The sequence below is a fragment of the Gossypium arboreum genome, chromosome 10 (genome assembly GCF_025698485.1).
Source record: "Gossypium arboreum isolate Shixiya-1 chromosome 10, ASM2569848v2, whole genome shotgun sequence".
Classification (NCBI taxonomy): domain Eukaryota; kingdom Viridiplantae; phylum Streptophyta; class Magnoliopsida; order Malvales; family Malvaceae; genus Gossypium; species Gossypium arboreum.
The window spans coordinates 93,547,091-93,619,179 of record NC_069079.1 but is presented as its reverse complement, the minus strand read 5'-3'; the positions used below and the strand labels follow the sequence as shown (position 1 = coordinate 93,619,179).

Below are 72,089 nucleotides of genomic sequence, written 5' to 3'. Positions count from 1 at the left end.
GTATCTCTCTCATGCATCATAGAGTGTTTCTAGCTCCATTTGCACAAAAGAAGAGATATCATTCCTCAATTTAGCCATTTTAGTCGGCGAAAAATATTTAAGTAAAAAATTTTCAATCATTTGTTTCCAAGTAGTGATTGACCCTCGTGGTAACATGTTCAACCACTGTTTAGCCTTGTTCTTCAATGAAAAGGGAAATAACCGAAGGGAATGGCATCGTCAGAAACGCCATTGATCTTAAAAGTGTCGCAAAACTCCAGAAAATTCACCAAATGAGTGTTTGGATCCTCGTCCTACAAACCATCAAATTGAACAAACTGTTGTATCATTTGAATCGTGTTAGGTTTCAATTCAAAATTATTTACAGCAATAGTAGGTCTAGCTATACTCGATTCAGTTCCTGTTAAATTAGGTTTAGCATAATTATTCATAGTACGTGGAGCAAGATTCTGATTTACTGGATCAACAGCAATCACAGGAGGAAGCTGATTATTTTGATTTTCAGCCATCTCCTCGGTTGTGGTGTGAATATCATCCTCTTGCTCTTCCTTTGTGTATCTTAGGCTTCGTCTTATTTCTTTTTAGTTTTTACGAGCTATGCAATCGATCTCACTATCAAAAAGTAGTAGTCCTGACGAGTTTCTTCTAGTCATAAACTATAAAAACCTGCCATAATGAAAAAGAAAATTTAGTAACAAAAAAACAAATATAAAATTTAAATTGTAATAAAATAAATGGCTAAAGTAATAAAAATTAAGTGTTCCTAATATCTTAGTTCCCCGGCAACGGCGCCAAAAACTTGATTGATGTAAATCGCGATAAGTTTTAAATTTATAATTGGCTGTACTTGAAAACTAACTATTATCACGACAAAGGCAAGCACACCTATCGAACAGTAGTATAGTTCATGGCAAGACCGGGATGTCGAACCCACAGGAACTAAAGTACTAGTATTAACTCTCTTTTTATTATCTAGCCTAAAAAATAAAGGGTTTTGTTTTATCTAAATTAATTAACTAAACTAAGAATGCACAGGAAGAAAATTGGGGAAATTACTTTTGGGAAAAATGATTGATTTGGAAAATACCCAAGAGAAATTCCACCTAGACTTCACTTGTTATTTGACTCTGAATCAGATGATTTATTCACTTGACTTGATCCGTAGAAATCCCTAAGTTATATTATTATCTCTCTCTAGACTAACAACGTCTAACCCTAGGTTGATTAACTAAAATCTCTTTCTAATTATAACCCCTAATGTTGCATTAACTCGATCTATGGATTCCCCTATTAGGTTTCACCCTAATTCAGCAAAATTATGTTGCCCTATGTCTAGGGGTGCAATGAACTCTACTTAATTATGCTAGATCTACTATTAGACATGGACTTTTGCTCCTTTGAATAAGCACATCAACACTTGAATCAATAACCTAGAATATTAAAACAAGAATTAAGAACTCATAATTAAGAACAAGTCAAATATCTATCATATAATTCAGAAAATAATAGCAAGATCCGTCTTAGGTTTCATTCCCCTTAGGTATTTAGGGGATTTAGTTCATAAATGTAAAAGAAAACAATCTCAGAAGAATAATGATAACAAAACATAAAGAAAACCCAAAAACCCCTGAAGGAAATTAAAGGAAGATCTTTAGTCTTGAAAGAGAATTCGGCTTCTGAGATGGATCAATCGCTTTCTTCGAGTAATTCCTTGCCTCCTACTCTGTGTCTCCCTTTAGTCCTCCTCTACTGTGTTTAAATAGGCTTTAGAATGCTTTAAAGCCCTCCAAAGTGCCCTTTCTCAATTAAAACTTGACTTGGGCTCAATAGGGACACGACCGTGTGACACGCCCATGTGCGAGTGCTTCAAAATGTGTTAGAGTCTGTTGAATAGACACGACCATGTGGTCTACCCGTGTAAGGAAGTCTAGGTCGTGTTAGAGTCTGCTAACACTACACGGGCGTGTGGTATTCCTGTGTAGGGAAGTCCAAGCCATGTTGATTTCTCACATTGGCCCATTTTCTCCATTTTTGGGCTGTTTCTTGCTCTTTTTACTCTCCTATGCTCACCTAAGTATAAAACATGAAATTAAAGGATTAAGAGTATCAAATTCACCAAATCTAAGGAGAAATCATCCATAAATGTGAAAAGTATGGGATAAAAAATATGTATAATTTACGGTTTTATCAGAATCCCACTAAGTAAAATGTCTCATATAGTGAAGGACAAATCAAAGGAGGTTCCACCACCTTCTTTCCAGCCATACAGGCCAACCTCTTTGCTCTCCGATCTTTACACATCCTCTCGACATCCTCTCTTGTGGACTTATATCCCAACCTTCTTGTATTGATCTGAGTGGGAATAAAAATAGGTTTTGAGATACCTTTTAGGTTCTTTTCCAAACCTAAGTGGATTTTCCAACCCTACCCTACTGTCTGGGCAAATAATATGTTCGTTGTTCGTGGCACATGAGGCTTAGGGGCTCATATTCCCTCTGCTACGTAAGATGCAGTGGCCACCTCAAAGGTCTGGAAAGAACTCTCTATTGCATCATCATCCACTGCTATGAAAGAAGAATTTGACAAGCTAGCTACTAACAGGTCCTTTTTGCCTCACACGATGCACAAATTCTAATCGACTACAATTTTCAATCTTTCGTGCAAGGACGATAGTACCACCCCAGCCGAATAAATCCAGGGGCATCCCAACAACATACTATAAGAAGGTGTAATATCACCTGAAAGCAAATAAGGAAATTAACGACTCCTACCAACAAGGGAATGTCTACTTTTCCGATCACGCTTCTTTTGGTGCCATCAAAAGCTCGAACCACTAAAAGGCTCGATATCTTGTACGAGGTGTCCAAAAGCAGCTTAGGTAATGTTGACAAAGGCAGGACGTTGATTGATGACCCATTGTTGATCAGTACCCTACCCAAAAAATAGGCTTTACACTTTACTGAGATGTGTAGTGCTTGGTACTTCCTCTTCCATCCAGTGGCATTTTATCATCATTGAAAGATATGTAATTTGGGGCCAAAATGCTCCCTGCTAAGTGACTAACATTATCTACTGACATGTTGTGAGTGGCATAAGCTTGTTTTAGCACTCGTACAAGAGCCTCCCTATGTGCTCTGAGATCAAAAGTAATGATAGCAGGGAAATTCCTACTGGTGTTTTGTTCAACTGCTTAACCACGCTATACTCGCTGTGCTTTATCAAACTAAAAAATTTGTTAATTTCATCATTCTCAAATTCTCTCATATCATCAATTTCTTGTTGATTTTTTTGAAATCGCTTCCTTAGCACGAGGTTCTTTCCCCGCTATGTTTGGCTTGTAACAATGTCAGCTTCGAGTTATGTCACTAAGTCCTGAGATGTTGGAGGTATTAGATCCAACCACCTCATAATCATATCTCCAAGGAACTCGTTGGTTATCTCTATACTTAAAAGGGCCGAGAACCCTAATGACCAATACATCATCCTGTACGACCTTTGAGGTAGACTCTTTTTTAATAGGGATTTTCTTTCAATATACGATGGTGATAGATTTCACATCTAATGCGTTTATCTCATTGGTCTTACCACCCTCCAGTATCTCTAGTTGGAAAGAATCTAAGAGACACTATATATGTCCCCTAAACTTTAGGCAAACTTAGATAGAGTGTCCTCGAGCTCCTTGGTGGAATTTGCATATTTGATCCGTATCAATTCCCATTATAGACCTGGGTGGCTTAGTGTAAATTAGGTTTGACTTCATCAAGATGTCGAAGAGTCGTTCAAGTAGAGTTGTGATTTCTTCCACTCTTCTCCTTTAAAGACTCTTTTCTTCAGTTATAGAATTAATTGTTCGATTGTGGTTTGGTAACGAATTTGTGTTAACATCCGGTGTATTCTCTCACTAAAAATTTATCTTTCCTGCCATTATGAGATCTTGCACTTTATATTTCAATACTAAATAGTTCTCGATGGTATGACATGGATTGCTCGAGTGATACTCACATCGAGCATTAGCATCATACCACTTTGGAAATGGTGATTGCATTGGTTCCAAATGCGTAGGTACAAGGAGGTTTTTTTCTACTAGAATCGAAAAAAGTTTTACGTAGGGGATGGGAATTGGATCAAACACAAGCTTCTCCCGTGGTGGCATTGGGGCTTGGGTCTGTGGGGGCCGTGTTGGCATAGTTAACATAAGGGGATTTGTAATGAGTACAGGTGGACGATACATAAACAGTGAAGTATTAACAGCATTTACAATAGGGTATTAGGGGCGTGGAGGTATTGGGCTCGGGTATGGAAAGTAAGAGTATGGGTATCTGCCTGGTGTGATTGTTTGCATTTCTGCTTCCTTTTTCTTCCTAACGACACCTCTCTTCGCGCTTAAAGGGTCATCTATTTTTCCCAACTTCAATACATTCTCTATCATTTCTCCAGATAATACCATATCCTCAAAGGTCTTAGAGGCATTTTTAACCATCTTGTCATAGTATATACCTTTTAGTGTACCAATGAACAAAACAATGGTCTCTATTTTTGTGAGCGTGGGCTATACTTGTGATGCCAAGTCCCTCCAATATTGTCGTATTCCTTAAAACTCTCATTGGACTTCTTTTCCATGTTCTGTAGACTTAGGCAGTCTGGGACCATGCCTATAATATTTTTGTATTGAGCAATAAATTCCTGTGTGAGCTCTCCCTAATTTTGAATCTGGCTCCTGTCCAACTTTACATACCGCAGATCCGGTCAGACTATCTTGAAATATGTGCAATATCAGTTTCTTATCTTTGGAGTAAGTGCCCATTTTCCTACAATACATGGTGATGTGAGTCATGGGGCAACGGCTACCATTGAATTTTTCAAAGTCAAGAACTTTGAATTTTGGTGGGACGACCATATCGGGTACCAGACACAGGCCTTCTACTTCTACAAATCTGAAGGTGGCTAATCCTTTAATGGGTTTCAGATGTTCCTCAATTAGGCTGAATTTATGAGCTTATTCATTCATAATTGACTTTCCCTTTTCCACTTCTCTCGGCTCCTCGCTTGTAGGTAACTCGTTTACTCTTGGGATCTGAATGGTCACACCTAGTGGTTGAAGCGATAAATCTTTGCAATATAACCCTGTATCACTCTAAGAAGGGATTTGATTGTCCAAAGTGTCACTTCTTTCTCCTACCTTGGCCTTGCCTTTGACCATTGTAGTCATTATTTCCATCTATTCCTTTAGTTTGGCCATGCTTGCTAATTCTTCTTCCGTCATCTTTTTGGATTTTGAGCAGGTGTTATACTGGTGAGCTATCCTTAGTCCTTTTTCAAATGACATTTATTTCCAAAGTTAGAAAATCATTTAGATTTGTCATAAAAAATGTTCTTCTTTTATTTTTATTTTTTTAAATAATGTTCCTGAATAAATAAATAAACGAACGAATGAATGAATGGATGAATGAATGAATGAAATTGGGGCACATTGTCGTAAATATACTCGAATATAAACATTTTCTTTCATAGAAGGTTCAAAAATTGTTCGGCTTACAAAGTTTTTTTTATTCATACTTAAAGGAAGTCCTAATCGATCCTATTGCCATAGGGCAAATCTCTACTCGTCATTCTTCTTCTTCCTCCTCATGAGCTTGATAAACTTTTGGTGATGTGCTTGAGCCACCTCTAGAAGTTTCATTGCAGGCTCATCCTTAGTCGCAAAAGGGGTAGATTCCTTTTTGAGTTCTTCAATCTGCGCACATATGTCTTCTACTTGCTAAGTGAAAACCTGACCCTCCTAGTGCATTATTGCAAACACCTCTTGCAGCTTACTACCATTTGTTCCACTTCGACAAAACACTCCGCAAGCTCTGTATATTCTTCTGTTACCTCTTTGTTTTTCTCTTTTTTTGTCTCTAATTCTTTAGTTAGATTCCTCTAATTTTAGCATTTTTCTCATTAGACACCATCCTCCAAGTTCGCTCTTGTTCTCGCGCTTTTTGGAGTTTATTAGCCCACAAACATGGATTTGCCTCCAAACATCTGAATCTGAGTGAACAAATCAAATCTTTCTCATTGACGTCATTCTAATTGTATTCTTAGTTCCTTACCTCTTCCCTTCATGTCTAACTAGTGTTGCTGCTATTGTCTCATGATTTCTTCCTCCTTTTCCTTTACATATGTCTAATGTTGTTCTCATTCCCGTTTGACCTCTTCATCTCTACCCCTCAGACGCATCTCTAAATTGCGCATCTTTTCTGTTAGCCCGGCTACGTCATCTGGAACCTTCCTCTTTCCCTTAAATTGTGCTAACACAGAGATTTTGCTTCTTTTTAGGCGCCGCTGGATATACGTTTTTGAGGGGGAATGGCTGAAAAAGGTACCTGATTGCAAACTCAAGGTTTAACCCCATTCAATTTGTATTTCTTCCAATTTTTTCCAAAATCCCAGGTCCTAAACTGAAACTTCCACCCTATTTAAGCCAACTGTAACATGTACACATTGATTATACACGTATTGGCTCAAAACCATGAACGAAGAATAATTGATGGCTCCCCATATGTCAATTAAGGGAACTAAAAAATGACCACTGCACCCAATGAGTACCGTGCTTCGAATCATCCTTGGAGCCCTCTATTCTATTTCTTGGTATGTCAATGTATTAAGGTTTTGAACCCACTCCTCAATCGATTGATTTGGAGGCCACTCATTTTTTAGAAATTCCTCTATATGCCTGGTCGAAGGAATAAACACTTGAAGAAAGCGTTTATAGAGGCACCTAAAATGACTTTTCATCCATACGAACAATTATTGTACACATCCTAAGAAATGCCCATCTCCTTTCCTTCTGATGAAATTAAGTGAAATGATGGTTTCAGCTAAGACTGTTGGAGCAAGATTCACCCCTTTTTTAATCTGAAATAGAAAATTAGCTAGCTCCACACTCACATATCCCAGAGCTTTTGGGAACATAATCTACCCGTACACGGCAAAGGTGAACAGTGCTAAATGTTTATCGTCATAAGCCTTTCCTATAGCATCCCTAATGTCAGACCAAGAAATACAGGGATCATTTTCATCTTTTAACCTTGCTTTCACTGCATCTACATGTAATCCCATCAGATTGGCTAAGGGTCCTTGGAAATCGACGTTTTGCTTCCAATATATCCTGAGCAGATCTCTAAAGTCATAGTGGAGAAGGGTAGAATATTCCTCGATAGTCAGAACCATATCCACTTCATTAAATGTAAAACACCTATAAGTGGGGTCCCAAAAATGTACCATGGCCATCAACAAGGCATCATCCGGTTTAACAAATAGAAGTTGTGCTACATCGCTATACTTGTCCTGGAAGTGTGTTTTCTTAGCATTATCCCATGATTTCCATATTCCCTTTAACTCATCTTTGTGATTTCTCTTACAGTCCATGTGAACTATCTAAGGTAGGCTCGAATCAAAACAAGCTATCTGGCAATCATCTTTTCTACTTAGAGTATCCTCTAACATACTCGCTATTATCCCTATATTTTCTACCCCATACTGAACAACTGAATCTTCTCGATGTGTATTCATGTCAAATATAGATGCGACACTGTGCCTCAGGTATTTAAATAATGCATGAATTATGCTTTGGATAGACATAGACACAATAAAAACAAATTCAGTAAAAACAAAGTAAGTCAAATGAAAACAAAATGCAAAATTAAATCATAAAACATTGCAAAGTAAAAAAAATTCAAACACAAAACATACGAATAAATGTCATGAAGTCCTATAGGGTATTATTTCAAGGGGTAAGGTACAGCTCTTATGTCTAGGTTTCACATTTAAAATGGTCATTACATGATGGCTTACGGTTGACTCTAATGCACAGGGATCCTAAGGCTTAAATATGACATCTATAGATATGCGTTCCCCTTTTAAAAAAAGGTTGGCCCTTGGGTGGTAAAACTTTCATATCATACACAGTAGCATTTGCTACACAAACATCTATGTCCATCTTAACCATGGAGTAGTCCTTAAACTTATGGGGTGACATATTGTCACACGAAAGCCTAAGGCTACTCCTCCTAAACTACATAGGCTTGGGTGTAGGACCAAAAGCAAGATGCAACATGAATGACAATTATAACAACCCCACGACAGTAGAGTCGACATACAAATTAATCAATTTTATAGATAAAAGAATAAACAAACCTATTGGCATTCATATTAAAAAAGGATAAGTAAATGAAATGAACAAATAAATCAATATTTAACACATATTCAACAATTTAAAACGAAATTAGATAATTGAATAAATTAATGCACGAATAAATAAATCTAATATGCACAAATACTGAAAAACTTAGCATTTAATCCTAAGTAAGTCGACTCACTAACTTTCCCAGTGTAGTCGCCAAGCTGTCATAACGTCGCCTACAAAATTGGACGGGGGCCTAGTAAGCAAAGCTAGACACGGAGGGACTAAATTACATAGAGTCGCCACTGACCAATTAGGGTTAGGTTGGTTAGCCACCTATCATCTAAAAATCTAGAATTAATACTACGGAAAAATCCTAAAAATCTAGACTTGCTCTCATCACCAAATTTCGGGCTCGGGAGTACAATTACGTGTGGGGAAGGTTATAGCACCCCCACAATGCCTATCTGGAGATAGTCCTATAGGGTTTTAAAAGCTAGATTTTTTTTATTTAAGCATATTAATGTCTTAATCTAAGCTAAAATCTTATAATAATCTTAAATAAAAACTCTAAAGGAAATGCCTCTGATTTACTTGTAGCCCGATTAAGATGTGCTCACCAAACTTATCTAATTTGAAACTTGAATTAGAGATTTCTACTTTTAATGAGAACCCTAAAGGATACCTATATAATTCTAGTAAAATACCTTCAATTCCTAAAATTAATTCTATTTTAGAATTCTAAAAAAAAACCTAGCAATTACCAATGAATTAAGAGAAATATTAAAATACATCTACAACTTATTCGATATTTTATTATAATTATAATAATAATTATAATTATTTTAAAATATTTAATTAATAATGTTGAACCACCAATATCTTACGAAGGTATCCTATGTCGGGTTTATGATTTATCTTACTTTAAAATTCTTGATCTAAGATTTAAATTAGTCAAAATCCTAAAATAATAAATCTTAAATAACATTTATTAGATTTCTTAAAAAGTTTCTAAAATAAAATACTTAGAAAGAACTAATCATAATTTAAAATTCACCAACAAAAATCTTTAGTTTTAATCTTAAATAAAGTCCAAAAAATATTTACATATTAACTTAAGATTCTAATCCTACATGATATTTAAAACTAATTTAAAACTCTAAAAAATATCTTACAAATTATTTATAATTTTTCTTAAGGACTAACCTAAATCCAAATGTAAAAACCTTATGGTTTCATTAAAATATAACACCGCTAATTAACTTCATGTCAACAATTATAGGATGAAAAATAACCTAAAGTTCCTATTTTAAAACAAATAGTAATAAAATAGGAAAATTAATTCAATTGGCTAAAGTTAATGAAAAGTTAAAACTCTTTCAAAATGACAATAATAAAAAGAAAAATTAAATAAATGAAGTAAATAAGACATTAACAGGATGATAATAATAATAACAATAATACATCTTATTAATAAAACAATAAAAGAATCAAGGTAACATAAATAAATAATATTAAAATGTATGCAAGGGAATGTGTAAATATATATATAAATGGACATGAAAATAAATAAAATGAAATAAGAATAAATAAAAATTATACAAGTGTGAATAAATATGAAATATTAAAATAAAGTGCATAATTAACGTTAAATATATAATGTATTAATGCAAATGAAATGGAAGATATAAGTGTAAATTATTTATTAAAGATGGAAACAAAATGACATAGCTTGATTTTAGGACTAAAAGATAAAAAATGTGAAAGACAGAGGACTGATGTAGCAATTAACTTGTCTTTAATTTTTAAATTCCAGATTAAATATAATGTTTAAATAAACAAGAGGGTTACGGTTGTAAATAGGCCAGAGAATGAGGGTCGTGTTGCAAAAAATGAGATACTTTTTGTAAATTTAAAAAGTAAGGGGAGTGAGAATAAATTACCCATTTTTGGCACCTATAAATGAAAAAAAAACTATTCATTCTTTCATTTTAACCTCATTGTTTTTTTTTTAAAAAAAAAAGAACACCTATTCCTCTTCCTCTTCCAACTTCTATGTTGGTCATGGCTCCACCATCGGAGAGCCTGTAAAGCGTAGGTTTGTCCAAGTGTACACAGTCGTTATCAAGTAATAAGTAAGTATCGAGTTATCGTCTCCATAGGGATTGTAGTTGTGTTAAATCACTTAATTGTAAAATTATACTAATAACTTGGTAAATAAAAACACAATATGGTTGAAAAGGGATGATTAAAATATATTAAACTAATGCAATGATCCCTAATGCAAATTATCCTAAGTATGCAAACTATATGAATGAAATAGATTTTAGCAAAATTAAACACAGTTTGCAACAATTATAACATAAATAAACTAGGACAATTACTTTAATTAAACTCAATTTATCATCAACATGCTAAATAACATTCAAAAAAATATTCCATGGCAACTTGATCTTTCATGAGTTTAGAAACAACATTAGGTCCTTTCGGAATCCTTTACTTAGTAAATACACATTTTAGTGATCCTTATTTACTAAGGGTTTCTTAGCATTTGTGTGAGGTAATAGGGACATGTTAGGTTTGAAACAATTTAATCACACAAATCTAAAAACTATGCAGATAACAGAGTTTGGTTAGAGTGTTATACAACCTACAATTTAATTAGGTTAGGATGTAACACCCCTTACCCGTATCCAAGGCCGGAACAGAGTAAGAGGCATTACCAGACTTAACAATACACATAGACGAAAACGGGGCCATAAAATTTCATTTAATTCAAAACTTTTCGAATACATGCATAACAAACAAAGCTAACTATATCATCACATCAAAACGTAGGACATGGCACGATTAATTAAACTTATAAACCATAATGGATAAGGACCACATCTCATGATCATATACGATAACTCAATGCGATCGATAGTAAGGTCAAAATCATAATAAAATACATATCACAAACCAACTTCCTATACATGCCACTCACTTGATATTTCTAATATTTGAATTAATTTTCCCAAAAATGATAGTTTGATAGTGTGATTTTGCCTCCGACGATCTCCAACCCCGAGCCGACCTGTCAATACTAAAGAAATGGAGAGGATGGGTAAGCTTTACGCTTAGTAAGTTCATATGAAAATAATAAGCAATTACTACCATGCTTTTCAAGATAAAACACTATAATTGTACAATTACACATATTCAGGTTAAGATGTGTTATCGAGTTACAGTTACTAAATCATTCATATCTGAAGCTAAAAAACTCCAAATTTAGTTTCGTTAATTTTCCTTGAAACTAGATTTATATATATTTCTCCCATAAAATTTCCAGAATTTTTGGTTTATCCAATTAGTACAGTTTATTAGTTAAAGTCTCCCCTGTTTCAGAGTACGACTACTCTGACCTCTGTGCACTACAAACCAAATTTCTCCCTGTACAGAATTCCAACGACCATGTAGTTTGTTTCCCTTAAAAATATACTCAATAAGGAATCCATCCATGTAAGGTATGACTCTTAATAATATTTTTACAATTTATGGTTAATTTATAAAATCAGAACAGGGAATCTCGAATTCATTCAGACCCTATTTCACAAGAATTCAAATATCACACAATATAGAATTCTTTTGCTTCCCCTGTTTCTTTCATATGAAAATAGACTCATTAAGCTTTATTTTCATATATCATTTTCATTTTTTATTCAACTTCCACAATTTTTAGTGAATTTTCAAAGTCATGCAATTGCTGCTGTCCAACACTATTTTACCACTAAAATTCATTCTTACATAATTCCACTTAATCCATTTTGTCTTATCAAAATTCACCCAATTATCGAGCACATTGCTCATAATTTTTCATAAACATATACCTACACTTATTCATCATATAATCATGTTCAATTGTATTTTTACTTAATCGATTTTCCCGTTGAACTCTTCGGAATAATAACTGATACTCAATTGCCTGCACATATTTTCACACTTGTAGCCAAAGCTATCTGGTACGCATAGTAGCTTGCACATAGTACTACACATGCGACCAATTATCCGGTACACGTAGTAGCCTGCACTTAGTACTACACACGTGACCAATTATCTGGTACACGTAGTAGCCTGCACTTAGTACTACACACGTGACCTAACCATCTGATACACGTAGTAGCTCGACTTAGTACTACACACATGATCACAGCTTTGCACGCATAGTAGCCTGTACTTAGTACTACACATGCGACCTCACAATAGATCATTCGTATCGTTTTTATTCCGAAGGTTCAATCGGGAAATTCCTCACTTTTCAACATTTTACTAAATTGTCCGTAATCAATTTAAATTCATAATTTACATCAAATAACCATTTGATAGGCAGCCACATTTCATATGATATTAAAATATAATAACATAAAAAGAATTGATAGATTATTTATGTATGAATTTACTCGAAGTGTCGATCTCACTATCCATAGTACCAATTGTCATTCATAGTAAAATAAGACACAACTCAAATATCAAATCAGCTTTTAAGAATTTACATAACATATATCACATATTTCATATATCACTTGTCATGTATCTTCATTTTCTTGCATTTCATGTAACATTCTTTCATGTCATATTTCCACATCATAAACACCATTCCATCAATTTTTATGACACGCTGATCATTTTCCCTTATATGGCAACATCAAATTCTCACTCTAACATGTACTTATGACTATTAGGTATTTTTACCGATTAAGCCTTTTTGCTCATTTTCACTTAAAACCGAGTAGCACAAATTGTCTAACATAATTTAAAACCTCATATTCTATCATAAAACGCCAAAATACACAAATTTCACCTATGGGTATTTTTCCAAATATGAACGCTAGGTTGAATTATTGCTAGCATAATCTAAATCAAGTTACCGGGGCTCTAAAAACATAAAAGTCATTAAAAACGAGGCTAGAACGGACTTACAAGTGAGCTGGGAAGCTTGGAAACCCTAGCCATGGAGTCTACCTTGGTATACAAGTCCATGGTGAAGAAGATGCGCAAAATTGGCTTTTAATTTTGTATTTTAATTCATTTTACCCCTAAATGACCAAAATGCCCTTACTACTAAACTTTCCAAAAATTCCATTCATGTCCAATATTTGTCCATAAACTTTGAAATTGGTCAAATTGCTATTTAAGACCTCCTAATTAATATTTCAAAGCAATTTCATACTAGAAACTTCTAGAATGCAAGTTTTGCAACTTATTCAATTTAGTCCCTAACTTCAAATTAAGCACTTTATGCATAGAATTTCTTCACGAAATTTTCCACAATCATGCAATCATATCATAGACCTCAAAATAATCATAAAATAATTATTTCTATCTCGAATTTGTGGTCACAAAGCCACTATTCTGATTAGGCCCTAATTCGGGATATTACATAGGATCTAAATTAAGCATGCACATTTCAATTATGCGTCCACTAGCCGTCGTCTGGTTAGGATCACTCAGCTAATTCAGGTGCATTTCAATCATGTATGAACAAAATACAGACTTGATTTTAATTGAAAACATGATCGATTGAGGCACAAACATTATAAGCATTAATCAAATAAATATTATTTAATAAAAGCAATCATTGTGACAACCCAAATTTGACCCTAGTCGGGAAGTGGTTTCGGGACCACTAAACCGAGTCACCAAAATGTTTGAACGTAATATTTATTGTCTAGAATATGTAGTTATGAATGTGTGAAAATTTCAAGCTTCGGTTTAGTCGATTGCATGTGAATTCAGTTAGTAGGACTTGTATGACACTTTTGAAAAATGATAGGCTAATCTATAAAGACCTAATAGTACATGTAGTCAAAAGGGAGGACTTGCATGTCAAATTTCCCCCCCCCCCAAGTGCTAGTGGCCGGCCATGACAAGGAATCATGGGCAAAACATGTCATGAAACATGTTGGGTGAGTGTTTTATGTAGGAATAAATAAAATAAGGTGCATGAGTGATAAAAAAATGAGAAAAAAAAAGTGTGTGTGTGAAGGCTTCTCCCCATTGCCGTGAAAGTGAGAAAGAAAAACAAAAAAAAAACCTTGTTCATCTTTTTTTGATCCTTTTGGCCGAAAATTCCAAGGGAGAAGAAAGGAGTTCTTGCTCATGGTTGGTTTGGAATAGGTTGGCCATCCTTGTATCTAGATTAAGGTATGTTGATGTTGTGCCATGAGATTCATGCATGTTTTTAGTTGCTAGTTTTAGTTCTAATTAGTCAATGGTTCAAAACTTTGCTATGTCATGGGGATGATAGTATGGAATGAAAATTTGAGATAAGTAAGGTTAAATTTGATTTGGTATAATCGGCCATATGGGTATATATGTTTGTGAAAATATATTTTCTTTGTTAACTCTTTACAATCGATTGTAGGAGTAATATTGGCTTATAAGGTTGAGTTGATTCATGATGTTGTATATTAGGATTAAAAAAAATACTTGAGACTAGATTAGCTTAATGGTGACAATACATTCGACCTTGAAGTATTAATCGAATAGTGGTTGAGGTTTTGATATTTTGAACAAGGATAGTTGTGAAATGGGGTGAAAACCATTAAATTATACACATAAGAATCCAGCAAGAAGATTAAACTACTAAATGTATTCATTTTAGATCAAGACATCAAAGAGGGAGAATCAAGCAAAGGCAAAGCAAAGATAATCGAGTAGTCGATTGGGAATCATTTCATCCGATATAAGGTAAGTCATTAAGCACTTATTTTGTACTAATTTAAATGGTCGAAATGTCCAAGTAATGATGCTGAATGGAATGATAAATATATATATATATACTTGTATGTATGTGGTGATGAAAGTATTGAATGGAAAGAAAAGAGGTGAGATGTATTGAGTTATTGGTTTCGGCACTAAGTGTGCGGGTCTAAACATTTATGATCACAAATTGGCACTAAGTGTGCGGGTTCAAATGGTATAGCACTAAGTGTGCAAGTTTGATTATATAGCACTAAGTGTGCGAGTTTGACTATTAAGCACTAAGTGTGCGGGCTTATTACACATGCTCTATGTGCGCGGCCTTACCGAGTCAATCATGGACAGCGGTACGAGTAAACACCTTGAACTCATGAGGAATAGACATTTTATTTATATTTGGAATTGAGCTTGGAAAGTCTTGACCTATGTGGTGATTATACTTGAAGATAAATGCATGAAATGTCATATGGTGTAATGTACGAAATATCAAGTAGGGCTTGGTATGAGATCAAACCGAAATGCCTAAAGAATTATAGTACCGTTTGGGTGCGGATGGAGGATTTTAATTCCGCATTAATTATTTTCTCTTATGGTATATTATTACTGAACGGAAATATAATGCTTATGGCTTACTGAGTTATATACTCACCCGGTGTTTGCTTGTCGCCCATTTTAGGTTTCTTGGACTCGTCCTTTTTCGTGCTCGTGATCGTCATCGAAGTCATCACACCGGCTAGCAACTTTTGGTATTTTTTTTGTGTAGACGGTCTAGGAGAACATTTTGGCATGTATAGGCTAATATGCTTTGTTGAACTTTGGTATGTAAACTTTTAGCCATGCGAAAATCGCATAAATGCTCGGTTGGATTTAGTTCTCTAATGTTAAGTCGCAAGTCTTGGTAATTCGATTTTTATGCCATATGCCATGGTTGATTATTTTGGTGTTAAAATTCATGATATGGCAATAGTGTAGTAGGGAGATGTTTGACAATGATTAGCCTCTGGTATGGCTAGTCATGATCATAATTTGTGACATGTATGATGAATCACTAGTTAGATCAAAGGAAATCATGAAATAGGCATAGTTGCTTTAGTAACAGTGCTGGCAGCAGCAGTGACGTGAGATTGAAAAATCACAAAAATAGGAGAAATGGAATTAAATAATTAATAAATTATGGAATCGAAGCCCGATGAGTCTATTTTCATATAGAAGAAACGAAGTAACCATATGAGCTGTATGTTAAGAGATATTTAAGTTCTCGCGGGACGGGGCCAGAACGGTTACTGGAGTCCCTGTCCTAACTTTGGGAATTCATCACGAATTTACCAGTGATAATTAGAAGCCATGCCATATATGTACAGATTCCTTTTCGAGTCTAGTTTCTTTAGAAACAAACGGAATCTGTATTGAAGCCCTGTACAGGGAGATATCCAAGTCGTAATGCGCAAGGGTCAGTGCAGTCGATCCCTGTAACATGGGGGACTTCAACTAATAAACTGTACTAATTGGCCCGACCAAAAATTCAAGAAAAAAAGTTGTAGATGCATATATGAGTCTAGTTTTGGGGAAAATTTACAGAACTGGATTTTGAGTCTCAGAACTCAAGATATGATTTTTAACGAGACTCGTATGCAGATTGGTAGCCTGTCTGGGAAATTTCTAATAAGTGGCTTGAAGTCTGTTAACACCTCGTGTTCGACTACGGCAACGGTCTCGGGTTCGGGGTGTTACATTTTTATTGGTATCAGAGCTATGGTTTAGTCGGTTCTAGGACTACCATAGCACGTATGTGTCTAGCTATACATGCCTTAATGTTAATGTTTAAATGTGTGATGACTCCTGACGGTTGAAATTTTTGTTTTTGATTAGTAAATGGATCCCGGTGTAGAGAGAAGCTTGGTGGATGACGTTGAAAGTGTAGCGGCTGCTCCTGCACAAGGGACGCCGCCTGTTGAACCTCAGTCATCTGCGAATAATCAAGGTGAGGGGGCTAAACAAGCCTTCTTTACCATGATGAATGAGTGGGTCGCATATACGCCCAACCAATCCAAATTGTCCAACAATTCCCGAATTTGAATAATCCACCCCAAGAGCCCATAATGCCATCGATTCATCGATCCCGTGAGGCCGAGTAAGCCACCAGACTTGATTAGGAAGCGCGAGGCTGAGGAGTTCAAGGCCATAGTTACCGATGATGCCGAAAGAGCCCGATTCGCTTGATAACACCATTCGGTGTTTGATGAACTCATGCACACCCGATGAATGTCTAAAGTGTGCTATATCCTTGTTATGAGACTCACTTACTATTGGTGGAGGACTTTGATCTCCATAGTCCCAAACGAAGCGAAATTACTTGGGATTTCTTTCAAATGTAATTTCAAAGAAATATATTAGTCAACGGTTCATCGATCAAAAGCGTAAGGAATTCTTGGAACTCAAGCAAGGCCGTATCACAAGATTCTGAATACTGAACATGAGTTCGTAAGACTTAGTCGGTATGCTCGGGAGTGTGTGGCTGATGAGGTTGCTATGTGCAAAAGATTTGAAGAAGGATTGAATGAAGATTTAAAACTACTAGTGGGTATTTTGGAGATAAAGGAGTTCGTAACGCTAGTCGAACGAGCCTGCAAGGCAGAAGAACTTGGAAAGGAGAAGAAGAAGGCTGAATTTGAAGCTAAAGACTATCGTAAGAGATCGATGGGTAAAGCTCCATTCTCGGCTGTAAAGAAGTTCAGGGAGGACACTAATAAATCGAGGACGACTGCAGGAATTTCCATTAGAGCACGACCATCGACGGGCTCCCGAGCTACTTCGGTAGCTAGTGTGGGTAATAACCGTTAAGAGAAACCTGAATGCCCCCAATGTGGAAGAAGACACATAGGTGAATGTTGGGGTAAGTCTACTAACAGAGCCTGTTACGGATGCGGTTCGAAGGACCACTTCATTCGAGATTGCACGGAGCTTGATGAGAAGAATAGGATGCAAGGTGCAAGACCTAGTGGAATGACAGCTAGAGGTAGACCACCAAGAAATTCAGGAGGTAGGAGTGGTAGTCAGAGAGGGGCCACTGATACGGCTGTTCGATCTGAGACCCGTACTCCTGCTAGGGCATATGCCATCCGTGCACGAGAGGAAGCATCCTCCCCTGATGTTATCACTGGTACTTTCACTCTTTTTGATACTAATGTAATTGCATTAATCGACCCTGGCTCTACTCATTCTTATGTATGTGAGACTTTAGCATCCAGTAAGACTCTGCCTATTGAGTCTACTAAGTTCGTAATTCGAGTGTCAAATCCCTTGGGTCAATATGCGCTTGTTAACAAAATGTGTAAGAGATGCCCTCTAATGATCCGAGAATCCTGTTTTCTGGCCGATTTGATGCTTTTACCATTTGATGAATTCGATGTTATTCTTGGTATGGACTGGTTGACCGTATATGACGCGGTGGTGAGTTGCAAAAGAAAAACCGTTGACTTGAGGTGCGCAAATAACGAGATGATCCAAGTTGAGTCTTCGGACTTAAAGGGGTCGCCAGCTGTGATATCGTCAATGTTGGCTCAGAAATACGTAAGAAAGGGGTGCGAAGCGTACCTTGCGTATGTACTTGGTGATAAAGAGTTAGAAAAGAAACCCGAATCATCTTGGTGGTTAGTGAATACCGGACGTTTTCCAGAAGAATTACCGGGTTTGCCACCGTGCGGAGATAGAGTTTGGTATTGAGCTTGTACGAGACTATGCCAATATCGATAGCTCCGTATCGTATGGCACCAACCGAGTTGAAGGAGTTGAAGGCTCGCTTGCAAGAATTGACGGATAGAGGTTTCGCCGACCAAGTTTCTCACCTTGGGGTGCACCAAAGATTGTTTGTGAAAAGAAGGACGGAACCATGAGATTGTGTATTGACTATCGTCACCGAATAAAGTGACGATAAAGAATAAATATCCGTTACGCATATTGATGATCTGCTCGATCAACCTGAAGGGAGCCTCGGTGTTTTCAAGATAGATTTGAGATCGGGTTATTATCGATTCCATGGATTAGAGATTGGACGTACCCAAAACCGCTTTAAGCGAGGTACGGTCACTATGAGTTCTTAGTGATGCCGCTCGGGCTCACTAATGCCCTACGGTATTTATGGATTTGATGAATCGGATCTTGAGCGATGATTTGGACCGGTTCGTAGTTGTGTTCGTTGATGACATCTTGGTCTATTCAGAAATGAGACCGAACATCTTGAACACCGAGATTAGTGTTGCAAATTTTACGGATAAGCGATTATATGCTAAGTTCAGCAAGTGTGAGTTCGGTTAAGAGAGGTTAGCTTCTTGGGTCATGTGGTATCGGTATCGGTATTCGAGTCGACCGAGCAAAATTCCACCCATACTTAATCGAAGCCTCCGAGAAATACTACCGAGGTTCGGAGCTTTTTGGGACTTGCTTACATTACTTGACGGTTTGTAAAAGGTTTCTCGATGATAGCCACACCCATGACGGCTACTTCAAAAAGATGTTAAGTTGAATGGACGAAAAATGTCAGAAAAGTTTCGATCAACTGAAAACTTATTTGACTGAAGCTCCAGTTTTAGTGCAACCCGAATCAGGCAAAGAGTTTGTCATTTATAGTGACGCATCCCTACTTGGGTTGGGTTGTGTATTGATGCAAGGAGGTCGAGTTGTGGCCTATGCGTCGAGACAATTAAAGCCACATGAGAAAAATTATCCGACCCATGATCTCGAATTAGCTGCCATCGTATTCGCCTTGAAAATATGGCGACATTACTTATTTGGTGAGAAGTGCCATGTGTATTCGGATCACAAAAGTCTCAAGTATTTGATGACTCAAAGAGACTTGAATCTGCGACAAAGACGTTGGCTCGAGTTGTTAAAAGATTATGAGCTTGTCATTGACTATCACCCGGGAAAGGCTAATGTGGTTGCGGATGCCCTAAGTCGTAAATCACTGTTTGCCTTACGAGCGATGAATGTACACTTGTCTGTTCTATCCGACAATGTACTAGTAGCGGAATTAAAGGCCAAACCTTTGTTGACTCATCAAATTCGTGAAGCTCAAAAAGTCGATGATGAATTGGTTGCAAAACGGGCCGAATGTGTTTCGAATATGGAATCAGAGTTTCAAGTTGATGATGACGATTGTTTGAGGTTCAGAAATCGTTTGTGTGTCCCAAGAAATTTAGAACTCATTTCTATGATTCTGAACGAAGCTCATTGTAGCCGAATGTCAATTCACCTGGGGAGTACGAAAATGTACAACGACCTGAGACGCCAGTTTTGGTGGCATGGTATGAAACGAGACATTTCGACTTTGTTTCAAGTGCTTAGTATGTCGCAAGTAAAGGCGAACATCAAGTGCCCACGGGTTTGCTTCACCAATCATGATACCGAATGGAAATGGGAACGAGTCACGATGGATTTTGTATCCGGCTTGCCGATGTCGGCAAGCAAGAAAGATGCAATTTGGGTCGTCGTTGATAGATTGACTAAGTCGGCTCACTTTATCCCCATACGTCACGGATTTTTCATTGGATAAGCTAGCTGAATTGTATGTTTCTCGATTGTGAGATTACACGGGTACCGATTTCTATTGTGTCGATGAGATCCGAGATTCACCTCACGATTTTGGAAGAAATTGCAAGAAGCTTTGGGTACCAAGCTGCATTTTAGCACCGCTTTTCATCCCCAAACCGATGGTCAATCCGAGCGGATAATTCAAATACTTGAGGATATGTTGAGATGTTGCATCCTCGATTTTAGTGGTTCATGGGAACGGTATTTACCCTTGATTGAATTCGCTTACAATAATAGTTTTCAGTCAAGCATTAAGATGGCGCCCTACGAGGCTTTGTATGGTCGAAAATGCCGTACACCATTGTTTTGGACCGAGGTCGGTGAAAGTAAAATTTTCGGAGTGGATTTGGTTAAAGATGCTGAACAGAAAGTAATTATAATTCGTGAGAGTCTGAAAGCAGCATCAGATCGTCAGAAGTCGTACGCGGATTTAAAACAAAGAGATATTGAGTATCAAGTGGGAGACAAAGTGTTTCTTAAGGTATCACCTTGGAAAAAGATACTCAGATTTGGCCGTAAGGGCAAATTGAGTCCGAGATGCATTGGGCCGTATGAGATCTCCAAACGAGTTGGCCCAGTAGCGTATAGGTTGCTTTTACCCCCTGAACTCGAAAGGATCCACAACGTTTTCCATGTTTCGATGCTTCGACGTTACCGATCCGATCCTTCACATGTAATAAACCCCTCCGAGATTGAAATTCAAGCCGATATGAGTTATGAAGAAGAACCGATTCGTATCCTAGCTCGTGAAGTGAAGGAGTTGCGAAACAAAAGGGTTCCGTTAGTAAAAGTGTTATGGCTCAAACACGGGATGGAAGAAGCTACTTGGGAACCCGAAAACTCTATGAAAGAGCGTTACCCAAACCTATTTACCGGTAAGATTTTCGGGGACGAAAATTTCTTAAGTGGGGGAGAGTTGTGACAACCCAAATTTGACCCTAGTCGGGAAGTGGTTTCGGGACCACTAAACCGAGTCACCGAAATGTTTAAACGTAATATTTATTGTCTAGAATATGTAGTTATGAATGTGTGAAAATTTCAAGCTTCGGTTTAGTCGATTGCATGTGAATTCAGTTAGTAGGACTTGTATGACACTTTTGAAAAATGATAGGCTAATCTATAAGGACCTAATAGTACATGTAGTCAAAAGGAGGACTTGCATGTCAAATTCCCCCAAGTGCTAGTGGCCGGCCATGACAAGGAATCATGGGCAAAACATGTCATGAAACATGTTGGGTGAGTGTTTTATGTAGGAATAAATAAAATAAGGTGCATGAGTGATAAAAAATGAGAAAAAAAAAGTGTGTGTGTGAAGGCTTCTCCCATTACCGTGAAAGTGAGAAAGAAAAAAAAAAAAACCTTGTTCATCTTTTTTGATCCTTTTGGCCGAAAATTCCAAGGAGAAGAAAGGAGTTCTTGCTCATGGTTGGTTTGGAATAGGTTGGCCATCCTTGTATCTAGATTAAGGTATGTTGATGTTGTGCCATGAGATTCATGCATGTTTTAGTTGCTAGTTTTAGTTCTAATTAGTCCATGGTTCAAAACTTTTCTATGTCATGGGGATGATAGTATGGAATGAAAATTTGAGATAAGTAAGGTTAAATTTGATTTGGTATAATCGGCCATATGGGTATATATGTTTGTGAAAATATATTTTCTTTGTTAACTCTTTACAATCGATTGTAGGAGTAATATTGGCTTATAAGGTTGAGTTGATTCATGATGTTGTATATTAGGATTAAAAAATACTTGAGACTAGATTAGCTTAATGGTGACAATACATTCGACCTTGAAGCATTAATCGAATAGTGGTTGAGGTTTTGATATTTTGAACAAGGATAGTTGTGAAATGGGGTGAAAACCATTAAATTATACACATAAGAATCCAGCAAGAAGATTAAACTACTAAATGTATTCATTTTAGATCAAGACATCAAAGAGGGAGAATCAAGCAAAGGCAAAGCAAAGATAATCGAGTAGTCGATTGGGAATCATTTCATCCGATATAAGGTAAGTCATTAAGCACTTATTTTGTACTAATTTAAATGGTCGAAATGTCCAAGTAATGATGCTGAATGGAATGATAAATATATATATATATATACTTGTATGTATGTGGTGATGAAAGTATTGAATGGAAAGAAAAGAGGTGAGATGTATTGAGTTATTGGTTTCGGCACTAAGTGTGCGGGTCTAAACATTTATGATCACAAATTGGCACTAAGTGTGCGGGTTCAAATGGTATAGCACTAAGTGTGCAAGTTTGATTATATAGCACTAAGTGTGCGAGTTCGACTATTAAGCACTAAGTGTGCGGGCTTATTACACATGCTCTATGTGCGCGGCCTTACCGAGTCAATCATGGACAGCGGTACGAGTAAACACCTTGAACTCATGAGGAATAGGCATTTTATTTATATTTGGAATTGAGCTTGGAAAGTCTTGACCTATGTGGTGATTATACTTGAAGATAAATGCATGAAATGTCATATGGTGTAATGTACGAAATATCAAGTAGGGCTTGGTATGAGATCAAACCGAAATGCCTAAGGAATTATAGTACCGTTTGGGTGTGGATGGAGGATTTTAATTCCGCATTAATTATTTTCTCTTATGGTATATTATTATTGAACGGCAATATAATGCTTATGGCTTACTGAGTTATATACTCACCCGGTGTTTGCTTGTCGCCCATTTTAGGTTTCTTGGACTCGTCCTTTTTCGTGCTCGTGATCGTCATCGAAGTCATCACACCGGCTAGCAACTTTTGGTATTTTTTTTGTGTAGACGGTCTAGGAGAACATTTTGGCATGTATAGGCTAATATGCTTTGTTGAACTTTGGTATGTAAACTTTTAGCCATGCAAAAATGGCATAAATGCTCGGTTGGATTTAGTTCTCTAATGTTAAGTCGCAAGTCTTGGTAATTCGATTTTTATGCCATATGCCATGGTTGATTATTTTGGTGTTAAAATTCATGATATGGCAATAGTGTAGTAGGGAGATGTTTGACAATGATTAGCCTCTGGTATGGCTAGTCATGATCATAATTTGTGACATGTATGATGAATCACTAGTTAGATCAAAGGGAAATCATGAAATAGGCATAGTTGCTTTAGTAACAGGTGCTGGCAGCAGCAGTGACGTGAGATTGAAAAATCACAAAAAATAGGGGAAATGGAATTAAATAATGAATAAATTATGGAATCGAAGCCTGATGAGTCTATTTTCATATAAAAGAAACGAAGTAACCATATGAGCTGTATGTTAAGAGATATTTAAGTTCTCGCGGGACGGGGCCAGAACGGTTACTGGAGTCCCGGTCCTGACTTTGGGAATTCATAACGAATTGACCAGTGATAATTATAAGCCATGACATATATGTACAGATTCCTTTTCGAGTCTAGTTTCTTTAGAAATAAACCACATCAGTATTGAAGCCCTGTACAGGGAGATATCCAAGTCGTAATGCGCAAGGGTCAGTGCAGTCGATCCCTGTAACATGGGGGATTTCAAATAATAAACTGTACTAATTGGCCCAACCAAAAATTCTAGAAAAAAATTTGTAGATGCATATATGAGTCTAGTTTTGGGGAAAATTTACAGAACTGGATTTCGAGTCTCAGAACTCAAGATATGATTTTTAACGCGATTCGTATGCAGATTGGCAGCCTGTCTGGGAAATTTCTAATAAGTGGCTTGAAGTCTGTTAACACCTCGTGTTCGACTCCGGCGACGGTCTCGGGTTCGGGGTGTTACAATCATCCTAGCTTAAATAAAATTGAGCTAACATTGTTGTAAACAAGAACAAAGAACACATAGCAAACATTTTCAGATTAAATTAAAGAAAAGAAAGATTAAACCCAAATCAAAGTGGCTGTCACCCAAGACTCTGATTGACGAGGTCCTTCGTTCCTTCGCTTTGCTCTTTTGCTGATGGCTCTCCAAGGTGGCTAACCAAGTGCTCTTTAAGAGGCTTAATTGCTAACATATTTATGAAGAGATGATGCTAGGCATGGGAAATGGAAAATGCTAAGAGAATTGAGAGAGAAGAGAGAATGATGAAGGATGAGGGATGATGAATGAGGGCATGAAGGGTTCTTATTTATAGGTGAAGAGAGGTGGGTAGTTTGCTAAAAATAGTTGGTTTTAGTCTCTTCAAACTTCTTCCATGACTGGCCGGCCACAATTAGTGGATTTGAGCTTATTTTTGCTTGATTTTTAAGCAAATTAAATGTCATAATAACTCAGGACCGAGACTCGGTCAAATGTAAAACTTCGGGCAAATCTCTAATTTCTTCAACAATGCAAGGACCTTGTGTAATTAAGCCAAAAAGTGGTTTAAGAGGATAGCCATGTGTAGCCGAATTTGGGTTTACTTGGTCTTCAATTTGGACGGTTTTTGTAATCCAACAAAGCTATCAGACCTGTCCAAAATAAGTCAATAAGTTAAAGGACCAAAGAATAAAATTTATCCAATTTAAATAATTAATTACAACCCAAATTATTAATGAAATATTTAAAATGATTGATTAAATATAATTTTATATTTTATTATTTAATTTAATCATGCATAGTCCATTCTATGTCTTAAAAATGTAATATGTTCAAATCAATATAAAATAAGCCATTTTATGCATGAAAACTATATAATAAAGTATAAAATCACATTTTAATAATTTTCATGTCCTAATTTCACATTTTACATATTTCATTAATTAATTAAACAATTACTTAGTTTTAACAACAAATTTAAGTAAAAATGTGATAAATTACATACGAAAAATCCTATATATTTTTCAGTTTTCACACCTCCAAACTTAAATCATTGCTCGTCCTGAGTAATGTTTATGCACAGCAAAAAAGTCTTGCTAAGGCAAAATTGCTAACTGTGCAAGCAGCATCAATCTTTGTCCTATAATCATGCATTAATAACTTCATTTTCATAGATCTTCTTTATTAACAAGTAATTCATAAGCAAACGTTTATAGAATTTTATCATAGTTTGTATGTATGTCACATCCATAGATAACATTCTTCATTCAACATAATTTCTTATCAATCAAGCAAAAAATCATAACGCTTATTTATGATCTTCATATGTTGAACTTAGTACTTCCTCTCCACTAATGTAGGTGACATAATCATCAAATCAATAGGTCTTTTATAAGGTTGTAATGGGGCTCAGTTAAAGGTAGGGATTTTAAGAGATGAGATATTTCGATTTCAAAATCTTAACCTTTAATTTTGTCTTGGATTTTTCCAAATACAGCCTTTTTCTTTAAGTGAACCTTTGGACACCCCCCAAACTTATTTTGAGCTCAAGCTCATACATTTTTCCTTTTTGGAGACTGAGCAAACTTTTCTTCGCTTTTTTTTTATTATTTTTAAGCATGAGCTCATACATCTTTTTGAAAATTTCCCCAAATGTTGATTACCAAGACAACTTCAGCTAAGATGGGTTAGAATGTGGCTTATAATGGAGGTTCATTGCAATAAACAGGCCTTTAAGCTCAAAATTATAGTTTCAAGGGTCTAATATCATAGGGTTGGCTTGAAAAGGCTCAAAGGATCCAAAGAAATAGTGCCTATATCATTTTAGATTTTTATGTCCCCTAGGATTTTGCGTCTAGAAAGTTACTAAGTCAATTCTAAAGATATAAGCCTTTATGCATGTCTAATCTCAAGAGAAACTAAGTTTTTATGGCAAACATTACTAAGGCTAAGATCATACAAGCATTCCATTCTTCATGATAACATTCATTAAAAGAAATAATCATTCATACTTGCATACAAACTATCTCATCAAAAAAATGTCTCTAAACATTCATTTATTAAAACATACTTATGAAAGAAATGATTGAAACAAACTTGAAAATTTTAAAAATTTGAGCAATTTATTTGCCTTACCCCCCTTTAAAAAGAAGCAATGTCCTCATTGCAAGAACAAAGTAATGAATGAAAACTGGACACCAGGTAGGGTTGTAAAGATAGAGAGGTGAGTCATTCAGATTTCTTAAATACTAACTCTTTCCTAATAACCTAATTCTAAACATGTTCATTCCCATTACCACATCACTTAGTCTTTTTCTTTCTAAAGAAGTGTTAAGTTTATTCATGCTTGCTATGTTTTATTCTATAGAAATTAAATCTTAATTACGAAAGAAATAAATTCCTAAAGACCTAAAAATAATTAAATAAATAACAAGACAAGAATCCCCCTTTTTATTTTTCTAACTCATTCGCCTTGTCTTTTTCAACTCCATCTCTGCTTGCATTGTCAGTATCTTCCATCCATGTCTCAAAGATAGCATATGGAAGCTTAGGAACAAAAGTATTAGAGATATTTTTAAAAGTATATCGAATTGAGTCATCTCTAATTTTTGCATATTTCCAGTAAGTTTGTTGTTGATTGTGTACGAACTTGCACATATCCATCAAAATTGACCACTCTGATTTCTTTGAAGCACTTGTAGAAGTTGGCATAGGAGTTGTAGATTCAGGTCCAACACTTAGCTTGACTGGTTCTTCTGGTTCAACCTTTGGTTCAAGGGTTGCAGATCCTTCAACTGGTTTAGGACTGTTCGGTTACTTGTCAGATTCTTCTTCTTCATTGTCTGTAACTAAATTAGCTTTATTTTCAATTTCATTTGTTGACTCCTCGGTATCTGCCTCAGTTGGCTTTTCTTGCTCGCCTTGATTCAGCTCATGCACCTTCTCTACTAACCTTTCAAGATCATTATTTATAATGCACCCTTGAACACATCGCCCCTTCAGATTTGCTTTTGTTTTAACATGGGCCCTTAAGCAAAGTGAAGTGATTAATGATGGGAAATAAGCACTTCCTGTCTTCTTTTTATCACAATCATGAATCTCCTTGAGAATAATTTTCCCAACATTAATGGACTTTTTTTTTTCAAAATTGCATATAACAAGAGCATTTGTTCCATCGAGATGGTGGAACTATGTGAGATAGGCATAAAATTGTAGTGAACGAAATAAAACCATACATTTGCTACTGGTCTTAGGTATTCCCTTCGGCAAGAATGGCTCTCATACTTTCTTATAATCCATTGGGATCCTGGGTTTATCACAACATCAAGCACTTGTTGAAGAAAATCCCAATTGATATTGTTCATCATAGGGTAATACTCATCTTCTTCAACATCAGGTAAGTTAAACAAATCATTAATGGACTTAGAAGTAAGAGGTACCTTTTTTTCTTTCGAACGATGACCTCAGTAGCATCTTGCATAGTCAAACTTGCATAGAATTCTCAAACTAGTTCATCATCGGGAAGTGAACGAGCATCACAAAATCGTTCCCACTTGAGAGCATTGATTTTCTTTCTAATCGGTATAGGAACAACCATCAAATCATGACTCTTCAAGTTAAAACCTTTTTCCGGCATCATAGGTTGATGCTTGAAGATTGAATCAAATCTCTCTTTCACTTCTTCATCGATCAAAATCGGGTTTTAAGGAGTAGTCTTTAAAGATCTAATTCTTTTGCGAGACATGGTATCTTTTCTTGAGAATTTGGAAACGTTTCTACACAAAAGGGAAAAGAGAAATTGGCAAGGTGAGTAAGGACTTGCTACAACGAAAATCTTGCAACGGCAAGGATGGTGCAGCGGCAACAAAAGCGTGCGACAGCAACGACGGTGTGTAGAGGCGACAACAACAATGTGCCACAGCAACGTTGGTGCTTCGACAATCTTCTTGTGGCAACAATAGGTTATTCTGACAAAAAGGGAAGAGAAACTAGGGTTTTTTTCAAGATTTGAGGCTAGCGGCACAAAAGGGAGATTTAGGGATTTTTAAGGTTAAGCAAATTACTTTGAGGGATATGAAAAATAGTAGAATGAAGAGGATTTTATATAGGGAAGAATTAAGGCAGCATGTAGCGAAAATTTATCTACATTAGGGTTATCTGGGTGGCAAGTAATGGGAGTGGTGGCAAAGTATGGTTTTTCTCTCCTTTTGTCTGTCTTAGGCCTCAAACTCAGACTGTATTTACAAACTTACTCAAGAAAATAAAAACTGATTAGTACTTGGGCCAAATTTGACCCTCTTTATTAACATAAAAATTTAAAATTTAAACAAAACAAATGAAACTCAAAAATTTTAAATCTTAATTAGAAAATTTATTCTACATTAAATTAATTCACAGGAAAGGTTGGAGGGGTCATAGCGGTCTTGCTTAAGTTCCGATCTCCTTAGACAGAATTAATTAACTGTAATAAGAATTTATTTATTTACAAAACAAGTTCATGAAAAATCAAGGGTCTGTTAATTTGAACGATGATTCAACTCACTCAACTTCACCATCCTGGTAGTGTTTGAGGTGTTGACCATTAACTTTAAACGTACCTCCGTAGTTGTTGTATAATTCAATAGCTCCATAAGGATAAACTCAGTATATGGTATAAGGTTCTTTCCATCGGGATTTAAGCTTCACAGGAAATAACTTCAACCTTGAATTAAACAACAAAACCTTCTAACCTTCTTTAAAGTCGCGAGGTTGTATATGACTATCATGACATCTCTTTGATCTTTCTTTACACATTTTGGCATTTTCATAGGAAAACAACCTCAGCTCTTCCAACTCATCAAGTTGTAACATCCTTCTTTCACCAGCTTGCTTAAGATCAAAGTTCAACTGCTTCAAAGCCTAGTGAGCTCTATTCTCCAACTCTAATGGAAAATGACATGCCTTTCCGTAGACTAACCGATAAGGAGTCATTCCTAACGGTATCTTAAATGTTGTTCGATAAGCCTATAATGCATCATCAAGCCTTCAAGACCAATCTTTTCTACTAGGGTGTACTACCCTGTTAATGATACCTTTGATTTCATGGTTCACTCTTTTAACTCGCACATTAGACTGTGGGTGATAGGCAGTAGCAATCTTGTGCTTCTCATCATATTTGTCAAGCAACCACTTAAGTTATTTGTTCACAAAGTGAGAACCTTCATCACTAATAATAGTTCTTGGTGTCCCAAATCGTGTAAACACATGCTTATGTAGGAATCGCATGACTACCTTAGCATCATCTGTAGGGTATGCTTTAGCTTCAACCCACTTGGATACATAGTCCACAGCAACTAAGATGTATTTGTTCCCATACGAAGAAGGGAACGGGCCTAAGAAGTCAATGCCCCATACATTGAATAATTCAATCTCCAAAATGTTTGTTAAGGGCATCTCATTCCTCCTTGATATATTTCCGGTCCTTTGGCACTTATCACAGTTCTTTACATAAGCATAAGCAATTTTAAATAGTGTAGGCCAAAAGAAACCTGCTTGCAAAATCTTTGCTGTAGTACGTGAACCACCAAAGTGTCCCCCACTTAGAGATGAATTGCAATGATACAAGATCTCAGCAATCTCACTTTCAGCTACACACTTTCAGATTATATTATCTGCACACTGTTTAAACAAAAACGGATCCTCCAAAAAATAATATAGACTATCATGAAGGAATTTTTTCCTTTGTTAGTATGTCATTTCTCAAGGAATTATTCCACATGCAAGATAATTGGCAAAATTAGCAAATCAAGGTGTTTCATGAATTCGAATTACCTCAAATAAGTGTTCATCTGGGAAATTATCGTTGATAGGCACAAATGATCGAGTTATCTAATCTTACTCCAACCTCAACAGATGATCAGCTATTTTATTTTCAGCACCTTTTTTGTCTTGGATCTCAAGGTCAAATTCTTGGAGTAACAGTATCCAACGAATTAGCCTCAGTTTCGCATCTTTCTTCGTGAGCAAGTATTTAATAGCTGCATGGTCAATAAATATTGTAACTTTGGTATCTATAAGATATGACCAGAATTTGTCAAAAGTAAAAACTATAGCAAAGAGTTCATTTTCAATTACCGTATAATTGAGTTGGGCTCCCGTCAAAGTTTTACTTGCATAGTAAATAAGGTGAAACGCTTTGTTTCTTTTTTGACCCATCACAACTCTAGCGGCATAATCACTTGCATTGCACATCAACTCAAAAGGTGAGATCCAATCAGATGTAACGATTATTGAGGCTGAGATTAACCTTTTTTTATATCTTCAAAAGGTTCCAAACATGCTTTATTGAAATCAAACACTGTATCTTTCTCTAGCAACAAACACAACGGTTTAGTAATTTTTGAGAAATCTTTGATAAACCTTCGGTAAAAACGGGCATGGCCTAAGAAACTTCTGACTCCTTTCACATTAATTGGGGCTGGTAATCTTTCAATTACGTCCACCTTTGCTTTATTGATTTCAATTCCTCTCTTTGAGATTTTATGCCCTAAGAAAATCCCTTCCTTAACCATAAAATGCCATTTTTCCCAGTTAAGGACAAGATTCGTCTCTTCGCATATCTTCAGTACCTTAGCCAAATTATTCAAACAAATATCAGGATTGTTACCAAAAATAGAAAAATCATCCATGAAAACCTCGATAAATTTTTCAACCATATCAGTGAATATTACCATCATGTATCGTTGAAATGTTGCAAGTGCATTGCATAAACTAAAAGGCATTCGCCTAAAAGCAAATGTACCGTATGGAAAAGTAAAGGTTGTTTTATGTTGGTCCTTCAGAGCTACAACTATTTGGTTATATCCCAAATAGCCATCTAAAAAACAATAGAATTCATTACCTACTAGTCGATCTAACATCTAATCCATAAAAGGCAACAGAAAATGGTCTTTCCGAGTGGTTTTATTCAACTTCTTGTAATCAATACAAACTCTCCAACCAGTAACGATTTCTGTTGGAATCAACTCGTTAGGCTCATTTTCAACAATAGTAATTCCACTTTTCTTCTACACACACTGCACCAGACTTACCCACGAACTATCTGAAATAGGATAGATGGTTCCTGTATCTAACCATTTGATCACTTCCTTTTTCACAACTTCCTTCAAAATATGATTGAGCCTCCTTTTCCATTAATTCGAGCTCTTTCACCTTCTTCTAAAATAATTTTATACATGCAAAAAGAATGGCTTATACCTCGAATATCAGCTATGGTCCAACCAATTGCTTTCTTAAATTTCTTTAGAACAGCAATTAGTTGCTTCTCTTGATCTTTCGTCAGTTCTGCTAAAATAATCATAGGCAAAGTGGAACAGTCACCTAAATAAACGTATTTCAAATGGGAAGGAAGTACCTTTAGTTCGAGTTTAGGTTGATCTTCAATTGACAACTTGGGTTGCACAAATTTTCTGACTTCTAACTCCAATGGTTCAAGCTATGTGAATTGAATAAAATTTCTCGAATTGACTTCCATCAAAGCCATGTTGTCTTCACCTACTTCATCCTCCAAAGGGTAAAGATCTAAGGCTTTCTCTGATGGATCTTCTTCAAAATTGCTTTCCATAGAAACCAAGGTTTCTATCTCTTCCATAACTAAACACTCTTCTGTCAGATCGGGAAATTTCATCGCTTTAAGAATGTTAAAGGTTACCTGATCATCTTAAACTCGCATGGTGAGTTCACCTTTCTGCACATCAATTAACGTTCTTCCCGTGGCTAAGAAAGGTTTCCCAATGATGATTGGCACTTTCTTATCTGCTTCAAAATCTAAGACAGTGAAATCAGTAGGAAAAATAAATTTATCGACTCTTACCAAAACATCCCCGATCTTTTTCTTGAGATATCTAAAGATCAATCCGCTAGCTGAAGTGTCACAGTAGTAGGTTTTCCTTCACCTATCCCTAGCATCTTGAAAATAGACTTAGGCAACAAGTTGATACTCGCTTTTAAATCACACAAAGCTTTACCACAGTAAGATTCCCAATGTTACAGGGTATAGTAAAGCTTCTTGGGTCTTTCAATTTCGGTGGCAATTTTTTGTACAAAAATGCACTGCACTCTCTTGTCAAGGCAACAGTCTCATACTCACTCAGTCGTTTCTTATTGGACAGTATATCCTTAATAAACTTTACATAATTTGGAATTTTTTCTAAAGCCTCCACCAACGGAATATTGATGTGTAACTGCTTCAGAATGTAACACCCCATACCCATACCTGAGATCGAGACTGGATACGAGGCGTTACTGGACTTGTACTTGAACGTTTACGAGAATTACGGTTTTTAAACTTCCATTTCAAAATAAAACCAATCAAATTACATCTTAATGTCCCTATTATGGGCCTACGAGGCCCAAAACATATGTCGAGAAAGGTTCAGGACTAAACCGAGAACTTAGGAAAAATTTCAAGAAAAATTCTAGGTTAGTGTTCACACGCCCATGTGAAGACATAGCACACGCCCGTGTGCTTCAGGACACGCCCGTGTCCCCTACTCGTGTGGAATTAATTAGATTTTATTTTCTAATCCGAATGTACAGGAGTTTTCACACGGCCAAGCACACGCTCGTGTCCCTAGCCTGTGTCCTTCACACGGCTTAGACATGCCTGTGTGGTCACCCGTGTCAAAAAACTCGAGCACACACTCCCGTGTACTAGGCCATGCCCTCCACACAATTGAGACATATGACCATGTCTCTACTCGTGTGATTTTTACCATGCATTCTAACTTGAAATTTCTTAGGTGCAGGGGACACACAGCCATACCATACGCCTATGGGGTAGCCCGTGTGTCTACCCGTGTGGACCATATTAGGCTATTTTCCAAGCCCTTGGTCACCCTCTATTACTCACTTATACTTATAGGTTACCATAATACATAGCAAGGCCTGATTGTATACTTATTGACCTTGATAAATCATTGCATGTAAACCTCATTTCATCGATTTTACTCATGGTAGGTTATTTCCTTTGTATCAAGGATTACTATGCTTTATGACACATTCAAGATTGGCTTGTTATTAAAAATCATTGCCAATTATGGCCAAGCTATCCCATGTGATTTGGACATAATATGTCTCTAAATGTGAGATATCACACTTGATCCTCACTAGAGCAATTGAACATAAGTATGCATAAATTGGTAGGTCATAGCCTACATCAAAATGAGCCAATTCCCATGGTTATATACAAGAAGATATATATATACCTTCACATGCCTTCATTTAGGCAAATCAAATGACACATATAACAAAATAACCCAAAAGCCCTATACATGCCATTGAACAAAATAAAAGTGTCTATTTACCAAAGCTGGACTAGTTGATAGTGTGTTGACTCTCCAACCGTCTTCCAATCTTTACAAGTCCTCGAGCTCTGTAAGATAGGGAAAAGAGAGGGGTAAGCATTTACATGCTTAGTAAGCCCGAATAACTAGAAAGTAAACTTACTGATTTATTAGCATATATCCATATTAAGCAATAAGACCAGCAAGCATGAAATAATTTTCCTATCACATGCACTCAATCAACAAGTTAGTCCCATAACAATACACCATGTAATTTGTCTTAGGTAAGCTTAACATTCAACATTTTCATTTTTATATCTCATATTAATCCCGTTAAGTTTCTCAGAAAATCTCGATGGATTGTCTATTTCCCATCAAGTCATAAGAGCGATCATCTCATGTATGCACTCCCGCGAACCTCACATCTTACGGCGGGATTACCAGTCAAGGCTAAATCCCCAGTAATATAAACTCGTAAGGTGATGCCGGGCTTACCAGTCCAGGCTAAATCCCTTATAGCGACAAACACCATTAATGAGCTCGGATCTGAATTACCAGTGCACGCTAAATTCAAATCCTAATCAGATTATCCGTCTGGGCTAAATCCACAATGCACACATATTCTTCGAGAGGCTTGATCACTCAAGGAACACCCGTCCGGGCTAGATCCTTTCTATATTTGAGATCAACGGATTACTCGTCCGGGTTAAATCCTTTTCTGTAACACATGCAGGATCTCAAGTCAAATGTAAATCATGGTTTATCCATCGAATTTCCCTTATAAACCTCAGCCGGGACATTTATCAACATGTCATTATTAAAGATACATTTAATGGATTTTCATGTCATCATCAAATGCAATTATCATACATTCATAAATCATACAATTAGGCATATTATGATTTTACTTTAAGTTATTCGAACTTACCTGGTATTTGTCTCAGTTTCGCGTTTCGGTTATTCCGAAACCTTTCGTTTTCCTCGATTGACCTCCGAAATTTGTTCCTCGAGGTCTATAACAATAAAGTAGAATCATTAATACCTTACATTATTCTTTTCGAGTCTAAATTTCACCCCCGGTCCAAATGACCATTTTGCCCCTAACCTTTCACATTTTTACGATTTAGTCCCTAGGCTCGTACAATGAAATGCATGCAATCTCTACATTACCCATGCCTAGCCGAATGTTCTTTCCTCTTATAGCAGCCCACATTTTCCAATATTTCACATTTCTACCACATATTTTACACTTTTTGCAAATAGGTCCTTTTAGGGGTTTTTCATGAAAATCACCTAGAAAAAGATGTTTAATACACATCCAACTTTCATATTCCTCCATAGAACATCAAAGAATAAGCATGTCACACATGGGTCATTTTGTAAACATGAACCCTAACTCAAAATATATGTAGAAATGGAGAGAGCAAGTTTCTGGGATTTCAAAAATACGAAGAACATTAAAAACGGGGCTAGGGAGCGCTTACTATTGAGCTTGAAAACCCTAGCTATGGAGAACCCCAAATTTTTGGTAGCAACATGAAAGAAATGAGCTAATTTTTGGCTTATTTTCCCATTTATTTCATTAATTAGCTAAATGACCAAAATGCCCTCAAGCCCTTTCTTACGATTTCATCCATACAAGCCCATTTTTGTCCAAAAATTTAGAAATTAGGCAAATTGCTCTTTAAGACCTTCTAATTAATATTCTAAAGCGATTTCATACAAATTTCTTCTAGAATCCAAGTTTTGCAATTTATTCAATTTAGTCCTTATTTTCTAATTGGACACCTTACTCATAGAATTTCCTCATGAAACTTTAACACATGCATATTTTCATATTCTAGACCTCATAATAATCATAAATAAATATTTCAACATCGTATTTGTGGTCCCGAAACCACTGTTCCGACTAAGCCCTATTTCGGGATGTTACACAGAACATCCAAAAACTTCTTGAATTGCACCTCATGTTTCTACTTATGTTGCTGCAATCTTTGCAGATATGGAGGTGATGGAACTTTTGGTTGAATCGGATAACTCTTTTGAGTAGGTAAATCTACATCCAAAGAAGATGTTAAAGTATCTGAATTTACTAAGTTAGGATTTACCTTGTCAATCTTTGCAGATTCTAACTCTTTTGGTGTAGGAATTTCAGTAGCTAGTTGATTCTTCTCAACGGGCTTATCTTCGACATCAATCAATCGCGGTTCCAGGATTTTACCACTTTGCAATACCACTTCCTTGATATATTCTTTACCCAAATTTCTTCGACTCTTAGTATTGCTCGGAAAGGTTCCTTGCGGTCTATTACGAAGCTCTGTAGCTAACTGACCCATTTGGTTTTCCAAATTTTTCAATGTTGCTACTTGGCTTTGGATCAAAGGGTCATTCTTTGCCATGTACACTTTCAACAAGTTCTCCAAACTGTTTGATGCCTCAACTTGAGGTGGTTTTGGAGCTTGCTAATTAAACCCTTAAGATTGGTTGGCTCTATGCTGTAATAAGTTGTTTATGGATTGTATTTGTGTTAAATCACTTAATTGTAAAATTATACTAACAACTTGGTAAATAAAAACACAATATAGTTGAGAAGTGATGATTAAAATATATTAAACTAAATGCAATGATTCGTAGTGTAAATTATCCTAAGTATGCAAACTATATGAATGAAATAGATTTTAGCAAAATTAAACTGTGACAGCCCTATAGTGACCCTAGTCAGAAAGCAGTTTCGGGACCGCTAAACCGAGTCACCAAATTATTTGAATGTGATTTATAGTCTAAAATATGTGAATATGAATGTGCGAAAATTTTAAGCTTCGATTTAGTAAATTGCATGTGAATTTAGTCAAAAGGACTTGTGTGACACTTTTGAAATGTGATAGGCTAATCTACAAGGATCTAATAGTGCATGTAATCAAAAGGGAGGACTTGCTTGTCAATTTTTCCCCCCCTAATATGTAGTGGCCGGCCATGAGCATTGGTGGACAAAGTGTTATGGCTAAAAAAAAACATGTCATAGACATGTTGGCTTAATGCATTATGTAAGAAAAAAATAAAATAATGAGCATGCTAATTAAATAATGAAAGGGAGGAGTGATGAAAGAAAAAAAAAATGGTCTCATCCATGCCCCCATTGCATGAGTTGAGGGAAAGAAAAACAAAAAAAAAAGAGTGTTCATCCTTTGGTTCATCCTTGGCCGAATAGAGGAAAGAAAGGAAGGGGAGGAGCTTGAGAAAATCGGCTATGGTGATTTGCTAGACTAAGGTATGTTTGATGTTGTCCATGAGATGCATGCATGTTTTAGTTGTTAGCTTGAGTTCTACCTAGCCCATGGTCTAAATCTTGCTATGTGATGAAGATGATACTCGGCCTTAGGTGTTGTTTTCTTGGTTGGTGTTTGATGCTATGGTGGTTCACTAGATTAAGGGATGTGTTATGTTGCTTGAGGTGTTAGATAAATTTGAACTCATCACCAAGCTCTTTAAGCAACCCAAGTTAAAAGTTTTGATATTGAGGTATCTTGAGCATTCGGCCATGGTAGGAAATAGAAGAGAAATAAGGTTGTTGTTAGATGAAGTAGAGTCTAACAAATGAGCTCGTATGTGCATTAGTTGCTAGATGGAAAAGAATCGGCTAGCAAGTTGTGTGCTAAGGCCGAATATAATTTTGCATATTATGGGTAATGCATGTGTTGAATCAATGGAAAGGGAGAGGATGCTTTAATGGTGTATATATGTGTATTAGCCAAGTTTTTAACTTGAAACAAATGGTGTTTAGTCAATACAAGTGACCATACTTGTAGAGTGTATTAAGTGTTGCAATCGGCCTTAGCATAGATGTGTATGTTCGGCCACATAAATGAGTACATGAGCTAATGGGTATGTTCGGCCATAGGTAGCCTATTGATGGCTTTAGCTTGACTTAGAAAATTCGCTAAGGGAAATATTAGCTAGTATGTTGAATTCGATTCGTGATTTCGTACATATGTGACTCTAATGTCTAATGTATATATGGGCTAAGTACCTTGAGCTTCTCTTTTGATGTTCGAATGAATTGTATTAAATTGCTTGATGTGATTAAAATGTGTATGATCATTGTGTATTTGAGCTAAAAGGTGGCCATATGACCTATCAAACTCCTTGTCATATTCGCCATAAGCTAGCAAAATGAGACTTTAATAAGTTAAATTTGTTTGAATTAGCTCAAGAGCTTAGGGGACCACAGTTGGATAAGGGAAAAGAAAAAGTGATCGAATAGCCGTTGAAGCCGTTCGACAACATCCGAGGTAAGTTCTTGAGTAATAGAGCTTAAATTATGATTTGATTAGATCATGTTTTAAGCAAATCAAAATCATGCTCTTTGTGTGTGGCTATTGAGCCGAAATTGCAAGTGTGAAAAGTGCCTTGTGTTTGAGTTTTGCTAATGAAAATGAAATACGAATGTGTTATGATTTATTGATAAATGTGCATGGTTATTCGAATGATGTCCGGCTAAGTCCCGAAGGCTTTGTGCTAAGTGATTATATCCGGACTAAGATCCGAAGGCATTTGTGCGAGTTACTAAATCCGGGTTAATTCTCAAGGCATTTGTGCGAAGTTACTAAATCTGGTTAAGTCCCAAGGCATTTGTGCGAGTTACTATAACCGGCTATGTCCCAAGGCATTTGAACGAGTAGCTATATCCGGTTAAACTCGAAGGTACGTGATTCGGGAATGAATGAACTTGCTGTAAAAATTTCAGTTAATACGCTTGTGAAATCCCGACAATGAGGTATGTTTCAGTATGTGCTTTGAGTTAGTCGAGCCCTTACAAATAAGTATTCGCCGCTTGATAAATGAGCTACCGCCTTTGGCTAAGTTGATCTTTGTGTATGAATATAAGGGTTGGTAATGTGAAGTAAGTCTGATATTGAGGATTTGTGCATATGAAATTATCTGTTTAGCTACATGAATGATATACTTTGGTTGTGTCTAAATTCATGACTCAAACTTACTAAGCATAAAATGCTTACTCCGTTTCTTTGATTCTCTGTTTTATAGATTTTGGTTCTTCAGCTATCGGACTCGGGATTTTGAAGTCAAAGTCTCCCACACTATCAAAGCTCATTTCGGTATATTTTTTGTTGGACTTTGAAATGGCATGTATAGGACTACCCTTTTGTTGTAGGTCATGTACCTTTCGGTTTTGTGTAAATTTGGATAGCCATGCGAAAATAGCTTAAGTATACTTTGGGCATGGTATTATAATCATTGTATGTTGTTCATTAAGAGGTATGGAAACGTTTGGAAACGATTAGCCATGGGGATGGTTAATCATGATCATATTTTGTGCTATTTATGTTAAAGGGCTAGTTGAATCATGGAAACTATGAAATAGGTAAAGCCTACCTTAAAGACAGATGCTGACAGCTGCAGTGACGTAAATGTGAAAAATCACTAAAAATAGTAGGAATGGAATTAAATAGTGAATAAATTATGTAAACGAACCTTGATGAGTCTATTTTCATAGGAAAGTAACAAAACGATCATATGAACAGTATGTTAAGAGATATTTAAGTTTTCGTGAGACAGGGCCAGAACGGTTTCTGGAGTCCCTGTTCTGACTTTAGAAATTCATTATAAATTGACCAGAGATAATTAGAAGTCATGCCATATATGTACAGATTCATTTTCGAGTCTAGTTTCTGTAGAAACAAACGGAATCAGTATTGAAGCCCTGTACATGGAGATATCCAAGTCGTAATGCGCAAAGGTCAGTGTAGTTGATCCCTGTAACATGGGAGACTTTAACTAATAAACTGTACTAATTGGCCTGACTAAAAATTCTAGAAAAAAATTTGTAGATGCATATATGAGTCTAGTTTCAGGGAAAAATCACGAAACATATTTTCGAGTTGTGGAACTCAAGATATGATTTTTAAGGTGACAGTGACACAGTTAGCCGGCTGTCTGGAAATTTTTAAAATGAACTGTGCAAGTAAGTGGATTAAGCCCGTTAACCCCTCGTGTCCGACTCCGGCGACGGTCTCGGGTACGGGGTGTTACATAAACACAATTTTCAACAATTATAACATAAATAAACTAGGACAATTACTTTAATTAAACTCAATTTATTATCAACATGCTTAATAACATTCAGAAAAACATTCCATGGCAACTCTATCTTTCATGAGTTTGGAAACCACATTAGCTCCTTTCGGAATCCTTTACTTAGCATTCGTGTGAGGCAAGAAGGACGTGTTAGGTTTGAAACAGTTTATCACACAAATCTAAAAAATATGCAGATAACAGAGCTTGGTTAGAGTTCTTATACAACCTGCAATTTAATTGGGTTAGGATCTAAATTGAGCATGCACATTTCAATTATTCGTCCACTAGTCGTTGTCTAGTTAGCAGCACTCAGCTAATTCACGTGCATTTCAATGACGTATGAACGAAATATAGACTTGATTTTAATTGAAAACATGATCGATTGAGGCACAAACATTATAAGCATGAATCAAATAAATATTATTTAATAAAAGCAATCATCTTAGCTTAAATAAAATTAAGCTAACATTGTTGTAAACAAGAACAAAGAACACATAGCAAACATTTTCAGATTAAATTAAAGAAAAGAAAGATTAAACCCAAATCAAAGTGGCTGTCACCCAAGACTCTGACTGACGAGGCTCCTTCGCTCCTTCGCTTTGCTCTTTCGCTGATGGCTCTCCAAGGTGGCTAACCAAGGGCTCTTTAAGAGGCTTAATTGCTAAAATATTTATGATGAGATGATGCTAGGCATGGGAAATGGAAAATGCTAAGAGAATTGAGAGAGAAGAGAGAATGATGAAGGATGAGGGATGATGAATGAGGGCATGAAGGGTTCTTATTTATAGGTGAAGAGAGGTGGGTAGTTTGCTAAAAATAGTTGGTTTTAGTCTCTTCAAACTTCTTCCATGACTGACCGGCCACAATTAGTGGAATTTGAGCTTATTTTTGCTTGATTTTTAAGCAAATTAAATGTCATAATAACTCAGGACCGAGTCATGTAAAACTTCGGGCAAATCTCTAATTTCTTCAACAATGCAAGGACCTTGTGTAATTAAGCCAAAAAGTGGTTTAAGAGGACAGCCATGTGTAGCTGAATTTGGGTTTACTTGGTTTTCAATTTGGACGGTTTTTGTAATCCAACAAAGCTATTAGACCTGTCCAAAATAAGTCAAAGTGAAAGGACCAAAGAATAAAATTTATCCAATTTAAATAATTAATTACAACCCAAATTATTAATGAAATATTGAAAATGATTGATTAAATATAATTTTATATTTTATTATTTAATTTAATCGTGGCCCATTTTATGTCTTAAAAATGTAATATGTTCAAATCAATATAAAATAAGTCATTTTATGCATGAAAACTATATAATAAAGTATAAAATCACATTTTAATAATTTTCATGTCCTAATTTCATATTTTCACATATTTTATTAATTTATTAAACAATTACTTAGTTTTAACAACAAATTTAAGTAAAAGGAGATAAATTACATAGGAAAAATCATATATATTTTTTAGTTTACAAAGCCCAATGGCTCTTTGGTCTCCGATGGTGGGTCGCCACAGACAAGGGCCGGATTTTTTTTTTTTTGCAAAATCAAAACTTTCTTTAGAAAAAATCATTACTTTTCTTAAAAATCAAAACCTTATTTCGAAATAGTTAAAAAAAATCAAAACTTTGTTTTAAAGATTTAAACTTTCCTTTAAAATGACTTAAAAAAATAGATTTTTTGCAACACCCCAAACTCGGCCTAGACATTATGATCGAATCTGGAGATGTTACAAAGAAGAGTTTTGAAAACAGTGTTGTTTCGATAAAGCTTTGTATAGTTGTTTGAAAAATCATCCAAGATTTATAGCCCATATTCATTTATAACTATTACTGAAAGTGTTATTTAATTAATTCATTTGCCAAAACATAATTTACAGCGAAAGTTTTAAAAATCGTTATATTTGAAAATCCAGTTTGTATTTTCCAGAAAAACGTTTATTTTAGTAAAAACCATGTTTTAGCCAACCGTCACAAATAAATAGTCAAACCGAAAGTCCAAATCCAAAATAAAACCAAACATTCCAGAGAATCCATTAATTACAAAACTCCCAGAAATACTCTTTAATTAAAATAAAATCATTATTTAAAATCAATTCACAAACTTGTGGTCACCGTGAGACTCTGCAGCATCGACCAGCCTAGGTCTGTGGGTTACCTGTACAGAACAGACAAATAGAAGTGAGTTTTCGTAAACTTAATATGTAACCCAACAAAAATAGACATACTATATATACAAAAATCACATATACAGTCAGATTCAGATTCGGACTTAAGTCCTTTACAAATACAGATAATAGAATTAGATATGCAGAATCCTACCCCATCCTCTACACACTAACTCCAACCATCCTATCACATCATGTGGGGTTAAAAACACCCACCCATCCCTACACACCATATAGTGTCGATACGACACATAACAAATAATATGCAGTCAAGCTGCCAGAAAATAGGCGAAAGGTCACCATACAGATCACTTCCTCCACATATACAATTCCTACCCCAAACAATAATACAGAATAGAGATACAAAAATATCATACTTAACATGCTTGTATACAGATAACATATATATTTAACAGAATAGTCAGATATGCATAACGGTGTCCTACTCAAAGCAGACTATCATAATATTAGATCACATAATTTAGGGTTTGGTTAGCCCTTATCAGCCCTACAGTAAGCCCACAGTCGATCGGAACGACCCGTGCGACCTTAGGGAAAATTTTAGAATTATGGGCCCATATGTCCGTGTGGGCCCACACGCCTAGATTGGCCTTGCCCGTGTGACCCACACAGCCTAGCCCAAAATCCACACGCTCGTATGGCATGCCCGTGTGGCCCACACTACCACATTCACACCATCACACAGCCGTGTCTTGCGCACGACCACACCTTTGTCAAACACACGGCCATGTGTCTCACTCTGCCAACCACACGGTCAGGAAAACGCCCATGTGGTGTCGACATATTGCTTTTTCGGCTTTAGTCGAAACTTGATTTTTCGTGTTTTGGGAACACACCTGATTCGTATTTGCTACGAAAACACTCCCGAGACTTTTGAAACCTAAGAATCAACATTCCAACAACAAGTTTAGTAGCCCACTCACGAAATCCTCAACTAAACTGAATAATGCTCAAACACTTACCGTCGAATAATACGACCACTCGCACAATCAGACCATAGAAGCCAAAATCGATGCTTTACCGTCTTCACCTATGCAACAGATTGTAAGAAATTAACTTCCCTAACCACACTACTATGCTAAATTAGAAAGAACTAAAACAACCAAGACGAAACATCAAACTTCCCAAAACTGATGGAAACCACCAGGATAACCAATCAAACTTTGGAAACAACTAGTTGACGAATGGAGTAGAGGGAATACCTGAAAAGGAAAAACTGTAAAGAGGAGGAAGAAAGAGAAAAGTTAACGTCACAACAGAGGAAACTTGAAAAGAGAGATAACAATAAAAACTTGAAAAAAAATAAAATAAAAGATATGACAACATATCCCCTATTTTTCTCCCACTAACCCACTAACTCACATCCATCTCAAAATTTTAGCTCTACCGAAACTCTATGAGACCACCGAGCAAAAATTATCACCTACGCTTACACAAGGATTTGAACACAAGACCTCCAACACACTAACTCCTTACCACTCGAACCAACAAACTCATTCTAATATGAATTAACAGACAATTTTTATATAAACCCACTCAGCACGGATAAGGCTAGGATTAGAAAAATAACAAAATTTACAAATGTGAGACTTGAACCCAAGACATCATACACACACCTAGAACACTTAACCACTGAAGCAGATACTTATTTATAATAAGTATTTACAGATACCAGAATAAATTATTTAGGGTGTTACATTTTTATTTTTCAAAATCTAAACTTTCTCATTTTTAAAAGAAAAACATTATTTTTAAAAATATTAAAGCTTTTATTTTGAAGTAGTTAAAAAGAAATCAAAATTTTGTTTTAAAAATTTAAGCTTTCCTTTAAAATAACTAAAAAATAGATTCTTATTTTTCAAAATCTAAAATTTCTTTTTTTAAAAAAAAAGTACTATTTTTTTAAAGATTAAAGCTTTTACTTTGAAATAGTTGAAAAAAATCAAAACTTTGTTTTAAAATTTAAACTTTCCTTTGAAATAACTAAAAAAACATATTTTTATTTTTTCAAAATCTAAACTTTCTCCTTAAAAAAAACACTCTTTTTCCCAAAATTAAGCCTTTTTTTTTTTAAAAAAAAGAGAAACATTTATTTTAGCAAGGGGAGGGAAAAAACGAGATTTTCGGGGGCTCCTAGGGGTGAAGGATCGACGGTCCGGTGGTGTCCCCTTCATTGGAACCCAAAATCTGATCCCTCATGACATTCCTATGGCCAAAAATAAAGATAGAAGAAAAGAAAAAAAAAAAAAAGAATGTTTGTAGTTGTGTTTTTTTTAACCTTTTATGTTTAATAACAAAAATAATGAAAAGCCTCCACTTTTTCATTTCATTTGTAAAACATGATAATAATAATTTTTAATAATAATAATAGTAGTGATGATAGTAAAATAATTTGCGCCTTTGATAGGCCCAAAAAAAAAAAAGAACAAAAAGAACAAAAAATAAAAGTCTCAAATAGACCAAAACTTGGTAGGCTTCGACATCTTCGTCCCAAAAATAAAATAATTAGGATTGCATGAAAATTAGAATATTTGACCTAATTTGAAATTGTACTTGAGTTTGATATGTTTTGACTTCTTAGAATAATGGTTTGACTAAGCCAAAAGAAGATTGATGTGTTTTGACTTTTCTAAAAGATTACTAAGGTAGACTTCGTAGAATAATGATTTGACTACGTTAAAATAATTGGATTGGATGTAATTCCATGCTCATTAAGGAGACTTGGGATCCTAATGACTCAAAGTGGTCTTTTGCTTGGAATTATAAACTTTATAAGAATTTCCTTTGAATTACCATGAAGCATAAACTTTAACAAGACGTAAAGAAGTAGAAAAATGTTTTTAATATATTTTTATAAATATATAATCATTTATTAATATATTTTTATAAATATATAAAAATATGTTTTTAATATAAATATTTTCGTTCACCTGAGTGATAAAATCTAGTAGTTAATAATGCTTCTCGTTAATAATATTCGTCGCTTACATAACAATAATTGTTGAATTTGTAAGAAATCTCTATTGAATCCCTTATGCTTTCATGATTGATTATAATAGCAAGGTTAATTAAATTTCTTTGCCATAATAATACCTGGTAGCAAGGTTAGTCAACCGACTCAACTCAGTTGCAGAGATGGGCTCCTCAAGTTCCCTCAATAACCTGTATATCACGCAATTCACATGTCGCCGTTCTTCTGGTCGACTCCAAAGGGCTCTGAGAATTTCAACAGGAAAGACAGGAGCCGGCTGTGCAAGCCACCGGTTTTCATCCGCTTCAATTCCATTCAAACTGCATGTAATTGCAGCACTATAATATATTAGAGGAATGCTTGGGTTGATTATCATAAAACTTCAAAGATAAAAAAGCGTACTTATTAACAATATTCAGCATGTTAGGCCATTCAGCAAGCTTGAAATGCACATCCACAACTCCCACACCTCTTTTTGCCAAATACTTCACTTGTCCATAAGAATTGCATATTGTCCAGACTTTGCTGGTGGGGTTAATGTTTGATATCCTCACTACTGTTGTCCTTGGTGCATCAATCCTGAGGATCAGCAACTCCTTCCCCGATACAAGTATGGATTGTTGTGCAAGTGCCCTCTCTTTGGCATCTTCTGTCTGAAAAGTGAGACTTCGTAAATTAGTACATAAAAGACGAAACCAAAGTCACATAATAGAACCCGAAGGGAAAATAAAATTCTTAGACGTCAACAATTAAGAGAGATAAGTTTCACCTCGAATTCCACATATAGCACAGAAGTTGTAGAACCCAAGAAGATGTTGGATATGCTAGAATGATGAAAGGCAAGGGCATCCTTCAGCTGCTGTAAGCTTATATCCTCACACAGGTTTTTGACTTTAACTGTTTTGGTAGGATTCTTCAGTAATGCAGTTGGAGCCTCAGGATCGCTAATTGGATCAGGAATGGAAATAATCGCACCAGCCGTGTCTTCTGAAGAAGTTGGCTCCACAAAGGCTTCTGTTTCCATAACCATAAGGTCATTTTTCTTGAGAGCAAGTTGGGAACCTTCCCTTGACTGCAACAAAGCCAGAAAAGACTAAGATTCTACGTCGGTGAAACTGAATGCTTTCATAACTAAAATGTGTTATATATACTAAATCAAGCTCGTTGGGACTAGAAATTTGTTAAGTTTGACTATTTCATTTTTCCCAATGCCTATAAAATTTTGATGTCAACAAATCCGATAAAAAGGACACTGGAGAGAAACAATCGAGATACAGTTAGAACCTAGTACCTTATTATTATTATTTTTTTTTTGGGGGGGTGGGGGGCAGGGGGTGGTGAGAAGAAAAAAATTAGAGAACTGACCTTAAAATGTACCAAAAAGTCTTTGAAACTGCTCTCTTTAGTAGAAGAAAGTTCCTCGACCTTCATAATCGGCCCGCAATCGCTGAAAGCTGCAAGGATATTGAGTTTCTTAACATTTTTGGTCAAAAACCGGACCAGTACTTCGTTATCCTTATATCCTTCTTTGCTAAGAAAACAAGTTTGTGAATGGTTAAGCTCTTCTCTACTAACTGGAAGAGACACATGAGAGTTTGGCCCTGATTTTACATGACCAGAGTTGGCTAAATCCAAATTGCTATCCTCCTTGTCACTTATGGATTCTGTAGGAATATTTGACTCTTTTTTAATGTCGAGTGCAATATTGCCGCTACTCATATGATGTTTCAATAGTGAATGTCTTCTTTTAACATCAGAGTTCTGCAAGTTAGCTGCACTCCGAGCATTTTTGCTAAGTTTATCAGTCACATTCGAGATTGTCCTCTCCCAATCCTTGATAGTTGGTTCTAATAAAGTATGACTTCTTTCATCATCAGAGCTCTGCAAGTTAGTTGGGCTCTGAACATTTTTAAGGAACCCTCCATTGCTTCGTTGATCAGTCACATTCAAGATTCTACTCCCCCGACCCTTTATAATTGGTTCTTCTCCAAGCCGCATTAATAGTAGTTTCCATGATGTATGTCTTCCTTTAACATCAGAGTTCTGCAAGTTAGCCAGGCCATAAACATTTTTAAGGAACCCCCCATTGTTAGTTTGATCAGTTACATTTGAGATTGTCCTCTCGCGAGATTTGGTCAGTTTTTCTCCAAATACCTCCTTCATGTCTTCAATTGAATCACTATTTTTTTCCTTCTCTATTTTGTTCCCTTTCAAAGATTCAGTTGGTGCTAAAGTATCATGCAAAATACCTGCCATTTGTCCTGCTGTTGGATCGTTCTTTTCTCTATTAATAACTTTCATCAAGTCCTCAATTCTTGAAGAACTTTTGGACGATGCATGCTTTTTTCCTGAAATAGTGGTTGCACTTGGCCTTTGAACAGAAGTAGCAGTTCTGTTCCCGGGTAGATAGTTCATAATTTCAGACAAGTCACTATTTTTTTCCTTCTCTATTTTGTTCCCTTTCGAAGATTCAGTTGGTGCTAAAGTATCACGCAAAATACCTGCCATTTCTCCTGCTGTTGGATCGTTCTTTTCTCTATTAATAACTTTCATCAAGTCCTCAATTCTTGAAGAACTTTTGGACGATGCATGCTTTTTTCTTGAAATAGTGGTTGCAATTGGCCTTTGAACAGAAGTAGCAGTTCTGTTCCCAGGTAGATAGTTCATAATTTCAGACAAGTCATTTGTACCATATAGGAATCTTACAAGTTTTTCACTAGTTGGCCCATGTACATCCGACTTTGCCCCTTCAAATCCCTTGACATCATTTTCCAGCATTTTCACAAATATATCTGAAAGTCGTTTCGGTTGATTCAGTTTCAAAGAGTTCTCCACCACTACATCAGTAGCTAAAGTTCTTAATTCGTCCTTTTCATTGCCATGAGAAACCATTACAGCTTCTGGTGGCTGAACCTTACTTTGAATGTCACTAAGCCCAACCTTATAGGGATTGTAATGAATTTTATGTAACTCTGCAGTTGCATTTACAATTGGACCCTCAAAAGCATTTCCTCCAATTGTATCAGATGTTGAACCGGATGAAACACCCTCTGTGCCACCAGGAGACCTTGTTATGATTTCCGGTGATTTAGGTACACTTACAGACTCAAAAGATTTAGCGGAATGCGAACTATTCTCTGTCACAGTAACTTCGGATGCTTCCGTGTCAACTTTGGAATCCGATATTTCCCTGGCATTGGATTTCTGAAACAAAGGACATTCTAGAATGATTTGCTTTATGTTTGATAGAATTCCCTTAAACCTTGTCCCACTTTCTCTGTACAATCAGTTGTAGAACACAATGGGTTGTAAACATGGATTGCATTCACTCGGGCATAAGAACAGTCATTTGCAATGCATACAACTATATACTGAAATACACATTTATATATCAAGATCAAGGAAATTTATCACCAAAACCCACATTCCATCAATCCAAAGTTCAATAAAAAAATAATTCCAGCAGTAAATAACAGAAGGAAACAAAAATGAAAAAGAAAGAAAGCTCACTTCTGGGGTTCTTTATCACTTGCTTTGCCCCCCTTTGACGCCTTCAATCCTTTCAAAAACGAAAATTTCTGAGACCCACCACTGGAAAAAGAAGAAAAAAAGTAACAGTTCGTTGAACGGATAAGTCCTGCAATAGTTTTATATACGTATATTCGTGGGTGTAAGGGAAAACCCAGAAACTGTTTGATAAAATTGGTAGCAGAATAAAAAATATATATAATCCTGGTATGGGATTTTTGTTGTTACCTCTGGCGTTGAAATGCAGTCCCCGTGGTTTGGGATGAAGGAGGCGAGAGATTGCCATTTCGGGAAAGTTTTGGTTCTCCCGCAGTGAAGGAGAAGTTAAGAGAGGAGAGACTTTGTTACAACTCTTCGAATATTTTCTTGTTTTAGTCACACACAGAACAACTGAACATGACCCTCCGTTAAACACACTGTAAACAATCATATAAAACGGAATTTGTATAAAACCCCGTAACAGAGGAAGAGAAAGGGGGGTTACGGAGGTTTAAATACGTCATCTTTCATTTAATTGGCGAAAATTGTATTTGATTTTGTATATTTTCATGTCTAATAAAACTTTTGTAGGGCAAAATATTTGAAAAATTAGAAATATTATATTTATAAATTAAAAAATAAAAAATCAAAACATAACACTTTTTTTTATAAAAGACATGCAGAAAAACTCTTATTTTATCATATTTTAACTATTTTTTTAATCTTTTATCCACTATAATTTGTTTTTAACTTTTGATTCCATTTAACATCAATTCGATTTTTAAATCATAGGAACAACTATTTTTTCTTCTCGTTTCTTTTCTTAAATTTGCTTCTCGCTTTATTTTTCTTTTACTAAATTTGTACTGATTTTAAATTTTATATAATATTTATTATAATCATGTCAGGCGTACCCTACCTTTTAAAATATAAAATTTTTCATTTAAGCTTTATAAATTTTTAAAATTTTAAATTTATAGAAGTAAAATTACACTTTAACCCTTTTAAAATTATTAAAATTTAATTTAATTCTTTAAAAATTATAAAGGTGTAAACTGTCTTATTTATCTAAACCAACCCAACCCAAATTAAATATTTCAATATTCTATTTGAATAGTAAAATATATCTTTAAAATTTAAATTTTATATAATTTAATTATAAAATATAGAATATCAATTAAAATATATTTAATATTTTATTGTACTTAAATTTTATTTTGAACCCAGCCCACCTCTACTTACGTCCACTAAATATGAAACATCTACTGAGTTCAATTTACATTTAGTAGCGTTATTTAAAAAGAAAATGAACTTTGATATTAACAGTTGTAGTACTTTACACCGAAGAGAGTTCTTTCAGAAATTCTCTAATTCTAAAGGTGAACCCAAGCCTAAGAGGGAATTTGGAAATAGTTTTCAACCAACAAAAGACGTGGCTCGGTTAGAACCTCACTAGCTGCATCATTGCCCCAAGCACAAAGATGAATTATTAAAGGCGTTTGCCCATTTTTTATAACTGAGGCCATGGAGCGTTAAGTCTGTCCACGGCGATGTGGGATATCACGCAATTAGCTAAAGCAGTTACTCTCAAGAGAAATTTAACAAGTACTCCTAACAATCTTCACCTTAAAATCACGTAATCTTAATCACAGAATAATAATTTTCGTAGTTTCAAATGGAGACCCTATTTATAATGAAATTTTCATTAATAAAAATAGGGAAACATATATGTTATTACGTACTTTTTCTATTTGAAGTATGCTTATCTTTAAATTTAGAATGCTACTTAATTTGAATTTTTAAACGAACTTATTAAAGGGTTAAACCTTCAGCATGTTTGATATTATGTTATTGAAATGTTTATGCTCAAATTTATTCAATAGAGAGTAGTCCAAACGACTGAAACATCAATGGTAGGGATTAGTGGGCCACCCTTGGCCCCCAAATATTTAAAAGAATATCCTTTAAAATTAAAAAACATGAATTTAATTAAGAATAAAATTGTATTAAATTTAGAAAATTTTGACATTAAAATTAAAACCCTTTCTGCCTGTATTTCGTTTTCGGTTTAGATTTTAAAAGGGTTTAAGGTAGCAGAATGTAATTCATTAATAATAATATCAAATAATTAGACAAAATTAAAGAAATATTTTACATTATTCAGATTTAAATTTAAAATAAAAATAAGGCATTAAAAATTTTGGCAAAATTAAAGGGATATAGTACATTATTCATGTTTAAAATTTTTTTATTTAGCTTCTTTCATATAAGTATAAGTATAGCATAATGATTTCTAGTCTTTATTTTCGATACAATATTTAGAACTCTTCATTGCCTCTCCCCAACCTTTAAATAAGAAGATAATACGTTTTAGCATATTTAAACTTACATAGTTTTGTATAAACAATAACATTAATGCCAATTAAACTAAAATCTGAGTAAATTTTTGTCTTTAATGAACAATTATGATTTTTAATGTATTGATTTGGTTTAAACACACGTTGAACGCTTTGAAATCTATATTAATATATTGAAAGTTAATAATTTACAAATATTTTAATGTATATCAATTTTTTAAATAATTATTTTAATTAAACTTTCCTTTTAACCAAAAAATTTTGTAATGGTTTAATTATTAAAATATTTGAAAAATAAATATTTATCTTGAACAATAAGAAATTTAAGTGAAAAGAAAAACAATAGTTCAATGATTTTAATTTTTGGATTAAAATTGTAAACGATAAAAATAAGTTAAAAAACAATCCTTTTATCTTTCATATTGTTAGCTTTAGGAGTAAGCATTAGATTGAATTGAGTGAAAAAATTTTGAGTTAATCAAGTTGATGAGTCACATTTTATCATCATAACTCGATTTGATTTTTTTCGATTCGAGTCGAATGGAATGAAATTCGAATCGAGTGAAATTGTTTGAGTTAAATTAAAAACTTAAACATATCAAATTAAAATCTTGTTACAGTATAGCTAATTCCTTCCATGTTAGAGCACATAAATTTGAAACCATATATATTTCAAAACCTTTTCAAAGTAGAAAAAAAGAAAAAGATATTTTAGTATTATAAACTTGAATCATTAATTTACTTATTTAAGTCCCAATATTATTATTTTAGACCCAAATATTGTTTCTTATAGAAAAAAAAGTTAAGTGCAAGGCATATGAGGTGGGTTCGAGAAAGGTGTGAATTTTTAAGTGGTATCAGTAGGTTGGACAAGTGATTGCACAGTTCAGTTAAGAAGTTTTTCCACCTTACATATTGATATTGAACTTGAGGAGGGCGAAGGGCTGCCAAAGTGGAGATTCACTAGGTTTTATTGGTTGTCGGAATAGAGATGGAGGGAGGATTCATGGAATCTTTTGAATTTGCTGGGTAGGGATAGTTCTTTTGTAACACCCCGTACCCGAGACTATTGTCGGAGTCGAACACGAGGTGCTAACCGACTTAATTAATTTACTTACACAGTCCACTTTAAAAAAAAAATTCCAGGCAGTTGGCTAACTGCATCACTGTCACCTTAAAAATCATATCTTGAGTTCCAAAACTCGAAAATCAGTTTCGTAATTTTTCCCTGAAACTAGACTCATATATCCATCTACATATTTTTTTCTAGAATTTTTGGTTGGGCCAATTAGTACAGTTTATTAGTTAAAGTCTCCCCTGTTACAGGGTTCGACTACACTGACCTTCTTGCATTGCGACTTAGATAACTCCTTGTACAGGGCTTCAATACTTATGCCATTTGTTTCTAATGAAACTAGACTCAAAAAGGAATCTATACATATATGGTATGACTTCTAATTGTCTCTGGTTAATTTATAGAGAATTTCCAAATTCAGATCAGGGGATCCAGAAACCGTTCTGGCCCTGTCTCACGAAAACTTAAATATCTCATAATATACTGTTCATATGATCGTTTCGTTACTTTCCTATGAAAATAGGTTCATCAAGGTTCGATTACATAATTATTCACTATTTAATTCCATTCCTAATATTTTTAATGATTTTTCACATTCACGTCACTGCTGCTATCAGCATCTATTTTTAAGGTAGACTTTACCTATTACATAGTTTCCATGATTCAACTAGCCCTTTTGCATAAATAGCACAAAATATGATCATGATTAACCATTCCAATGGCTAATCGTTCCCAAACATTTCCATACCTCTTAATGAACATCATACGAGACGATTATAAAATTAAGCTCAAAGTGTATATAAGCCATTTTCGCATGGCTATCCAAATTTATACAAAACCGAAAGGTACATGACCAACATCAATAAGGGTAGTCCTATACATGCCATTTCAAAGTTCAACCAAAGTGTACCAAAAGGGGGCTTTGATAGTGTGGGCGACTTCGACTTCGACACTCCCGAGTCCGATAGCTGAAGAACAAAAATCTATAAAATAGAGAATTAAATAAACGGAGTAAGCATTAAATGCTTAGTAAGTTTTGAGCAAAGAATTTAAGCACAACTGAAGTATAGCATTCATATAACTAAACGGATAATTCCATATATACATATTCTCAAATCATTCCTACTTCACATTCCAACCCCTATATTCATACATATGGGATCATCTTAGCCAAATACCGGAAGCTCATTACTCGACTGAGCGAATATTAATCGAAGGGAATCAACTATTCCAATGCACATACGAAACATACCTCATTGTTGGGATTTTACAAGCGTATTAACTGAAATTTTTACAGCAAGATCGCTCATTCCCGAATCACGTACCTTCGGAATTTAACCGGACATAGCTACTCGTTCAAATGCCTTCGGGACATAGCCCGGTTATAGTAACTCGCACAAATGCCTTCGGGACTTAACCCGGATTTAGTAACTCGCACCAATGCCTTCGGGCTTAGTCCGGAATTAGTAACTCGCACAAATGCCTTCAGATCTTAGTCCGGATTTAGTAACTCGCACAAATGCCTTCGGATCTTAGTCCGGATATAGTCACTTAACACAAAGCCTTCGGGACTTAGCCCGGACATCATTCAAATAACCATGCACATTTATCAATAAATCATGACACATCCGTGTTTCATTTTCATTACCAAAGCTCAAACACAAGACACTTATCACACTTGCAATTTCGGCTCAATAGCCACATACAAAGAGCATGATTTTGATTTGCTTAAAACATGATCTAATCAAATCATAATCTAAGTTCCATTACTCGAAAACTTACCTCGGATGTGGTCGAACGATTTCGGCAGCTATTCGATAACTTTTTCCTTTCCCTTATCCAACTGTGGTCCTCTAAGCTCTTGAGCTAAATCAAACAAATTTAACTTATTAAAGTCTCATTATGCTAGCTTATGGCCGAATATGACAAGGAGTTTAATAGGTCATATGGCCACCCTTTAGCTCAAATACACAATGGTCATGCGCATTTTTAATCACATTAAGCAATTTAACACAATTCATTTGAACATCAAAAGAGGACCTCAAGGTACTTAGCCCATATATACATTAGGCATTAGAGTCACATGTATATGGAATCATGAATCAAACTCAACATTTTAGCCCACACTCACTTTTAGCCGATTATCTAAGCAAAGATAAAAGCATCAATATGCTTGCCTCTAACCGAACACATACAACACAAATCTATTTCATGTGGCCGAATATAGATGTCTAGGTTGAGGCCGATTAAATGCTTAATACTTCCTACAAATATGGTTGCTTGTATTGACTACATACCATTTTGTTTCAAATTCAAAACTTGGCCAATACACATATATACACTAGTAAAGCATCCTCTCCCTTTCCATCAATTCAACACATGCATTACTCATTAATATACAAAATTATATTCGGTCTTAGCACACAACTTGCTAGCCGATTCTTCTCCATCTAGCAACTAATGCACATATGTGCTCATTTGTTAGACTCTACTTCATCTAACAACAACCATATTTTCCCTTCTACTTCCTACCATGGCCGAATGCATCACAACACCATACCATTTCAATTTTGGTCATGGTTAAACAAAGAACTTAATGTCTCACTCAAAAATGCTAAAAAGAAGATTCAAGAATCATCAATCCACCATCACATGCATCATTACAAAGCTTCACTTTTATCATGCAAATGACATCAACACAAATCCACCTTAGCCGAATATCATCTCCATGACATAGTAAAGATTTGAACCATGGGCTAGTTAGAACTCAAGCTAACTACTAAAATATACATGAATCTCATGGAGCAACCTCAAACATACCTTAGCCTAGTTACATGCATGGCCGAACCTCTTCAACATTTCCTCCTTTCTTTCCTTTTGAATTTCGGTCAAGAAGAATGAAAAAAGGATGGACATTTTTTTTTGTTCTTTGTTTTCATCATTTTCCTTTTTCCATTTCTTTATTACTAGCTTTTTATTTTATTGTTTCCTACATACATCACTAACATAACGTGTTTGTGACATGTTTCCACCCATAGCATGGCCGGCCACTATGCTTTAATTTGGCTAATTTGACATGCAAGGACAAGCACTTTCCCACATATATTAATAGGCCACTTTAACACTTGCCTAGCATATTTCTAAATTGTCTCACATAAGTCCCTACTAATAAATTTCACATACACTGACCAAATTAAAGTATGGAACTATCACACAAGCATTTACGCACATCATAAACACAGAATATAATCTTTAAGTATTTATAAGACTCGGTTTCGTGGTCCTGAAACCACTCTCCGACTAGGGTCAATTTAGCGCTGTCACAACTCTCCCCCACTTAAGAAATTTTCGTCCCCGAAAATCTTACCGGTAAATAGGTTTGGGTATCATTCTTTCATAGAGTTCTCGGTTTCCCAAGTAGCTTCTTCGATTCCGTGTTTGAGCCATAACACTTTTACTAACGGAACCCTTTTGTTTCGCAACTCTTTGACTTCACGAGCTAGGATACGAATCGGTTCCTCTTCATAACTCAAGTCGGATTGAATTTCAACTTCTGATGGATTAATCACGTGTGACAGATCAGATCTATAACGTCGAAGCATCAAAACATGAAAGATGTCGTGAATCCTTTCAAGTTCAGGGGGCAAAATCAATCTATACGCAACTGGACCAACTCGTTCGGAGATTTCATACGGCCCAATGAATCTCGGACTCAACTTGCCCTTACGGCCAAATCTGAGTATCTTTTTCCAAGGTGAGACCTTAAGAAACACTTTGTCTCCCACCTGATACTCAATATCTCTTCGTTTTAAATCCGCATACGACTTCTGACGATCTGATGCTGCCTCCAGACTTTCACAAATTATTCTTACTTTCATTCAGATTTTTAATCAAATCCACTCCAAAATTTTACTTTCACCGAGCTCGGTCCAAAACAATGGTGTACGACATTTACGCCCGTACAAGGCCTCGTAAGGTGCCATCTTAATACTTGATTGAAAACTATTGTTGTAAGCGAATTCAATCAAAGGTAAATACCGTTCCCATGAACCACTGAACTCGAGGATGTAACATCTCAACATATCCTCAAGTATCTGAATTATCCGCTCGGATTGACCATCGATTTGTGGATGAAAAGCGGTGCTAAAATGCAGCTTGGTACCCAAAGCTTCTTGCAATTTCTTCCAAAATCGTGAGGTGAATCTCGGATCTCTATCCGACACGATAGAAATAAGTACCCCGTGTAATCTCACAATCTGAGAAACATACAATTCAGCTAGTTTATCCAATGAAAAATCCGTACGTACGGGGATAAAGTGAGCCGACTTAGTCAGTCTTTCAACAACAACCCAAATCGCATCCTTCTTACTGGCCGACATTGGCAACCCAGATACAAAATCCATCGTGACTCGATCCCATTTCCATTCAGGTATCATGATCGGCTGAAGTAAACCCGTAGGCACCTGATGTTCCGCCTTCACTTGTTGACATATTAAACACTTCGATACAAAATCGAAAATGTCTTGTTTCATACCACGCCATCAAAACTGGCGTCTCAGATCGTTGTACATTTTCGTACTCCCCGACTGAATTGACATTCGGCTACAATGAGCTTCGTTCAGAATCATCGAAATGAGTTCTAAATTTCTTGGAACACACAAATGACTTCTGAACCTCAAACAATCGTCATCATCAATTTGAAACTCTGACTCCATATTCGGAACACATTCAGCCCGTTTTGCAACCAATTCATCATCGACTTTCTGAGCTTCACGAATTTGATGAATCAACAATGGTTTGGCCTTTAATTCCGCAACTAACACATTGTCGGATAGAACAGACAAGTGTACATTCATCGCTTGTAAAGCAAACAGTGATTTACGACTTAAGGCATCCGTAACCACATTACCCTTTCCCGGGTGATAGTCAATGACAAGTTCATTATCTTTCAACAACTCAACCCAACACCTTTGTCACAGATTCAAGTCTCTTTGAGTCATCAAATATTTGAGACTTTTGTGATCCGAATATACATGGCACTTCTCCCCAAATAAGTAGTGTCGCCATATTTTCAAAGCGAATACGATGGCAGCTAGTTCGAGATCATGGGTCGGATAATTTTTCTCATGTGGCTTTAATTGTCTCGACGCCTAGGCCACAACTCAACCTTCTTGCATCAATACGCAACCTAACCCAAGTAGGGATGCATCGCTATAAATGACAAACTCTTTGCCTGATTCGGGCTGCACTAGTACTGGAGCTTCAGTCAAATAAGTTTTCGATTGATCAAAACTTTTCGACATTTTTCCGTCCATTCAACTTAACATCTTTTGAAGTAGCCGTCATTAGTGTGGCTATCATTGAGAAACCTTTTACAAACCGTCGGTAGTAACCGGCAAGTCCCAAAAAACTCCAAACCTCGGTAATATTTCTGAGGCTTCTAGTTAAGTATGGCTGAAATTTTGCTCGGGTCAACTCGAATACCGTCACGGATACCACATGACCCAAGAAGCTAACCTCTCTTAACCAGAACTCACACTTACTGAACTTAGCATATAACTGCTTATCCCGTAAAATTTGCAACACTAATCTCAGGTGCTCAGCATGTTCGGTCTCATCTCTTGAATAGACCAAAATGTCATCAATAAACACAACTACGAACCAGTCCAAATACTGTCTAAAGATCCGATTCATCAAATCCATAAATACCGCAGGGGCATTAGTGAGCCCAAACGGCATCACTAAGAACTCGTAGTGGCCGTATCTCGCTCGAAAGCGGTTTGGGTATATCCGAATCTTGAATTCGCAACTGGTAATAACCCGATCTCAAATCTATCTTTGAAAACACTGAGGCTCCCTTTAGTTGATCAAACAAATCATCAATACGCGGTAACGGATATTTATTCTTTATCGTCACTTTATTCAGCTGACGATAGTCAATGCACAACCTCATGGTTCCGTCCTTCTTTTCACAAACAATCTTGGTGCACCCCAAGGTGAGAAACTTGGTTGAGCGAAACCTCTATCCGTCAATTCTTGCAACGAGCTTTCAACTCTTTTAACTCGGTTGGTGCCATACGATCTGGGCTATCGAAATCAGCGTAGCCCGTGTACAAGCTCAATACCAAACTTTACCTCCGAGCAGTGGTAAACCCGTAATTCTTCGGAAAAACATCCGGTATTCACAAACCACCGCATGATTCGGGTTTCTTTTCTAACTCTTTGTCATCAAGTACATACGCAAGGTATGCTTCGCACCCTTTCTTACATATTTCGGGCCAACATTGCGATATTACATTGGCAACCCCTTTAAGTCCGTAGACTCAACTCGGATTATCTCGTTATTTACGCACCTCAAATCAATAGTCTTGTTTTTGCAATTCACAACCGCATCATGCACGGTCAACCAATCCAAACCAAGAATAACATCAAATTCATCAAACGGAAAAAGCATCAAGTCCGCCGGAAAATAGGAACCTCGAATTACTAGGGGGCATTTCTTACACACTTTGTCGACAAGCACGTAACGACCCAAGGAATTTGACACCTGAATTACGAACTCAGTAGACTCAATAGGTAAAGTCTTACTGGATGCTAAGGTTTCACATATATAAGAATGAGTAGAACCGGGGTCAATCAAAGCAATCACATTAGAATCAAAGAGAGTAAAAGTACCGGTAATTACGTCTGGCGAGGAAGCATCCTCGCGTGCGCATATAGCATAAGCTCTAGCAGGAGCACGAGCCTCAGATCTGGTCGTTGCATCTCTAGATCCTCTCTGACCACCACTAGCATTGCCCGTATTTCTAGATGGTCTACCTAGAGCAGTGGTAGCACCCGGTTTCCCACTCTGATTTACATTCTGTTCGGACAACCTCGGGCAATCTTTAATAAAGTGGTCAACTGACCCGGACTTGTAACAGGAGCGGTCATGGAATCTACAACTCCCCGAGTGCCATTTACCACAATACTGACACTCTGTTCTGTCTCGACGATCATTTCCAACACTGGCGACCGAAGTGACTCGCGCACTCACAGGGGGTCGATCGCGATCTCGTCTAGATAAGCCCGAAGTGTCTCTAGATCGGCCTAAGCCATCTCTAAATTTCTTCGATGACTGTGGGAAGGGCTTCCCCGAAGACCTCTTACGAAACTCCTTTGCTTCCACCTCAGTTTTTCTTTTCTCCATACTGAGCTCTTCGGCTTTGCAAGCCCGCTCGACAAGTGCCACAAATTCTCGGATTTCTAATATGCCAACATACAGGTTTATATCATCATTCAATCCATCCTCGAAACGTTTACACATTACGGCTTCTGAGGAAATGCATTCTCGTGCGTACCGGCTAAGCCTTACAAACTTTCGTTCATAGTCGGTAACCGACATGGAACCTTGTTTAAGTTCAAGAAATTCCTTCCGTTTTTTATCCATAAATCTCTGACTGATATACTTTTTCCGAAACTCGGTTTGGAAAAACTCCCAAGTTACTTGCTCTCTAGGCACAACAGAAGTCAACGTATTCCACCAATAGTAGGCAGAATCACGTAGCAAGGAGATAGTACACTTTAGGCACTCATCGGGTGTGCAAGATAGCTCATCGAGTACCCGAATAGTGTTGTCCAACCAAAATTCAGCTTGCTCGGCATCATCACTATCCGTAGCCTTAAATTCAGTAGCCCCGTGTTTTCGAATTCTGTCAACTAGGGGCTTATTTGACCTTATTTGGTCAGTTACCGGAGGTATGGTAGGTGCGGGGGCTGTGTTTGTCGGGAATGGAGGTTGTGGAACAGCCGTATTAGTTCAAATGTATTGGTTGAACCAATCGTTCATCACGCTATAAAAAGCTTGTCTAACTTCATCATTCGAATTACTAGCAATAGGTTGAGAGTCCGCCGGCGCTGTCCCTTGTGCGGGAGCAGGCGCTACACTCTCAAGATCATCAGCTACCGCTCGGTCGGGATCGGGATCCATTACTATAAATACACACATTTGCAAATGTCAGAAATTACCACACTATCAAATAATCACATAATGGCATGTATAGCTAGACCCAAACATAGTACGGTAGTCCTAGAATTGACTAAACCGTAGCTCTGATACCAATAAAATTGTAACACCCCGTACCCGAGACCGTTGTCGGAGTCGAACACGAGGTGCTAACCGACTTAATTAATTTACTTACACAGTCCACTTTAAAAAAAAAATTCCAGGCAGTTGGCTAACTGCGTCACTGTCACCTTAAAAATCATATCTTGAGTTTCAAAACTCGAAAATTAGTTTTGTAATTTTTCCCTGAAACTAGACTCATATGTCCATCTACAGATTTTTTTCTAGAATTTTTGGTAGGGCAAATTAGTACAGTTTATTAGTTAAAGTCTCCCCTGTTACAGGGTTCGACTACACTGACCTTCTTGCATTGCGACTTAGATAACTCCTTGTACAGGGCTTCAATACTTATGCCATTTGTTTCTAATGAAACTAGACTCAAAAAGGAATCTATACATATATGGTATGACTTCTAATTGTCTCTGGTTAATTTATAGATAATTTCCAAAGTCAGATCAGGGGATCCAGAAACCGTTCTGGCCCTATCTCACGAAAACTTAAATATCTCATAATATACTGTTCATATGATCGTTTCGTTACTTTCCTATGAAAATAGGTTCATCAAGGTTCGATTACATAATTTATTCACTATTTCATTCCATTTCTACTATTTTTAATGATTTTTTACATTCACTTCACTGCTGCTATCAGCATCTATTTTTAAGGTAGACTTTACCTATTACATAGTTTCCATGATTCAACTAGCCCTTTTGCATAAATAGCACAAAATATGATCATGATTAACCATTCCAATGGCTAATCGTTCCCAAACATTTCCATACCTCTTAATGAACATCATACGAGACGATTATAAAATTAAGCTCAAAGTGTATATAAGCCATTTTCGCATGGCTATCCAAATTTATACAAAACCAAAAGGTACATGACCAACATCAATAAGGGTAGTCCTATACATGCCATTTCAAAGTTTAACCAAAGTGTACCAAAAGGGGGCTTTGATAGTGTGGGCGACTTCGACTTCAACACTCCCGAGTCCGATAGCTGAAGAACCAAAATCTATAAAACAGAGAATTAAATAAACGGAGTAAGCATTAAATGCTTAGTAAGTTTTGAGCAAAGAATTTAAGCACAACTGAAGTATAGCATTCATATAACTAAACGGATAATTCCATATATACATATTCTCAAATCATTCCTACTTCACATTCCAACCCCTATATTCATACATATGGGATCATCTTAGCCAAATACCGGAAGCTCGTTACTCGACTGAGCGAATATTAATCGAAGGGAATCAACTATTCCAATGCACATACGAAACATACCTCATTGTTGGGATTTTACAAGTGTATTAACTGAAATTTTTACAGCAAGATCGCTCATTCCCGAATCACGTACCTTCGGAATTTAACCGGACATAGCTACTCGTTCAAATGCCTTCGGGACATAGCCCGGTTATAGTAACTCGCACAAATGCCTTCGGGACTTAACCCGGATTTAGTAACTCGCACCAATGCCTTTGGGCTTAGTCCGGAATTAGTAACTCGCACAAATGCCTTCGGATCTTAGTCCGAATTTAGTAATTCGCACAAATGCCTTCGGATCTTAGTCCGGATATAGTCACTTAGCACAAAGCCTTCGGGACTTAGCCCAGACATCATTCGAATAACCATGCACATTTATCAATAAATCATGACACATCCGTATTTCATTTTCATTACCAAAGCTCAAACACAAGACACTTATCACACTTGCAATTTCGGCTCAATAGCCACATACAAAGAGCATGATTTTGATTTGCTTAAAACATGTCTAATCAAATCATAATCTAAGTTCCATTACTCAAAACTTACCTCGGATGTGGTCGAACGATTTCGCACTATTCGATAACTTTTCCTTTCCCTTATCCAACTGTGGTCCTCTAAGCTCTTGAGCTAATTCAAACAAATTTAACTTATTAAAGTCTCATTATGCTAGCTTATGGCGAATATGACAAGGAGTTTAATAGGTCATATGGCCACCCTTTAGCTCAAATACACAATGGTCATGCATTTTAATCACATTAAGCAATTTAACACAATTCATTTGAACATCAAAAGAGGACCTCAAGGTACTTAGCCCATATATACATTAGGCATTAGAGTCACATGTATATGGAATCATGAATCAAACTCAACATTTTAGCCCACACTCTCTTTTAGCCGATTATCTAAGCAAAGATAAAAGCATTAATATGCTTGCCTCTAACCGAACACATACAACACAAATCTATTTTATGTGGCCGAATATACATGTCTAGGTTGAGGCCGATTATATGCTTAATACTTCCTACAAATATGGTTGCTTGTATTGACTACATACCATTTTGTTTCAAATTCAAAACTTGGCCAATACACATATATACACTAGTAAAGCATCCTCTCCCTTTCCATCAATTCAACACATGCATTACTCATTAATATACAAAATTACATTCGGCCTTAGCACACAACTTGCTAGCCGATTCTTGTCCATCTAGCAACTAATGCACATATGTGCTCATTTTTTAGACTCTACTTCATCTAACAACAACCATATTTTCCCTTCTACTTCCTACCATGGCCGAATGCATCACAACACCATACCATTTCAATTTTGGTCATGGTTAAACAAAGAACTTAATGTCTCACTCAAAAATGCTAAAAAGAAGATTCAAGAATCATCAATCCACCATCACATGCATCATTACAAAGCTTCACTTTTAGCATGCAAATGACATCAACACAAATCCACCTTAGCCGACTATCATCTCCATGACATAGTAAAGATTTGAACCATGGGCTAGTTAGAACTCAAGCTAACTACTAAAATATACATGAATCTCATGGAGCAACCTCAAACGTACCTTAGCCTAGTTACATGCATGGCCGAACCTCTTCAACATTTCCTCCTTTCTTTCCTTTTGAATTTCGGTCAAGAAGAATGAAAAAAGGATGGACATTTTTTTTTGTTCTTTGTTTTCATCATTTTCCTTTTTCCATTTCTTTATTACTAGCTTTTTATTTTATTGTTTCCTACATACATCACTAACATAACATGTTTGTGACATGTTTCCACCCATAGCATGGCCGGCCACTATGCTTTAATTTGGCTAATTTGACATGCAAGGACAAGCACTTTCCCACATATATTAATAGGCCACTTTAACACTTGCCTAGCATATTTCTAAATTGTCTCACATAAGTCCCTACTAATAAATTTCACATACACTGACCAAATTAAAGTATGGAACTATCACACAAGCATTTATGCACATCATAAACACAGAATATAATCTTTAATTATTTATAAGACTCGGTTTCGTGGTCCCAAAATCACTCTCCGACTAGGGTCAATTTAGGGCTGTCACATCTTTACTGTGGTTGGTGATGGGTGACTTCAATGAAATTATGTTTTCATTTGAGAAGCAAGGAGGATGATTGTGAAATGAAAGAAAAATGATGAGGTTTCAGAATGCACTAGAAGAATGCGATTTGAGTGATATGGGTTTCTCCGGTAATGATTTACTTGGGAAATGAGGAGAATGCCAAATAATAAGTGCGTGAAAGTCTAGATAGGGGGTGGGCAATTCAGCTTGGTAAGAGTTATTTCCCGAGTTTTCTATTAAGAATGTAACGCATGCTTTTTTTTCTTTTTTTATCATTTTCTGATTTTGGTGGATAATGTGGGTAATAGAAATAATCAGAGGGGATGGGTTAAGTCATAGTTTTGATTCAATGTGAATTGGATATTAGAGGAATCTTATGAAGCACGTATTAAGGGATTTTGGGAATCCTCTAGGTCAGATGTACCAATGAAGTTAGAAGAATTGGGAATGGAATTGAACCGATGGGTGAGGGAAGATCAAATACACAAAAATCAGAAAGTGAAGGAGTTGAATTCTAGACTAGAAGCGTTGATCTCAGCTAACCCTGATAAGGATAGTTTGATAGAGTTGATTGATATTAAACTCACTTTGAGTATGGAGGCTGATAAAGAAGTACTATTTTGGGAGTAGAGGGCGAGAGCTAATTGGTTCAAATTTGGTGATTAGAATACGAATTTTTTACACAATTTTGCTTCTTGTCGTAGGAAAAAGAATACCATTAGAGGATTGAAAGATAAGGATGGAGTATAGATATCGAAGGAAAGACAAATGATCGAGGTAGCATCTGATTATTTTAGAGAGTTATTTATGGCTTTTTCGATTGCAAATTGTGAATGTGTGCTGACTGAGATCATGCCTACTATTTTAAAGAGTATGAACAAAGAATTGTTTGTTGGTTTTATGGAAACAGAAGTGTAGGGAGATGATTAGAGGTGAGAGGTTAGAGATACGAGATTTAACGGTGTTGCATTTATTTTTTGTTGATGATAATATTCGATTTGGGGAGGTAAGGGAGGAGAGAGTGGTTATGGTGAAAGAAATTTTATTGCAATATGAAGGTGTTTCTAGACAAGTAATCAATTTTGATAAATCGTTGCTTATTTCAGCAGAAATATTGATAGAAGGACAAATGATCGAATTGGAGATATTTTGAGGGTTCGAATCTTGAGTAACCTGGAAAAGTATTTAGGCTTACCAAAAATAATCAATAAGAGAAAGAATGAAACATTTTTGGGGTTTAAGGAGAAGCTCTTGAAACGTATTGAAAGTTGGAGTGTGTGACACTTTTCTGTAAGGGGTAAAGAGGTTATTAAATCTATTTTACAAGCAATCCCGATTTATGTTATGCAATGCTTTTTATTACCGATTACGCTTTGTTGTTAGCCAAAGAGTATCATTAGTAAGTTTTGGTGGTGCAATAGTAAAATGAAAAAAGGGGTTCATTGGTGCTAGTGGAATTTTTTTGTGTAGGCCGAAACCCAAGGGTGGAGTAGGTTTTCGATATTTAGGTTCTTTTTGTAACATCCCAAATTAGGGTCTAGTCAAAATAGTGGTTTCAAGACCACAAATTTAAATTATGAATAATTATTTTATGATTCTTGTGAGGTCTATGATATGATTGCATGCTTGTGTGAAAGTTTCATGAAGAAATTCTATTGATAAAGTGTCCAATTTGATATCTAGGACTAAATTGCAAAAGTCGCAAAATGTGAGTTCTAGAAGCTTTAAGCATGAAATTGTCATGGATTGTTAATTAGAGGTCATTAATTAGCAATTTGCCCAATTTCTATTTTTATGGACAAAAATGGGCATGGATAGGAAAAATTTGAAAGAAAGACCTTAAGGGCATTTTTGTCATTTGGTTAATAAAAGAATAAAAAGAGAAAAATAAGTCAAAATTGTGTCCATCTTCCTCCCTCCTTAGCCAAAATTCTCGAGAAGCCATAACTAGGGTTTAGTTCATCCTTTCAAGCTCGATTGTAAGTACACCCTAGCCTCATTTTTAATGCTTTTTATGTTTTTGAGATCTTTGAAGCATGATCTAGCTATTTCTACCATTATTTTAAGCTAGGGTTCATGTTCAAAAACTTACCCATGTGTGACATACATGTATTTTGTTGTTTAATAGAGGAATATGGAAGTTTGATGCATGATGAACATCTTTTACTAAGTGGTTTTTCATGAAACCACCTAAAAATGATCTTTTTGTAAAAGTTGTAAAATGGGTGGTTAAAAATCTGATTTGAAAGAAAATGTGGGTTGATATGAGTATGTTATAAGTTTGAATAGGCTTGGGAATGAAAAAAATGAACACATTTCATTTTATGAGCATAGGGGCTAAGTTGTAATTATGTGAAAGTTTAGGGGCAAAATTGTAATTTTTCCAAAGTATGATTTATGGACTATTTTGAACAATGTGATAATTAAAAAAGTGAATTTTGCTATTATAGATCAAGAAAAACGGAGTTCGGACCTAAACTGAGGAAAAAACAAGGTTGTGGTGTAACAGCCCGATTTTGGGCCTAGCCGAAACAATGGTTTTGGAACCACTATTCCGAGGCCGGAGAAAATTATTTTGATGTTATTTTATGTGATATAGCATGTTTATAAAGGTGCGTAAAAATTTTGATATATTAATTTTAGCGATTTCTAGTCTAATTTTGAAAAAAGACTAAATCGCGTAAAAGGTAAAAGTTGTGTTTTGATGCCTAAAGGTGTTAAATTGCTTTGTATCTTAAATTGGGTGCCTTTAAAGTGAAATTTGGCCATTGAAAGTGTGATGGTCGGCCAAGGGAGACAAATTGGTCAAAAAGCCAAAATTTGTGGCTTTTAGGTGACTAAATTAACTAAAAATAGAATAAAATAAAGACAAGAAAAATCTCATCTTTTCTTCATCTTCTCTCCACTAAAAATGGCAGCAAAGAAAGGGTTTAGAAGCTGGAAAATTTCAGCAAAGAAACTCCCATGCTAGTAAGTGATTTTTAATGTCCTTCTTGATGATTTTTACATTTTTGGAACCCCTAAAGCATGAGCTTTCAAATGAGGGGACTATTTTGCAAAATGATCAGGAGTCTAGGGTTTTTCCATGAAAGCATATGTGTTGTTTTCTTAGTTTTTATGGAAGAATATGAGCCTTGGTAGTGAAATTTGCATGAAAGCACCTAAATGGGCTATTTTGTAAAGTTGTAAAATAAGTGTAAATGTGTGAAATAAATGAATTTGTGACTTGCTATAGTTATGAAAATGGTTTGTATAGGCTTAATGAGTAAGAAAATTTGATAAAAATCATTTTTCGAGCCTAGGGGTAATTTGATAATTTTGGCAAAGTATAGGGGTAAAATCGAAGATTTTGCCAAAATGTGTCATTGGACTAATTTGATTAGTATATTGTTTTAATAAGTTAAATGTGATGTTATAGATGATGAAAAACGAGTTTTGGGCTTAGAAAGAGGAAAAACGAGAAATTGATGTTTAGGCATCTTTTACCAATTTGGTGTCGAGGTAAGTTCGTATGATAATAATAATGGCAAAGTTATGTTTGAATTACATTCCTTGTTAATATTGCATATATTATAATGATTTAACATATTGGAAAGGCTGATGGAATGTTGTTTGATGTGTGGAATTATGACATGGAGAATATTATATGAAATGTAAGAAAATGATGATACATGACATGTGCTATATGAAATATGTGAAATTAAATGCTTTATTGTTACCATGTGATGTGTTTGATGACACATGCCTTAAATGTCAATTATTGCCATGAAAGTATGAATATGTTTGATTCATGATGGATGCAATGCATGTAGCATCCGAGCTCGTTGAGTGGTCTGAGTTCATTATGGATGTGTTACATGTTATGAGGTAGTTTTGGCTACATATATCACGCGCTATTGAGTGGTCTAGCTGCGTATATAGCACTTATGTGCAATCTTCCGTGTATCCATTAGTATTCCAAGTGTTCAATGGGAAATCCAAGGAAAGATTTGATAATGGTCCCAATGAGGTAAGTCATTGGTGAGTATGTACTTGAGTTATGTTACAAGTTGTACAAGTATGTACACTAAACTTATGAGTAATGCCTTGATATGTGATAATCTATAATGTATATAGTATTTGGTGAATACTATGAAAATGGCATGATTTGGACTAAGTCTTTGATACTTGATGACATTGAGATAATGGGTCCATGCTTATGATGCATAGCTATGTGTTCTTACCATAATGAATGAAATCATGTGGTATTAATTTGGTGAACGATAATTGTGAATGAGTAAATTAGCCTTGACAGTTTTGGGCTACTACAGTGGTATAACTTTGAAAATACACTAAAAATAGTGAAAAATGATTTAGAGACTGAATAAAATATGGAATTAAATATTATTGAGTCTAGTTTCTTATAAAAGAAGCCGTGTAAGCAAAAAAATTTCCTATAATAAGATATTTGAAGTTGTGTGAGATAGAGTCAGAATGACTTCGAAATCCCATGTTCTGATTTGAGAAAATCATTATAAATTGTGAAAAAATAGTTGTAAGTTATAATTTATATGTTTAGAATCCTTAATGAGTCTATTTTCAAAATAAATAGATGAGAACATTATTCAAGTCCTGTGCTATGAGATAATTGAACTTTAGTGTAGAAGGGTCGGAACTATCAGACAGTGAATTAGGGGTAAGTTTGAGGAATAAATTTTACTATTTGGCTAAACCAAAAATTCTGGAAATTTTATGGTAGAAAGGTACATGAGTCTAGTTTTTAGGAAAATTAACGAAACTTAATTTGGAGTTTCGTATCTCCAGATATAAATATTTTATTGACTATTGTACAAGAAGACAACTTATCATGAACTTGAGAATATGTTGGGAACATTGATAAAAACATGTTAATGAGTTGCTTATTGTTTTCATATGAACTTACTAAGCGTAAAGCTTACCCCTTCCATTCCCATGTTCTCTAGGGTTGCTAGGTTAGCTCGGGTTGGAGTTTGTCGGAGATATTATCACACTGTCAAGCTGTCGCCATTGGTGTAAGTGATTTCAAGTACTTTGAGTTTATGACATGTATAGGAGTTTAAATATTTGAGTATGTGATATTGCTTTAGCCAAATGTATTAGCTTATTTTGAATATGGGGTTGTAAATCTATTTATTCATGAAGAGTCTTTAATGGATTGGTATGAATGTTATGTGGATGTGATCATGAATGCTTAGTGATGAAAATGAGGTTTGATGACATGTTGATAGCTATAACATTATTGTGGTAAAGATGAAGGTAAAATCTATGATATTGGTTGCATGTGAAATTTTCATGGTCATGACATGTTAGGAATGTTTAAGTTCCTAATTTTTCCATGTTGTATGCTATTGTATAAGTATGCGTGCATGTGTTGTGAGGGTGACAAAATGGCTTGGAAAATAGCCTTGTATTTGTCCGCATGGGTAGACACATGGGCATGTGTCTAGGCTGTGTGTGACACACGGTCCGCCCCCATGGGCGTGTTGTCCAGCCGTGTGTCCCTTGCACCTAAGCTTTTCAAGTCAGTATGCATGGTAGTATGCACACGGGCAAGAGTCACGGCCATGTGTCTCAGCCGTGTGAAGGGCACGGTTATAGGACATGGGCATGTGCCTTGGCCGTGTGGCTTCAATTTGTTCATGACCCAATTGGCAGAATGTCCAGTTTTTTGGACACGGGTTTAGGACACAGGTGTATCCCTAGTACACGGGCATGTACTCTATACTCACACTGGTGTGTGGAACCTTAAAGCATGAAAATTTTCCAAGTTTTTCTTAAGTTCTCAGTTTAGTCCTGAACCGTCTCTAATGCATGTTTTGGGCCTCGTGAGCCCGTTTAAGGGACAAAATGTATGTGAAATGAAATTTTTTAAATTGATCAAAATTTTATGGCCCAGTTTTATGTAGTTGGTTGAGTTTAAGTCTGGTAACACCTCGAACCCTGTCCCAACGTTGGATACGGGAAAGGGGTGTTACATGTGGACTAAATAGAATAGTAGTCATATTTTGGGTACCAAGGTAAGCTTGTGTGTAAATAATGCAACGTTACATTTTTATGTATTTAATGCTTTAATATTGCATGAATTGTATGTAACATCCCTTACCCGTATCTGAAGTCGGGACAGGGTTTGAGGCGTTACCGGACTTAAACATTCACAAACATGCAAAAAAAGGCCATAAAATTTCATCAAAATTAAAACTTTTCAAACACATGTAAATCATCCATTATACAGGCCTTCGAGGCCTAAAACATACATCGGGGTGGTTCGAGACTAAACGGAGGACTTTAGAAAGTTCTGGGAAAACTTAGAGAAATTTTCATGAAATAGGGTCACACGCTTGTGTGTCTTCATCACGCCCGTGTCCTCAGGCCATGTAACTCTCTATTTATGACATCAGCAAAACAAATTGATCCACACGGCCAAGCCACACGCCTGTGTGCTAGGCCGTGTCATCCACACCGCTGAGACACATGGCCGTGTCTCTATTCGTGTAGCCAACACTTAGGCTAGTTTCCAAGCCTTATGTTTTCCTTAATTCTCTCCCATACTTATACACATTAAGACACACATTATAACATAAATTTAATGGTTAATCATCCTTTAGTAAAATTCCGTTAAAGCATTAACATGATGTCATACATCTGTTTATTACCTATACTCATGTTACAACAAGTTAGACATTCCAATTCACATTCTACAATTGTCCATATTCAATCATTATCAACTTACTACCATGCCACACATTCATTCCATGGCCATGACCACCTCAAATGGTCTTAGAGCATTCATCATGTACATGTGTTATACTAATTATTCATAACAACCAATTATAAACACATCACAAACATTAACACATAGCAAGAATAATTAGGCTTACAAGCTATAACCATTTAAGCCACATCTCATGGCCATATACAATAAATCAATATAAGCCGATACATTTGGCTAATCATAACAACATCTAACATAAAAACAAGTCCTTATATATGCCACTCACTTGAAAGTATTTAATACACATATGACAATACTCCGGAGTTGTTGGCTTGATAGTGTGATGCTGACTTCAATGGTCTCCAACCCCGAGCTGACCTGAGAATACTACGGAAATGGAGAGAAGGGAGTAAGCTTAAAGCTTAGTAAGTCCATATGAAGATAATAAGCAAATTATCAACATGATTCCATGAAAATGTAATCATAATTACACTTTTGTTGATTTTCTAGTCATGCTATTTTCTCGAGTCATAGTTACTAATTTATTTATATCTGGAGCTGCGAAACTCCAAATTAAGATCCGTTAATTTTATATGAAACTAGACTCATATATATTCTTATGATAAAATTTTCAAAATTTTTGGTCTAGCCAATAAGTACAGTTTATTCATTAAATATACCCCTGTTTCACTATCTGATAGCTCCGACCTCTCTTCACTAAAAATTATTTATCTCATGGTACGGGACTCCAAATTGAGAACCGCTAATTTTCTCAGAAACTAGACTCATTAAAGATTTTAAGCATGCAAATTATGACCCATAAAATTTTCAATGATTTTTCCAAATCAGAATAGGGGATTCCGAAATCATCCTGACCCTGTCTCACAAAAATCCAATTATCACAGAATATGAAATTCTTTTGCCTTCACCTTTTATTTTATAAGAAAATCGACTCATTAAGATTTAATTTCATATCTTATTCAACTTATAATTCAATTTGTACCATTTTGGTGGTTTTTCAAAGTCACACAACTGCTGCTGTCCAAAATTATTTTATTAAAAAATTTCACTTTTACATAATTTCACTTACTCCATTCTATCTTACCAAAAGATTCACTCAATTATCGAGCACATTGCTCACAAATTTTCACATAGATATACTTGCACTTATTCATCACATAGTCATGTACATATGTATTTTCACTTAGTAAATTTCCCGTTGAACTCATCGGAATAATAACAGATACCCGGTGGCCTAAGCATATACCACCCTTGTAACCGAAGCTCTCTGGTATGCATAGTAGCCTGCACTTAGTACTACACATGCGACCTATCAATCTGGTACACGTAGTAGCCTGCACTTAGTACTACACATGTGACTTAACCATCTGATTCACATAGTAGTCTACACTTAGTACTACACACGTTATCGAAGTTAACGAGTATGCATAGTAGCCTACACTTAGAACTACACATGCGACCTATCAATCTGGTACACATAGTAGCTTGCACTTAGTACTACACACATGACTTAACCATATGATACACATAGTAGCCTACACTTAGTACTACACACGTGATCGAAGTTAACGGGTACGCATAGTAGCCTGCACTTAGTACTACACATGCGACCTATCAATCTGGTACATGTAGTAGCCTGAACTTAGTACTACACACGTGACTCACAATGAATCATTTGTATCTCTTCTATTCCGAAGGTTCAATAAGGAAATTCTTCACTTTTCAACATTTTACTAACTCGTTCTTAGTCAATTCCGATTCGTAGTTTACATCAATTGATCATTCTATAGGCAGCCACATCTCATATAATAACAAAAGATAATAACATAAAAAGAATCGAAATATTATTTACATACAAACTTACTCGTTTCAAAGAAAAATCATATTCCATCAAACTTCCAAACCTTTTCCGGACGTACTCGAATTGTGGCTTTATTCACATAGCAATATCTCATAATCACATGGCATTGCAATATTTTCATCATAATAGCAAAACATCAAGAACATGTTATATCATCAAAATAATCACATAATATCAAATTATTCACATATATATACTTACAACTCGTGTAATATCGAACCATTAG

At 35.8% G+C, this 72,089-nt stretch overlaps 1 protein-coding gene and 2 non-coding genes across 7 annotated transcripts in view; 1 reads left to right on the top strand and 2 right to left on the bottom strand.

Annotated features, from left to right (window-relative positions):
* LOC128283242 (small nucleolar RNA R71) overlaps positions 1–72 on the top strand; it is a 107-nt gene extending 35 nt beyond the window's left edge. Inside the window, exon 1 of the small nucleolar RNA XR_008273584.1 lies at positions 1–72. This exon is cut by the window's left edge and continues 35 nt beyond it. This is a non-coding gene — a small nucleolar RNA (small nucleolar RNA R71).
* A 41,567-nt stretch (positions 73–41,639) lies between these two features.
* LOC108462663 (uncharacterized) lies at positions 41,640–48,829 on the bottom strand. 5 transcript variants are annotated; one of them, XM_053020558.1, is made up of 10 exons: positions 48,598–48,829; positions 48,352–48,478; positions 46,207–48,118; positions 45,611–45,913; positions 45,244–45,494; positions 44,964–45,161; positions 43,073–43,086; positions 42,833–42,900; positions 42,707–42,750; positions 41,640–41,839 (listed from the first exon to the last, which is right to left on the bottom strand). In XM_053020558.1, the coding sequence occupies exons 1-8, from the start codon at positions 48,797–48,799 to the stop codon at positions 42,860–42,862; spliced, it is 3,048 nt and encodes a 1,015-aa protein (XP_052876518.1). In that variant the 5' UTR covers positions 48,800–48,829; the 3' UTR covers positions 41,640–41,839; positions 42,707–42,750; positions 42,833–42,859. The 5 variants fall into 5 exon arrangements, with proteins under 5 accessions (XP_052876518.1, XP_052876519.1, XP_052876520.1 ...); XM_053020559.1 differs by lacking the exon at positions 43,073–43,086 and having other exon boundaries at positions 44,964–45,179; XM_053020560.1 differs by lacking the exon at positions 43,073–43,086.
* An 828-nt stretch (positions 48,830–49,657) lies between these two features.
* On the bottom strand, positions 49,658–49,831 carry LOC128283107 (U4 spliceosomal RNA). The gene has a single exon (XR_008273449.1). It is a non-coding gene; the product is annotated as a U4 spliceosomal RNA (small nuclear RNA).
* Between the last annotated feature and the right edge of the window lie 22,258 nt (positions 49,832–72,089).

Bases quoted from the DNA above. Each gene is read 5' to 3' on its own strand.
- LOC108462663 (XM_053020558.1), bottom strand. From the start codon at position 48,799: ATGATTGTTTACAGTGTGTTTAACGGAGGGTCATGTTCAGTTGTTCTG. The intron at 45,495-45,610 runs GTGAAACTTATC...CTCACTTTTCAG, and splicing joins TGCTATATGTGGAATTCGAG to ACAGAAGATGCCAAAGAGAG. The intron at 45,162-45,243 runs GTACGCTTTTTT...AATTACATGCAG, and splicing joins ATGCTGAATATTGTTAATAA to TTTGAATGGAATTGAAGCGG.